The 72,089-nt window shown below is 37.9% G+C and overlaps 2 protein-coding genes across 4 annotated transcripts; both read right to left on the bottom strand.

The window, feature by feature from the left end:
- Positions 1 to 903: 903 nt before the first annotated feature.
- On the bottom strand, positions 904 to 11,942 carry zgc:114041 (uncharacterized protein LOC574425 homolog). Its single transcript, XM_038299870.1, has 5 exons — positions 11,826 to 11,942; positions 9,544 to 9,789; positions 9,300 to 9,443; positions 5,459 to 6,223; positions 904 to 1,193 (listed from the first exon to the last, which is right to left on the bottom strand). The coding sequence occupies exons 2-5, from the start codon at positions 9,743 to 9,745 to the stop codon at positions 1,042 to 1,044; spliced, it is 1,263 nt and encodes a 420-aa protein (XP_038155798.1). The 5' UTR covers positions 9,746 to 9,789; positions 11,826 to 11,942; the 3' UTR covers positions 904 to 1,041.
- A 6,599-nt stretch (positions 11,943 to 18,541) lies between these two features.
- jak2b (Janus kinase 2b) lies at positions 18,542 to 57,968 on the bottom strand. Of its 3 annotated transcripts, none has more exons than XM_038299671.1 (24): positions 57,420 to 57,967; positions 52,979 to 53,214; positions 52,317 to 52,440; positions 52,112 to 52,229; positions 46,155 to 46,300; positions 45,732 to 46,023; positions 44,197 to 44,316; positions 43,720 to 43,877; positions 43,332 to 43,443; positions 42,312 to 42,498; positions 39,850 to 39,974; positions 39,529 to 39,663; positions 38,622 to 38,709; positions 33,170 to 33,297; positions 32,880 to 33,018; positions 32,355 to 32,506; positions 27,898 to 28,048; positions 27,302 to 27,435; positions 26,930 to 27,119; positions 25,114 to 25,238; positions 24,849 to 25,021; positions 24,565 to 24,682; positions 20,716 to 20,829; positions 18,542 to 19,337 (listed from the first exon to the last, which is right to left on the bottom strand). In XM_038299671.1, the coding sequence occupies exons 2-24, from the start codon at positions 53,208 to 53,210 to the stop codon at positions 19,233 to 19,235; spliced, it is 3,366 nt and encodes a 1,121-aa protein (XP_038155599.1). In that variant the 5' UTR covers positions 53,211 to 53,214; positions 57,420 to 57,967; the 3' UTR covers positions 18,542 to 19,232. The 3 variants fall into 3 exon arrangements, with proteins under 3 accessions (XP_038155599.1, XP_038155583.1, XP_038155591.1); XM_038299655.1 differs by lacking the exon at positions 18,542 to 19,337 and adding an exon at positions 19,592 to 19,695 and having other exon boundaries at positions 20,688 to 20,829; positions 57,420 to 57,968; XM_038299663.1 differs by lacking the exon at positions 18,542 to 19,337 and adding an exon at positions 19,592 to 19,695 and having other exon boundaries at positions 20,688 to 20,829; positions 57,539 to 57,968.
- Between the last annotated feature and the right edge of the window lie 14,121 nt (positions 57,969 to 72,089).

Here is a 72,089-nt window from a genome sequence, read left to right as displayed (position 1 = left end):
CTGATTGTTTATAGGTAACACTGGTCCTGGCGGTGGCCTGGATAACATATTCTGTCCTTTCTGTTGGAGACAAAGTCATAAAAACTGCACACGTTATAATATTAGGATGAGAGGGAAAATACAGGATTCTCTTGGAAATTGGTAAGAGTATGATCTTTTTTTTAAATACAACAGAGGATGTATTAAAACAAGTTTTGAAAAACATGACAAAAAAATACATGAACCTTTGAATATACTGTAGTAACTGTAGTCGGGGGGGGGGGTTGGGTTTTAGCCTCTAAATGGATAAAGCTGGAAATAAAAGACAAAAACTTCAAGAATTCAAACTAAAACAAAAGGCTTTTCTCAGATGTTCATGTTCATACATTCAACCTTGTAAGAATAACAAACATTATTATTATGGGTATAATCAGTTTTTGTTTCTTTTAAGACTACAAAAAAACGCAAATGGCTTTAAATAAAAGAGAAGGAGAGGAGTCCGCATCCCTGTATATAAAACATGGTGCTAGCATAATGCTTTTGACTTGTTAAGCAGCACGGAGTAATATCCCTGATATTTTGCCAGTTCCATCACTACATTTCTTCCACCTTGTCTCAGCGTTGTGTAATCAGTCAGATTTCAACAATTCAGAACAAGCAGCGATACTGCTTCCTCTGGTAATCTTGATCCCATAACATCTTTCAGCAAAACATAACAACTCCCTCAAGCTGATAAAATGTTACTGGAATGATTTTGATACAGTAAAAAAAAAAACAAAAAAACAAATTGCAGTTTTTTTCCACTTATAGACACTATAAATGTTACTTTTCTTTAGAAATGTCCATGTTTTCCATTTAGTCTGCATCAGCATACAAATAATATGAGTTTATATAAATATACATAGTTTTTTTTAGGGTGAATAAAACGTTTACAGATCCTCCAAACAGATGCCTTCTGGGACATTTTTATAACGAGTCAATCCTCCAGCAGCAAGAATCCACTCCATCTTTAAAATGAGCTCAAGATAGGATTCTTGTGTAACCAAGTGACCGATTTCTCTGTCACCCTGTTGGTTGATCATCTGATGCCTCTGCAGATTTATTTCTCTGAACCAGGCGGTCGACAAGGACAACAAACACTGCTGATGTAATGAGGCAGAAGCCTGAGAAGTAGAAGGCTGACCTGAAGTCATTCGTCAGGTCCACCAACCAGCCTGAGAGGGAAACAAAGTGAAGACAGGACATTTCATATGCAGAGAAAATGCCTTTAAAGCTATTTCAGTTCAGTTGATTTTTACTCCAGGAAAATATACAGGGTGTCTTTTCACAAATATAAATAAAGCCTTATCACCACAGTTCACAGCTCCTGGATTTAGCCCTACTTTCTGCTGCAAACAACAACAAGCATGTACACCTTTAGCCCCCCCCACCCCCTTTTGCATACCTGTTGGTGTAATTATTTAGGATCCGTCTATACATGCTTTGCACATCTGGAGACATTTTTGGCCATGACCGCTTTCTAGAAAGTCAAACTGGATGAGGAGATGTTTGAATTTGGCTTGCTTTAAGCTTTTATAAATCTTCATCTGGTTATTGTATCCATCCTTTTTCTCCTAATCTACAAATCAGTTTGTTTGTTAGGTTAGAAAAAATCTCAAACAAAGAAAAAGTTTCAAAAAGAAGTATTTTTTGGTAAAACAAGTAATAGTTGTTTTGCTAAAAAGCAAGGGCGTAGGTTTGATTTCAACTTTGGTAGGGACACTATTCTTCAGTTTCATTGGTCCTTTGCAAAAAATATGCGTGCTCTTTTTTATGCTTAATGTGAGCTTCAGGGCTCATTTTGTTAAAAGAGAACAGCAGCATTTCTTGCTACATTAATACAAATCTTATAAGCACTACATACTAGATGCTGTTTATCAATATTTAAAGCATCACTGGCTCTGATGAATGTGGAATTAGGACTTTTTCCACTTTGAAAGGGATTGCATTTAAATTTACCTGCGACTAAGACAGTGTCTGTTTAACCAAATATAGTCTAAATATGTGGATTTATCCTGTGTTTTCTTCTGAAGATAGAGAATTGTGCAGAGGTAAAACGCACTCTTATTTTTTTTTATCTAATATGCTCTCTCTGGATCATGCAAAATAATACATTCAAGGGACGGCAAATAAATGTATTGTATTTACATGTGCACTGGAACTAGAAGAGGAACTGACACTGAGCATTTAAAATATTAATATTAGAAGTTGTACATCTGGGCTGTTGTTACTCTGTGTAGCTAATTTCATGTATTTTATCTATGGCTGAAACAATTAATCATATTAACAAATTATTTAAATAATCGTGAACTAATTTAGTAATTGATTAATCGTAAACTGGAGTATAGGGCCACTAAAATGTGCCTTTAGCCGACAGAGCGACCCACTTAGAGCAGGAATTATACCAAGATTGTAAAAAATATGTAAACATTTTGCATTTAAGAAGTAAAAAAAAAGAAGTTTTTGTCTGTCAATATTCTTCATCCAGAACTCCATCCATCCATCCATCCTTTTTCTTTACACGCTTGTCCCAATTGGGGTCGCGAGGGGTGCTGGTGCCTATCTCCAGCAGTCAATGGGCGAGAGGCGGGGTCCATCCAGAACTCCTCCAAAGGAAACGTTTAAACGTTTCTGTTTCACCTGGTTTCATTTCATAAAAGATCTTCTTTAAGGAGCCTTTGGCTATCTGATTAAAAGATAAAATAAAAGAAATCCTAATGTTGTTAACTTACATTTCTCAAGTTCCACAAATAAAAAAACTCTCTCCTGCTTCTTTACAGAACTCCAATCAGAAGCTTTCGCCTGTTTTAGCGTAGATAATAAGTTTTTAATTTGGACTAGTTTCGTAGCCCAATATTAATTTATTTTAGCGTCTTTTTTTTTTTGCGCTCCAAGCACCCACGCCGCGCGCGCACATACAGACTAGAAAACACGCAATCAGAAAGAGAGAAGGCGGAACTTAAGGCAGAATAATCAGAGAGTTAAACCGAGAGGAAAAGAAGCGGCTGCTGTATAGTAAATTATAAACATGTTGTTCACATCCAATTATTGGTAGGGACAAATGGGTCCTTCCAAAATTTTGGGAGGGACATGTCCCTATGGTCCCTATGCAAACCTACGCCCATGCTAAAAAGATTGTTGCATCACAAATGCTGACAGGGGCTTTAACCACTGCTGGAAATGCTTCTACTGTCAAAAAAGCAAGTGAACACAGCTAAGAAAAACCTGCTTAGATAGCATCACCAGCATCGCCTGATCTAAGTTCTTCTACTGCTCATAGACCCCCTAACAAATAACTAATAAATTCTAATAAACTTTAATCTTTATGTTGTTGGAGAAAAATAATATTTGAATAAGGGCATAAAAAGGGCTGCTCAGTGGGTAGCACTGCTGCCTTGCAGCAAGAAGGTTGCGGGTTTGATTTCAGGCCAGGGGTCTGTCTGCATGGAGTTTGCATGTTCTCCCCGAGCATGCGTGGGTTCTCCCTGGGTACTCCGGCTTCCTCCAATAGTCCAAAAACATGACGTTTAGGCAGAGGCGATTCTAGAGTCTGTGGGGGCCCCAAGCAAAAAATCCTAGGGGGCCCTACTGACCAGTGTTCATCACCATTATGTTAGGCTATAAATAATCTGACACCAATGAAAATTTTATTAAATAAAACCTTTTTTTTTATTCCAAATATTCTAAACATGAACAACCTTGTTATTTTGGAGAATATAAAAGAATAAAAGTAAAGAATAAACTAATAAATTAAAATAAATGTATAATAAAATAAAATAAAAAGTAAATTACTTTAAAAACCCAATATAAACTTTGTACAAAATATAAAGTAGTTATAGTAAGTGTAGTGAAATGATTGGGGTCCTATACTGCTTCCAGAATTGCTGCTTACGGGCCTTGGCTTGTGCAAATGCAGACATAAGTCCTCCAGATCCAAAGACCTTTGCACACTATACTCTATGGAAATAAGCGCCAGTCCTGAAAGTCTCTCTTGAGACATGGAAAATGAATCATTTTCCTTCAGCTGAGTTACATAATTGCTTTCCAATTTACTGAACGATAGGCCTACAACGTCACCCATTCGCTAGGCTACGTTCATTTTCATTAAGGGAAGTTATCCACCTGGGCTGGGCTGGATTTTGACTGGGCAAAGCCAATGTCAATCAACATTCCATCCAATCTGAATTTTTATATGCAGTTGTGCATCTCCTCAGTTACTATAGCGTTGCCACTTCATGCTCGCCTGTTGCTGTTTTTCTACCGGGTGTACAGTAGCTGGCTCTCGGGGGCCCCCCAGCGGCTCGGGGCTCCAAGCAGTTGCTTGGTTTGCCTGTTGACAAGGTGCGCCTCTGCGTTTAGGTTAATTTGCTTCTCTAAATTCTCCTTATGTTGGCTTGAATGGTTGTTTGTCTCTGCGTTGCCCTGTGATGGACTGGCGACCTGCCCAGGGTGTACCCCGCCTCTCACCCGTAGAGAGTTGGAGGCACCAGCACCCCTTGCGACCCCGCTTGGGATAAACGTGACAGAAAATGGATGGATGGATGGATGGGCACTTAAAAATCCAAATGCTTCTACAAATCTAAACTAAAAACAAAAACATTCTTTGCTCATTAAACATACCTCTTTAGATTAGCTCAAGGTTTTATAATACCTTTAGCCTTTAGACCTAATCAAAACTAGGAAGGAATAGTTATTCATATTGATCAAATTTTCTCCAAAAAATGCTTTGCAACATATCTAGTATCCTTTGGGATAAATCAGTCTGAAGAAATAAGAGAGCAAGAAGAGAAAACATGATGATAGATGATTTAAAGCTAAAATCATGAGGGTTTCTTTGAAGCAAGGCCAGCTTCAGCTCCTAATCCTCTCAGACTCCGATGGGTTTCATCTCTGACTTCTACAGAAACCGTCAGACCGGAAAAATACACATCAATAGACATGTTTCTCAGTAATCTTGGCATCAATGTTGAGTCAGTAAAGGGATTTCAACTTTTTTTTTCCTTCTTCGAATTGGAGCACTGAACTGAATGTGGAAACTTGCCTTTCAAAGCCTTCACTACTAGATTTAATGGAAATGACTGATAAAATTTCAGTCATTTAAATGTAATTAATGAGAAGTCGGAAGTACTGCAGACAGAAGTGGGTATAAAATATAGATAAAGATTGGTGGTCAAAGTCAGTATCATTCTTGACACCTGAATGGGACTCAAAAGAGACTTTTTTATATGACAAATGTGTCTAATAAAATACAAACTCCTTAATTCTCACTAATAACTCTGTTGCACTGATTTTATTTAGGTGTTCGAATAAAAAGGTGTTGAAACACCTTTGACATTTTTGTTTAAAAAAAAAATAAAAAATAATTTAACAATTAAACCCAGCCTTGCAATGGTGCAAACAAATCTCATTAAAAAACAAACTTCCATCATAATCTCCTTACCTCCAGCAGGTGGACCAGTGAAGCCTCCGATGCTCCTGAACAGCATGAAGAGACCCAGTCCGCTGTCAAAGCCCTCCAAGCTCACAATGTCCACAATGGTGGTAACATGAATGGAGACCACGCAGCCAAACAGGAAGCCATAGAGCGACGCAAAGACCAGGATGGACCAGTAGTTGGAACTGACCGGCAGCAGAAGCAGAACGATGCCGAGCAGAATGGCTACCGTGGGGAGAAGCTGCAGGTTCCTCAGAAACCTCATTTTAGCGAGCCAGCCGCAAAACAACCTGCCTAAGAGGTCTGCAACAGCAATAACAGAGAGAATAAAGGCTGGCCAGTACTGGTCTATCCCCAAACTGTTGGCAAAGGGGACCAGAAAGAGAGTCGGGATGAAAAACCCTGCCGCTGCAAAGATTGCAAACAATATATAGAGAAGAAGTTCAGGTTTCTTCAGCAGGGAACACTGGAAGGTTGGCTTCCTCTTTGAGGGCAGTGCTTCTGCACTTCCTTTGCTGTTTTTCTGCGCAGCACTCTCCAGAGGTCTCATGAGTGCGGCGCACACACACAGGTTTAACTGAAGGCCCCCAATGATGAGCAAAGCGCCCTGCCAGCTGTACGTCTCTATGAGCCACTTAAATAGAGGACTGAAACAAATGGCAAAGACGCACTCCCCTGAGCTGGCGACAGCATAGGCGACAGGGCGCCACCGCAAGAAGTAGTGATTTACCATGCTGATGGCAGGAATCCATGACAATGATATGCCTGTACCTGGAAGAAGAAGAACGGGGAGAAAAAAGTTGTATCTCTGGATAAAGAAAACACCAGACTTAGCCGATAAAAATCACCTGACCCTGAGCACATTAGTAGAAAAACAGGGTTTTCAGAGAGAAATATCTGATGATCCAAAAAAGTGCAATGACCTGGTGACTTAAACGGCCGCAACTGCAAGAAAATAATTCTGTCCCAGAATTCAGTCTCTAACATTTTCTAAATAAAATGACATAAAACGTAGCCCAAGTTTGATGCTCCTGACAGTCTCTCAATTACTTTAAGTTGTAGTTTTCACAAAAGTTAAAGAATATTGTGTTATAAACGTTATAAGAAAAAGCATTACATAATAATGGGTAAAAAAAAAAGGGTTCATAACAAGAAACGTTAAAGCTTGCTGTAGCTAATAAGACATCAGAGACTTTATGCAGTGAAACTGGAAAAATAGACACTTATTAAATAAGAGCGCTGGTTATATTTACTGATGCCTAGATTAATCTAGTGGGCAAAGCCCATGTTAGAATATATTAGTTTTAAACAAACCTTTGGCTAATTTAATGAAATCCATTACAATCACTTCAAAAATTTTTACTAAAGCTTCTTTTAAATGTGTACTTTAATTTTAACAATCAGAATCTTTATTTATCGTCTGTAGTTTCACGCAGGTAGAAATTATTCTGCACAGTTCAGTCAAACCTAACCCTCATTTAATGAGGCCTATACGACCTGAACATATACATCAATATGGCTTCATATAAAAAGGACTGTTTACATTTAACCAAATAGCTGTGGAAGCAGATGTATGCTTTTGGTTGGCTTTAGGCGACTTTACATGCATAAAAATGAATATTGAATTTCAGAAGTGTTGCAGTAGGAGGATATTGTGACAGAAATATAAATATTCCAACTTAAAAACACAGTTATTGCTCCATGTTGTTCATGGAATTTACACTATATGTGAAGGTGGGAGAGAAGCTGGTAGAAAATCAGCTCCTATGTGTGACAATGCTGTTTGTTCTATTTAATCAGATTAATAGTGATTAATTGATTACTGAAATTATTCTCAACTAATTTAGTAATCAACTAATGGTTAGCTGAATTGCAAAGACTCCATAATATGTGTTTAGCTGACAGAGAAACCCACCTTAAACAGCAATTATACCAAAATTGTACAAATTTTGACCAAAATTGTCAAACAATATGTAAACATTTTGCATTTAAGATAACAAACTTCTTCCTCTGAAAATATGCTCAATTCTGACTTCCTCAAGAGGAAAATCTTTAGTTAACCTTGTTTGATTTGGTAACAAATCATCTTTAAGGACCCTTTTGCAATCCGATTATTAATTATTTAATAAAAAAAATCAACAGATTATTCATTTAGCTAAATATCAGTTAGTTGCAGCCCTAGTTCTTTAATTCATCTGAAACTGTTGTTTTGTTTTTCTTTAAGGGGAAAGTAGGCAGGAGGATGCTTTTATATGGTTGCATATGTTGAATCTGTGGAAGTGTTCACGGTGAAGACTAGGTGCAGTTCTTTGGCCACATGAGAATGGATTTTTTTTTCCACTGCTGAATCAATGTTTTAGAACTAAGGTTTGGGTTTTTTAAAAAAGACCCTTATCCTTGCTTACGGAGTCTTAACAAGGTTGCCAAAGAATCTATCCAGTGCTGTTTAGGAACTTCTATCGCCGTCAAATAAAACTGAGTTTATAGAAACGTTTCCTTGTTTAGGTCTTACAGGGTCAAAATAATTTAGGCCGACGTTCTTGTAATCTTATTCATAAATTCTTAAATTTCTTTTTAGAGAAAAACACAGTGGTTTGGCTCAGGATTTTTACCTATTCTAACCCTAGTTAAACGCATAGAAGAACTGAATGCATGGATTTGTCAGACATTTTTTCTTCAGCTGAATCAAAAAATAAAACTGAAGTAATTGAATTTGGACCAAAGGAAAAGTGTTCAAAAGTTAGCAGACCTAAAGTTAATAGAGCTGGAAACAACCAGTCAGGCTCAGAATCTGGGTGTAGTGATGGACTCAGACCTTAACCTTTAGAGACTCATAAAGACAGAAACTAAGTCATCCTTCTAGCCCATAAATAACATTTCCATGATTAAAAGATGGTTGTCTCAGCAGGACATGGAAGACACTAATTTGTGTGCTTATCTTCAGTAGAATTGAAAACTGCAGCGTTGTCTTCACTCTATAAAAGATCAATCTGACAGCTGCAGCTGATCAAAAATACTGCTGCCTGCGTCCTCACTTAAACTGAGAAAATGGAGCACATCATCCTAGTTCTAAAGTTGTTACACATATATCTCAGAAAAAAATACATTAAAATACAGTATATCTTTTATATTATACATCACTGGAGAGCTTAGCAGATCAGTTGTCAGTGTATCAACCACCTAGACCTCTCAGGTCTTTTGGCTCAAGTCTACTCTTCATATCCAGAACCAGAACCAAACATGGAGACTCAGTGTTTAGTTTTTAGGTGCCACTAAACTGGAACAGAAGACTGTAAAAGTGCTGAAAACCCAAAGTTGGAACAAATCTATTGGTTTAGTGTGGCCTTTGGCTGTGCCATCTACACATTATTATTTTAAGTTTTTAGTCCACCTTTTTATTTTATTTTATAACAATTTATTCTATTACTCATTTTTATAAACATAATCGTAATCATTTAATTGCAATTTTTAAATTAATATTTAGTAATTATGCCGCTGCCATCAAGTTTTCTCTGTTTTTTGCTCATGTTTTTTTCATGTACAGCATTTTGAATTGTCTTACTCCTGAAATGTGCTTTTAACAAACTTGACTGGCCATATAAAAATAAATATTTTCATTTTATAAGTCAGAATAACATGATAGATTAAATAAATAGGGAAACATGAGACTGTAAACGCAGTGAATTCTTGCAGCAGAACTGCACAACAACTGTCAAAAACAGGACATATCACAAGTGAGGCTTTGAATAAGCTGGGAAATTTTAAGATTTTAATTAAATAATTTAAGTAAAATACCATCAGAAAGTCCACACTGCCAAGTCTATTTTTTTTTATCATGTCCACCCACCTTGCAGGAAACCCATACTGAAGTAGAGCCAAGGCAGACTGAGGTCCAAGGATGCCAGCAACATGCCCAAAGTGCATAGAAGACCTCCTAAAATGATGACCACTCTCTGAGAAAACTGTAAAGTCAGAGCACTGGCTACTGGACCTAGTGCAAAAAAAAAAAAAAAATGCAACAACAAAGAAGAAAAACCTTAAAAACATAACTGGGTTTAAAGTAAGAGACGATAAACAGATTATACACTCACCTCCTATGTGAAACATGGCAATAGTTATGGAGGAAACCCAAGAGGTAGTGCTGGTTGAGACTCCAAAGTGATGCTGGATTTCAAGGAAGAAGTGGCCAAAGTTTTTGAGGACAGCTCCGGTAAGGCCCATAACGAGAAAGGCTGACGCCACCACCACCCAGCCGTACCCCCCGTCAGGAGGTCCCCTTCCTCTGGGCTTCATCTCCAACTGCTCAGTGGGCTTCTCCTCCAGCTGCAGCTCGGAGGCTGTCATTTAAGAATCACCCAAGCATTTAGAAGACATGAAAGTCAAACATATAGCAGTGAATGTGCACATTCTGTCTTTACCAAAAACCTTTTAAGAACAGCAAAAAAGGTAAAAACAAGGATGTTTTGAATAAAAAAAGAAAAACAAAACACAATCAAGCTTTGGCCATTTTGATTTCTCAAAATATACACAAATATACAAATACATTACGTAAAATAACCAGTTGAACTGGTTAACAGCTACATTTTTAAAAATAAATCAATAGAACATGCTCGACTGGTTTCTTTAAGTCAGATGCACTATGTACACCACAACTATTCAAGAAGGCTGAACTGAGAAAAAGGACGTTGGAAGGTACTTCCTATGTCTCTGGCCGAGTATATATGTTAGAGCATTCTTAAAGGGTTTATACAGTTTACTTTAACAATAACAGACATAGATAGCTCGATTATTAAATAGGAGAAAGCATGGGAATATCAATAAAGTAGTAGTGATGGAAACGACTGTGCAGAGAAGAGGCAAATTCTGCCCTAAAGGCTCAAATTAGGCTACTAATTGTTTCTTTTTGTTGTTTTTTGCATCAGCTGCATATGTGTACACCACATAAATATCCTCTTTTTGTTTTAGACGTGGTATGGTGGAAGGGACATTCCTCCACGCAACCGTTCTAAACTGCAGGGGTCATGCTAAAAAGTGTTTTCAATTTGATCAAACATCCATATGGGCTTAGTGTTCAATTCTAACCTAGAGTCAAATCATGCTAAGATGCTAAACGAAGTAATTTTGGCAATTGCTAAAAAGTGTTTTATGCCATCCTTACAATTAAGATATGGCTTTGTGAAACTAATACATTGCAAAAACATATCTAGAAATAGGAAAAATGTCCTTAATTTAGTGTATTTACCCTTCATTTGAGTAGGTAAATAAGATGATTTTCCAATGGAATGAGTATTTTTACTCATAATATGACCTTGAAGTAATAAAAAAAATATATATTTTTTTTATTTTAAATGTAAATTGTCTTGTTTCATTGGCAAAGTGTCTCACTACCTGCTCAATTCAAGAAAAAATGCACTTATTTGAAGAAAAAAAATACTTATCTAGATTTCAAATGTAACTGTGGTGCCCTAAAGAAAATATCAAATTGGATGTAGAACAAACGTAAGACCTTTTATAAAAGCTGGCAATGATTATTAAGGTTTATACAAAACCTACCAGCACATTGAATTCACTAACCTCCCTGTATTTGAGCTAGACTCCACTGGGTGCTGATACATTTGCTAAATGTCAATTCAGTTCCATGTGTGTCCTATTTAAGTGATAATCCTCTTGATCCTGAGCTGAACAAGTCTTGTCAGTCAATAATTGTGACCTTTTTTTGTCAGTAATTCAAAATAAAAAATTTGAAAGGCAAAGGAAAAAAGGTTAGATAGCTGGATCTGGAAAGTAAAGACTGAGTCCATGTTGTGAATTTCAGGTTGGGCTCAGTAGGGGGTTCTAGAGTGCAGACAGATGAACTTCTCCATCCCATCATGTTTGACATTAGGACACCAACTCTAAACCAGATGAGATTTTCATTGTTGGGGTTGAATTTCTCATCAGACAGCTGAGACATAATATGATCTGTGTCGTTTATATTTTTGTCCATTTTCTATTAAATAGAAAAACAAATGACCTGGTTTACCCATAATCTTTTTTTCTGTTTTAATCTGCTCAATTTCAATCAGGATATAAAGCTGAATAGAGCTGTAGGTAAATAAACAAACAAGAAGCGGATGGCTGGAAAGACAGATGTTTATCAAATGTCTCTCTTTGGATTTTTTTTCTTTGCAAAAACTTAAGAGCCCTGACAGATAAATAAAATGAGATCGTGTAAAATGTCAAATCTGAAGCAAAAACAGTAACCCTCATGTCACTTTTTTCTTTCCTTTTCATCTCACGGCTGCATAAACTAAACCTGAAGAACAACTAGGCTATAATGGCCCAACAAACATGCCGAGGACCAGAAAGCAAAGAATAAAACGCATCAACTCACAATCCTTCTACGATGTTTTCTGTCCTCGATCCTCGACATTTGTTATCCCTCAAAGGAGCGCACGCCTACAGCGGAGCTCCTTTTATTCTGCGCAGTCAGATTCACTCCCCGTTCAATATCTATGCGTTCAATTACCGTGCGCATTTACTCCAGAATCTACGGTACGCTCATTTTTAACCCCCCTGTAAAATAAAACAACAAAAAGAAAACCTATGAAATTAGACGCATGCTCTAATTCCATACCTTCTTAACATATACAATACAGAAAATTAATTTGCAATGAACTACGTAAATTATATTTGATTTTCTTACGGAAATAAGAGCAGCGAAGGCTCCGACCTTTCTCAACATAAACGTTTACGGTATTTATGTTGCTTGAAAACAATTGAATTAATAAATAAACAGAAACTGTTCGCTAAATATATCGAGAATAGCAGAATTACTCTTTTTTTGAAAGAAAACCCAACGTCTGACAGCAGGGATAAAAATAATCCGGACTAAACGTCACTTCCGGTTTATGTTTGTTGAAGAAAATCTGATTCTTTCACTTATTCATAATTGCGTCAAGAATTTCAAGAAACTGGTCCTAAAGTTGTTTATTTCGAGTTAGTCGATAAAATAAAGTGGCTGGAAACAAATCAGATTAAATTGCAACCTTGTGTACATGAAAACAATGACGTGTCTATATCTTATATCGTTTTTGTTTTTTCCAGTTAAGAAAGGGTTATAAGTATTTCTACATTAAAAAACTGCTCTAAAATAAAAAATAAAAATTATGAAATAGTAAGCCAAACCTTTGAGACCTGAAAAGGTATTAAAAATAAAAAGCGGGGAAATTAAAAGTTATCTCTTTTTTTAAATAACTATTTACAGTCAATCTGCACTGTAAGTAGTTTATTTATTTTTTTGTCTCTTTTTTGGCATCCAGATATGTGACTTTATTATTAATTCCATGCATCAATCCATCCTCTCCCACCTATTCTGTCAGGGTCGCGATGGGGCCGATGCCCATCTCCGGGAGTCTATGGGTGAAAGGCAGGGTACACCCTGGACAGGTCGCCAGTGTATTATTCAAAGTTTGTTAAATAATTTCTCCCCAGAAAAGTGTTTTACTTCTTTCAAACATATTCATGGTTAATGCCCTGTTCTTATACAGCACTGTATGAAGTCCAGGGACTCTGAAGCTCTTTACACTACTGTCAGTTCAATTCAGTTTGATTTATTAATATAGCGGCAATTCACAACACATGTCCACCCAAGGCACTTTACAGAGACAGTTCAAAGTTTTCTATCTAAGGAAAACCAGCTGATTGCATCGACTCATTGACTTGACAGGAATCAATCACACCAAGCATGCTTGTAGCAACAGTGGAGAGAAAAACTTCCTTTTAACAAGAAAAAACTTCCAGCAGAACCAGGTTCGGTGTGAGCGACCATCTGTCGAGGTCTAATGGAATTCAAGGAGACAGAAGTAGAGATACAGAAAGAAGCAGAGATGCAAATGCTAAATGTCAACCAGCTTCACAGGCGGCCCCGTCCAGGAAAGACACAGGCAGGCGGATGAGCTTTGAGCCAGCTCCCATGTCACTGGGATGAGGATGAAAGAGAGCAAATACAGTTAGTCACAGTCAGAGAAACAGAACTACACTGAAAAACAGGCCAAGCTTCAAAATATATAAACAAAGGTGTCGATGGTAGCAGTCCAGCTGATATGTCTCTCCCGGATGGTATCACAGCCAAACAGGAACAGACCAGATGAAGCTACTATGATGAGAAAAAGGACAGTATAAAGTTAGAGGTTGAACTAACAAATACTGCAGAATGGGAGAATAGAGATAGAATGAAGCAGAATGATAAAAAGCAGTCTAAGCCTATAACATTGGCTTAGACTGCTATAGGCAGTTTTGACTGGCAGTTTCATAACTGGATTTCAGAGTTTATGTAGTCTATATTTCCATAACCTTTATGGTTAAAACAAACAAAAAAATAAATAAGTACGTACTGAAAGATCTAACATTTTGGTTTAAAGTTGACATTGGAAAGCTTCGCAGTAAAAGTAGAAGGTATACAATTTTTAACATGATTTTCCTGCAGTTTTCAAACAACTAAAGTATCTGCAGCTTTTCCTCAATAATAGGGTTGTTCCTACCAATGAGCATTGGTAAACGTGTAAAAGTCTGCCGTCATACATAATGTATGTTAACTAACAGCAGTGATGTATATTGCAAGACACATGAGAGATCCTTTAAACCTTAAACTTATGAGAAGGACAGTAGATATATAGGAACAATCTGAAGTCCTTCAAGTATTAGAGATAGGCTGGTTTAATGGTTATCCAGAGTTGGGTTCATTGTAAATTAATGTTATCTAAACAACAAATACCGTAGTAAAAACTGCTACCAGTCATGAATTGAGCTGAATGACAGAGAAGCAGAAAAATTTAGGATTTTCAGTTGTGGTCTTTCTGCAGATATTTTAGATATTAGACTCACTAAAGATTTCCCTGTTAAAATCCTTGTTAATTTCAGGGGCAGCAGTGGAAATCACCAAGGATGAGACCTGGTGGCTTCAAAATTCTTTCAGTTATGAGTCTTGGAGGCCCCTTTTTTCATCCAAGACCTTCAAAGCAGATATTTGTTTTCGTTTCAGAGATTGATATATGCTTGATGTTCGCTTCTTATTTTTTCATGTTCGTTTTTTCCCTTCTTCATTTTGTTACATTTTGTTCGCTTTTTTTGTTTCAAATCTTTGACACTAATCCAAAAAGGGGGAGTGGTATCATATGTAAGCAGAGATGGCAAAAGTACTCACTTTCCGTACTTGAGTAAAAGTACAGATACTTGTGTTGAAAAATACTCTGGTAAAAGTGGAAGTACTGATTAAACTTCTTTACTCAAGTAAAAGTAACAAAGTACAGGCTTGTAAATTTACTTAAAGTATAAAAGTAAAAGTAGAAACCACTTTTTTCATGCCGTTGCCTACATTTTAAATGGATGTCTGCCAATAGGACCAGATATCCGTTGCGTTCGTTTTCAATCATCTCGTCGTCCATACTACTATGCTAACGCCACCGCCACCAAGCTGCAATGATTTGCAGCGAATTAATACCGCCGAATCTGTCGATTCATCTTGTAGTGGTGCGTCAAATGCAATGTAGATTCCCATCCAATTAGACTGAATTTGGTATTGATGACGTGAAAAATAATAACGGTAACTCCATTGAAATGATTCAAAACTAAAGTAACAAGACAATTTTTTAAAATGTAAGTAGAAAGTACAGATATTTGTGTAAAAATGTAAGGAGTAGAAGTAAAAAGTCGCCATAAAAATAAGTAGTAAAGTAAAGTAAAAATATCAGAAAAATCTACTTGAGTACAGTAACAAAGTATTTGTACTTCGTTACTTCCCATCTCTGCATGTAAGTGTATAGGAACATGCTGTACGGCATTCACCACATATGTACCCGTTATGAAACAGGATAATGTACAGTTTCATAACTAAGTTTTACAGTTTTCCAGTAAAAACTATGTTTATACATGCTTTTTGGTCATATAACCCCAATTCTGATCTAACATTGTTGGTTTGCAGTTGACTCGCAAAGTTATTTAACATGTTTACAATTTCCAAAACAGAAAAAGTATCTACAGCTTAAGCAATCTTTAACCCACAGCTTGTTATATATAAATCCACAGCAGTAATATACAATGCAAGATTCAAAAACCTACAAGGATAACAGAATTAAGCAGTGATTCAAAACATCAAATTCATACAGGTGTGCATCGCAGAGAACATGACCAGGTCTACAAACACCACAGACTGCACAAAAAACAAACAAACACCTTAGCAATGTCTTTATATTTTCCAGAGACTGAAAAGGAAAAACAAGCCTCAGTGATCATGACACGATTCTAAATGGACAATTGAGCGCATCTTGGTATCTTGATATATTGCATTAGTGTGCCGTCTGGCAGTTGTTCTGCTGTCGGCAAGGAAAACCCTGCAAAGAAATTGTGAGGATGGCAGAACGGATAACCGTTGACCCGCTTCCTGCCTCATTTATAGAGAGCTGCACCAGAAAAGGCCACAAACATCACATTAGACCCCTCCCGCCAAATGCCTATGCTTATGTTGGGTAAGTGAATGCAGAACATCCAGACCATGGACAGGCTTTTCTTCCCCCTCAGGCAACCAGTACTATAAACTCTCTTCACAAGCTGCTCTGCATTCCACCCGTCAACAACCCAGATGGACAACATGAAGTGAATGCACATACACTTTTGAAAATCCAATTTTAATGACACCTAGCACTTGATGTCTGACAGGATCATGTTTGATGGTTTTTGAGTTTGGAGCTTAATTTAAAGAAGCATCCTAATTCATGGAGAATTTTTGTATATGTTAAAATAATTCAACAGAAGCCACATACGCAAATCACATCTGTTTTTTGTTAGAAACTAATATCACCACTAACAGAGTTAAGGTCTCATTGTTTTTTTTTCTCCACAGAGTAATCATTGTCTGCTTAAATGAAGGGCCTTTAAGCAGACAATTTAAGTCATGATCTTAAATCAATTCATCCATCGTCTTCTGCTTAGTCCTGGTTCGGGTCACGCTGGTGCCAGTGCCTATCTCCGGCAGTCTATGGGCAACTGGTGAGGTACACCCTAAACATGTGGGCAGTCTGTCGCAGGGCAACACAGAGACACAAAGACGCGCAACCATGCACACACAGTCACATGTAAGGACAATTTAGAGAAACCAATTAACCTAACATTCATGTTTTTGGACTGTGGGATGAAGCCGGAGTACCTGGAGAGAACCCACGCATGCACAGGGAGAACATGCAATCTCCATGCAGAAAGACCCCAGGAATCGAACCAGGAACCTTTGTACAGCCAGAACCTTCAAGGCAGCAGTGGAACCCACTGCCCTACCATGCAGCCCCAGTTCAATTCAACATACTTTATTAATCCCAAAGAGAAATTAAATATTTCAGAAGCTAATGGACATTTTTTTCAGTTTGATGTAATAGGTGTTGAGCGCTTTAGGCAGAAATTGATCTCTTTATTGCTGTTATATAGCCAAGTCCAGATACATCCTGTTATTACATGCACATGAAAGTTTCGCTTAGGGCAGTGTACATCTGCAAATGCATGGGATGTCAAATCTATGGTGAAAACGTGTCTTTTCCTGTTCCCGTTATGTAAAATCTTTCCTTTACAAAAGTTAAAGCTAAGTTTAATTAAAACAAAACAAAACAAAACAAAAATCGAAAATCATAACTATCCACTCCATTTCCTAGGAAGTAATGCTTTTCAACAAAATTATCAGATTTTTTCTGTAGAAGTATTAACAAAATATGGCTTGTTTTTTTGAGCCAACAACTTGATGGCATGCGGCTCATTTGCACACGCTCATATATCAGTCCTTCATACATAACCCCGTTTTTTTTTTTTTTTTTTACGTTTAACTCCGGATGAAATACTGCAGAAATGAAAAATAACACTTTTTTTTTGTATCTAATAAGGGGGAGAATTGGGATGGGTGTTTTGATATGATGCATGTCATGATACGATCATATATGATTACATATTGAAAACAAAAGCAGGACAATTGAAAGTTGTATCTGCATAAATATGGCCATTGGAAAAAAAAGTATCTACATTGTTTTAAACCTGACCTTAACGGGCAGGATGCTGAGTTTTTGATGACCTTAGAAAAAAATTAAAATCTCCAACAGAGAAAAGTAGTAAAAACAATTTTAAGTGCCCCAACTACTGCCTAGAATGCAGTTTTAGAAAGTGTGAATATATGTATAGTTGTATGTACACATACACTATAACTGTGCATTATAAGCACTAAATATCGATGATAAAGACCCACATGAGAAAGCACAGACATTATCTTTACACCATTTCTCATAATCACACCATTTGTTCGTTTTCCATTATTTTTTGAAAATGCTTAAAAGGTATAAAGGAGAATTTCCACAAATAAAAAAAAATTACATTCACAATCCTGTGCCCACTACCGGGAAGGAACAGCTGTTAAACGTGTGCGAGACTGAAAAACAGCTATTTTAAAACAGAGAGTGCACGAGGAGAAATGGGTTCATGCACGCTTTATTTAAAAGTTGCTGTTTGCATCGATCATACAAGCTTACTTTCCAAAAGAATTTGCAATTTCACCACTATGTCAGACTCTCCACCGGTAGGTGAAAATGGGGGGGCGAACATGTAGGACGGCCTTACATAATCATATCATGAGAATGATTAACAATTAGGAGGATCACTTATTTTGATGATCCTCCCAGAAAAACAACATCCTCCACTATACCATTAATTACCTATCACTTATTACAGTCTTTAGAGCGGTACATGAAAAAGTCTGTTTTGGATTAACTTCTTAAATAATATCTATACTTTTTTGTTTTAAATCTACTAAGTGAAATGTAAGACATGCTTCCCAACTGGAATTATGAGAAATTAGTTTCTAGTAAAAAAAAAAAAAAAAATTTCTGTTCCATGAAATTTGTGTCTGTTTCAAAACATCAGCAATAAAAATAATAGAAGAAATATTTCGGATATATTAGGGGTATTTCTTTGGTACAAACCAATGAAAGTGTTGCAAATCTCTTAGCAGCTGGAAGACATAAAATCCTGAAATTGGTTACAGAAACATAATGCCATAAAACTAAGAGAAGACATGCTCAGAAATTGCTTCACAGATATGTTCTTTAATTACCATGCCACAACAAAAACTTGACAGATTTTTAAGATCACCTTTTTATGCACATACTTTACAATGGCAGTTGCTGGCACCTCAAATAGTGTTAATATTATTTAAATTTATAAAATTATAAAATCTTTCTGACATATGTACACAATGCTACAGCTATAATACAGTCAGTTAAACATATAAAAAATAAGCTATTAGTTCACTTCTTAGGTGACAGACGGGGACGTTGGAGCTAGCCCAGCTAGCTCCTTACATGCAGAGGCACATGCTCACACACTCACAGACACACACAATAATCACATAAAGAACTTGTTCACCACAAGCGTTTCTAGCTTTAGGTCTGGCAACAGTTTTGTCACAGTCTCTATTGTTGCTTCAAGTCTTCTTTTCAAACTTTGACCAAATACAGTTGCTCATTTTCAGCGGCATCCCCTTCAAAATTTTTTTAGCCGTCTGAGCATTTCCAACCAGCCAAAGGCCACTGTGCTGCTCCACATCAGAAAAGTGCCATGCTTGAAGGCACCTCGGCAGTAGATCCTCATTCTAAGTCTTGGCGCTTTAGAGCATGCTGGGGCAGATGATCCTTTCTTTGGTCTTCATACTTCAGCCACAATCTGGGCAGCAGCGTTTCTAATGTCTTGGGTTCAAAACAAGGTGGGCACTTTATTTTCAAAATTCCTCGTCCCTGATGAGGTCGATGCGCAAAGCCAGCTCGTTAAAAGACGGACGTAGAGTTGGGTCTTTATCCCAACACTCCTCCATAATACTATATATCTAAGAGGAGTTAAAAGAAACAATGTTTTCAGCAGGGAACTGAAGGAAAACGGCTCATTAGCATTTACAAACACATCTGGACTTAGAGTAATCTGGAAACATTTACACTGTCAGCTTGTGTAGCGTGACAAAGAGCAGCCCTTAAAGGATGTAGCTTTAGGCTGATGAATTTTTTAGATGAGAAAATAAATGCCACATTTCAAGAGGCTAAAATATCCCTAAAAAAATCAGGGAGTTAAAAGGAAGGATGACTAATACATCTAAACTGTTTATAGCAGTGGTGTAAACCAGTCTAATTGACCAACAGTTGGTACTACTTGGTGAAAGTCATTCAGTGCTGTGGGAGCTTTAGCTTTAAAGGAAAATTCCGGTTTTTAACACTTTTAGCCCCTTTTCTGTAGTGTCCAGGATGAAATCGAATGATCGACACCAAAATTTTGACGATTGGTCCTGTCTCGGCTATTTGGCTCATGTAGAATCCCCCCTGGCTGCTTCAGAATGGCTTGCATAGTGCATGTCAGATAATGTCCTTAAAACAACCTTAAACGTTCTTTTTTTTTAAATATGCTACTCACCGAGTCGTCAACGCTGTTCAATGACGTTCAAAAACAAGTTTCGTAAAGAAAAAACGTTCCTGTAGTGTTTTATTTAGCATTTTGTAAATCCCATTGAGTTCTGTTGGAATAGTCAATATCCCTCCGCCACCGGAAACGGAAAGGGGGCCTGTTTACGCTTAGTTGTATTTTTCGCAAGGCCCAAGTGTTTCTGCTTCACTCTGTGTACTCCGACGTCGAGGTGCTAACGTCTCTGTTAAACACTTTAAAAAACTCTGAAAATGGAATACGAAAGGTGGATTCTTGAGGAGGACATATTGGACTTTGAGTTTGACGGTAGAGGATACCGTTTTGAACCGGAATATACTGAGGAGGAGTATATAGAGACATTGTCGCCAACTATTGGTCTGGAGTGTGCAACGCTTCAGATTCGAACGGGAAGCGGAAGTTTATAAGCGGTTGTGATGTATTGGAAAAAATAGTTCTGGGATTTACAAAATGCTAAATAAAACAAGATGAACGGTTTTTCTTCACGAAACTTTTTTTGGAACGTCATTGAACAGCGCTGACGACCCGGTGAGTAGCATATTTTTAAAAAAGAACGTTTAAGGTTGTTTTAAGGACATTATCGGACATGCACAATGCAAGCCATTCTGAAGCAGCCAGGGGGGATTCTACATGAGCCAAATAGCCGAGACAGGACCAATCGTCAAAATTTTGGTGTCGATCATTCGATTTCATCCTGGACACTACAGAAAAGGGGCTAAAAGTGTTAAAAACCGGAATTTTCCTTTAAGAAAAATAAAAGCAAAATATATTTTTACCTCTGAAGGACAACCCAGGGGTTGAGGCAGCCTGCTGCCTGATTTGAGGAGCTCAATGAGGTGATAGACAATCAGCTGTCCCTGCTTGTCGTTACCCATCATTGACATGAAAACCTAAAAAATAAGAAGCACTTTTCAGAACAGAACAGTGACTTTGAGGGCAACAATGAAAGCATTTAACTTACAATAAATTGCAAAAGCATTTATGTAATTTCTTAAAGGTACTGTGGAGGATTTTTGTGATTTTTTTAAAACACCCACCCTCTCCACTTACAAAAAAAAGGCGCCTGCACAACCCTGTATCTGCTCCCAAGATAGAATGTGCGAGAGCCCATTTCTCCTCATGGCTCATAGAAGCTTACTGTGCCTGAACTTCCGCCCGAACCCCTAAAACCCTCAATCACTATATAGAGCGGGGACTATATAGTGAACTCATTTAACTGACTGTTTGACAGACAAGCACTGCTTTTTGCTCCCCGTTGGTCATGTAACTCCTCAATCGCGCGCTGCCTGCGCCATCTTTGTTATTAGTCGCCACTGTCGGGTAGCAACAGCCTATGGTGACAAGAGGGCTGCTGTGATAGCAAATCCAATAATGCTTTGTGAGGAGAACTCTCTCTGCACAAAGCATTTCGGCATATATGTGCCTCTTCTTTTCTTCTCATACAATTCGTAGACACTTTTTCTCTTACGACCCTCAGCCATTTTCAGAGAACCACGGTGAGAAAGGTGAGCTTCAATAACTAGCTGAAACCGTAGCTCACCACACATCAATGCCTCATATTGCGCATGCGCAGAAAAAGGGACAGCCTTATGTTAACATATCACCAGAATAATTGAAAAGTAGGAGGACCCATGATTCATCCAGAAATAAAAAATCATCCTCTATACCTTTAAGTTAGATTTCATCATACTATTACCCCAAACTTTAGTGCAGGGCTATTTAAAGTGCAGCCCAGGTGCCAGTTGTGGCCTTTTATTATAGGGTGGCCTTCTACTCAAAGTTGAAATTAGTCTAAATTTGCTAGAGATACAAGGGGTACACCAGCTAACATGCCTGCTGATTGATTGGCCCAGATTCCCTTAAATTAAGGTTGTTAGGCTGATATCTGTATGCGATACCGATCTTATCTACTTCTGTAAATCTTCTTAGCTATTCCTTTAGAATTGACAGAGATGTGCCATTCAGTTACAAGTTTGAATTGTTCTATATGTACTGTTCAATACATCGTTTGCTATGAAAAAAAGAAGAGAAATCAATAATTGCCAAAATCAGAAATAATAGTTAAAGCTTTTTAAAGACATTGACATCAAACTGAAATCAGTGCAGCCATAGGAGACACACATAAAATAGACATAATCTTTACATGGGAGGCCTTTTAAAAGAGATACACATTAAAATCTGAAATGTAAATTGCATAGTGGTCATCTTTTATCATCCGTGAAGAACACAATCACAAAAGAAAAAGAGGTGGCCATTTATTATTTACAGTATAAAAAAAGAGCAGAAGATATGAGAGTTCTTTGCATTATTTATTCAGACTTGATTAGTGTTGAAAGTTATTCTGTGGGAACTGAGCCACGTGCTCAATAAGACATGAAGATAACCTTCCTCTGCTGTCAGATTGATGGAAAGAGGTGCATGTATGGAAAGGCTTATCTTTAGTGGCGCTGTCACCCTACATTAATCAAACTAAAGCTCAGCCTTAATGCTCTCTGAATGTACAGAATGTTCCCTAAAGTGCTAAAAGCCTTTATATCAGCCATTCAAGTGAACATCATGAGTTAAGTCTTCTCAGGTGAAAGAGAGTGAAAACCTCCACCCATCTCTCAGTCAGTGACTCACAAGCATTTAGCGAGACTCACATGTAAGAGCTTGCTTTTGCTACTTTACATAACATGACAAATTGTAGTCTGATGCCAGATACTGTGAACAACCTTCATATTTCCTATTGACCTACATGTCCTTTCAAGTCTTGAAGCTTGATACAAATTGTTTCATTACTTAAGAACACAGGAAATATTCTTTTATTCGCTCTCCAGAAACCTGTCTGAGTCCTTTTACCTGCTTTTACATGCATTTCAAATAAGCTTTTAATTTAACACAGTTTCAGTTTCATGCAGATAGACAAACAAAGTCTATACCAATAAATAATTGTGAAGACTAATGCACAATATGAAATAATTGGAGAAAATAAACTCAATATAACCAAAATAAAGCAACATAGTAATTGAAGATACTGTAGATAGTTATTACATTTAATTATTATTTATTGCTATGACCTAGCTAGACCGTTAATCCAGCTCTACCTCCATCGCATCAAAGAATCTCCCAAATACAATCCGGCTTTATCTTTTTCTTCCTTCGAAGGCCTTCCTTTTTCCTCAGAAACGTGTAAGACAGTTTCGCTTCTTCTGATTTTCGTCCCTTTTCAAAGTTTATAGTGAGAAATAAGACTTCACTGGATACATACACACTAGAAGTGTGCAGCACAGCAAGAAGAACAACCAATAGATAAGATGCTCTCTCCAAAATCTGTAGCTAAAAGAAGCTACCTTTTTTTCTACCTGTTTTTTTTGGAGTAATTTAGATTTTGTTCCTTGAAATATTTGCTTCGATTTTATGAGAAGCTGCTTTTTTTAGTTAGTTTTTTTATAAATTAAAGATGGCTTTTATTTATATCATCAAATATATACACGGATTTATATTTAGGAAAAAACAAATAATCATACTGCAGATTAAATATTTGTGTTTAAGCTGGTTCCTCTTGGATCCGCCATGCGCAGTGTTGTTTCTGACAGCCATCTTAGATTTAGTATCGAAGACGAAAACTATTATTAGTTTAAATCACATTTTAGTCATTACGATATCTGATAGTTTTAGTCGATTTAAACTCAAAAAGGTTTTAGTCTAGTTTAGTCAGTCACTTTTCATCTGGGTCTTTTCCCAAAAATAAACAGTATGCAATGAAATGTTTTCTTTGGATATAATTTACTTTTCTTTTGGTAGAAATTAAAGGTTTTGCAACACCGCTTGTGAGCTGGAAGAAATAAAATCTTGATAGACTAAAGGATTTTTTACCCTACCCTAGGCAGAGGATGATCAGCCACATATAGTTTATTAAGTAGCAAGAACAGGAAGAGCCATACTGCTGAGAGCGAACCATCAGTGTGGAGCGTGAAGCGCAGACTGTGAGCTAAGCACACAAAGACGCATTTCTGCACAAGCACAGCTGTAAGAGGATAGTTTGTCAGTTGAGCAAGCAGTACCAGATAATTCTGGATTATTTTCATCCCTGCAGCTGCTGCCATGGTACAACTGTGATAATACAGATTGTGCACCGCTGCGCAAATAGGCGGCATGGGCAAACAGGGCGCAGCAGCACGGCTGCTACTTCTTAGCTGGTGTAACAGATTACGGCACAACTATACATTTTAAACATCTGACCAACCACCCGCTAACTTTTTTATTTAGTCTCACCAACGAAAACTCATGTTTCGTCATCAAAGACCCATGTTTAGCTCATCGGTTTTCGTTATCGTAATAAAAAAAGGAGGATCAAAGAAATTATTTAATCATTGTGGACAAAAACAACATCGCTGATCAGATTAAATTCCTATGTAAGCAAAGCTCCTGGGGTGAGCTTCAACCTCAGCCTATCACCGTGACCATCCTATCTAACACCTAGGCCATAGCAGTGATGTTGCCCCAATATGGCTACCGGCTCACCCCTCTGCTTTCTTTCAAGGTTAGTTTTCTTTCTACTTTAAAACTTTATGAGCAAAAACATCAACTGGATTAGGAGGCTTAATATAATCCACAATAAAAGACATGTTTGAATTACTTACTGCAGGAGGACTGCAGTTTTTGTAACTGTGGGTGAAGAGCTCATACAGCACCACTCCAAAGCTCCAGACATCTGAGGCAACAGAGAACTTGCTCTCGGTCAACGACTCAGGGGAATACCTGGAAAACAAGCAGGCTTTACGTATTAACGCTATAAAACCAAAGAAATGTCTGAATAAGAAACAGAAAATAAATTGTGATGTGAATATGAAACAAGAATAATGCATCTGTTAATCATCAAGTTAAGTGTGTCAGGTTGTACACGTGTTGTATGTAATGTTCTAACCAGAATATGGGGCTCTCTCCTGGTTCTTGGACCATATAATACTCTTTGTCTTGAGGCAGAACTTTGGTGAGGCCAAAATCTCCAATTTTTACTCTCAGCTCACTCTCAACAAGGATGTTCCTGGTGGCCAGATCTCTGTGGATGTATCGTTTACTTGACAGATACTCCATTCCCTGTTGGAATAGACGGAACCAACAAAGACAAAGTTCAGCCTGCGGCAAAGAGGTCAGAGTATGGTGTAACAAAAAAGGTCAGGCTGAAGCACCTTGCAGATCTGAGAGGCGTAATGGACCAGCTTTTTATGGTCAATTCGCTCCATGTTTTTAACGAGGTAGTCGCGAAGACTTCCGAAGGGAAGATATTCCATGATGAGGCGAAGATTCCGACGACCTGAAAGAATGAAAGACGAAAAACAACCATAAAATAATAGTAGACATAACCCAACAACTTTAGAGAAGCTCAGTGAACTTAAGCTTTAATAACTCTTGTTAGCTCATTTAAAAAAGTTTGTAGTAGGTCTGGGGAAAAAAATTTATTAATTGAATTAATTAAAATTTTCAAAAAATGTAATCGATTTTATTTATTTTTTTATAATGGCGCCTTTTTTGGCTCCCCAAGTTTCTGTCGCTGCATTATTGGTCTCAGGTTGCGGTTTGGCAAGCGACAGCATCCCACGAAACGGTAAACAACATCATGACAAAGGGTGAGTGTGAGTTTTGTTTTCAAAAAAGGAATACGTTTTCAGAAGGGAAAAAAAAAAAAACATAAGTTTCATGGCCACACCAGCGATAACTGACTGCTATGATGAAGTGTCTTTTGGCACTTATCAGAACGCATTACTGCCCAAACACAAGTCTAGTAGGAGGATGAAGAATGGGAGCGGGTTCAGTTACATGAACCAGCTGCTGCCAAGATATCAGACATGGCAGTGAAGAGCAGCTTATAAACTTTAGCAACAGTTTCCCACCGAGGGAGGGAGGTGGCGAGTTTATTTATAAGTGGCTGTATTAGAAGAAATGGGGTTGTGTATTGAAAGGCATATTTTAAAACGGTCAGAAAAGGTTTCCGATACAGATAGCCAACAAGCTAGCTGTTAACAGAAGCAAAATCGTAATATTAAAAATAAAATCTGAGATTTTATTTTTAGCCCATATCGCTCAGCCCTAGTTTCCCTAGGGAAAGGCACAAAAAATTCAAGACTAGGTGTTACAATCTGTTTCTTGGCCAGAGGTGCGTAAAAATCAAAAGCTTATGCAGGGGGACTGCTTCCATAATAACTCATAGAGAACGGTTGCTCTCAGAAACTCTATATTAAGCATTATGACAGTTGTGAGTTATTGCTTAGTAAACATTTCATGGTTATCTTTTGGTAATATTTAATTTCAGTCATGAAGTTGAACACACATGTGTATAAAATATAGTATGACCTCCATAAAGTTGCAAAGCAGGCTCAGCACATGGTGCGGCTTACAGAAGTCACAAACGCTCTGCAGCAGCAACAGACTTCCAAAATCCATAGTCTTCATGTTAGCTAACCAACAGTACGCAATCAGTTCCAAGGAACATGCTTCACATGGCTGAGGAGCTGCACCCAAACCAAAAATCAACAAGCACTGGATGCAATACCGTTACTCACCACAGTCCAGGCCAGAAAAACTCATTCATATACTGCATTATGTCAGATGTAAAGTGACACAATGTAGTATTAAAACATTGATGGCAGTGGCATGCACCAGAGTTTGTGTGAAATGTTTTGGGGTTGCCCATTCCGATTCTAAAATGTGTATGAGAAGGTGCGGTCTATGAAAATATGGATGAGCTAGTTCAGTGCAGAGCAGGAGCCTTAAACCTGCCATGCAGGGTAAGTAACAAAAATAAATAGTTTTATGTGTTGTCTTTTCACATATACCAGGGGTCTATTTAAGGCCGTTTAACGGGAGTTATTCTTGCTATATTTTGTTGTAGATTTCCAGACAAAAATCTCAACTTTACAGCTTAAGATGGCAAAATGTTGTAGGAGGCAGATGTCCTTCAATCAGAACGGTTCAGGGGTAAAACGAGGGCTACAATGACAAACGCACCTGCACTGTAACAAACTCCCTTATACTTGACAATGTTCTCATGCTGGAGAGATTTCAGGATCTCAATCTCCCGCTCAAAGTCTCGTATGTGCTCTGCTGTGCTTTGCTGGAGTTTCTTCACAGCCACAACCTCTCCTGTGTTGTCCTGAAGTGGGTCGTAGCGACACATCTCCACACTGCCAAAGTTTCCCTTAAAGACATAACAAATCTAGGTGAGAAAAAACCTTGTTTTTATAGTATAATATTACAGATTGAGAAATGTTTGTTTATTATAACGGACAGAACTTAAGGACAGTTCAGCTTAACACTAACTATCTTATGGTGCAATCTAAGAGATGCTTGCATCACTTTGTCATCATCAAGAGTTATTACCTTGCCGAGCAACTGTAAAAATATGAGGTGGCGTTCTTCAAACAGAGCCGGCTCCTGGTTTTCCAAACCCCCGGTTGTCCAGCTAGCACCAGTGGTTCGATTTGGCAGTATGTCCTCCATGATTAACTCGTAATCTAAGAATGGAGAAAGATGCATTTGCATTAAAGATTTCATTCATCATTTTGGATAACAGCCTTAAGTTTTAGTTTGATCCTTTTTTTTAAGCCTTCAATGAAACTAGGCCCACTGAGGCTCTGATTCCAGATCCTACTAATCATGACTTCTGATGAGTTTTGTAACTATCACCAAGAATAATCACAAAGAAAACTTTTTTTGATTCTATAGGCAGAACATTGCCTAAACATACTTCCTTTTGTCTCTTCCTAATTTTATTTCTACAGAAAACTAGTCAGTCAATTACCACAGCACATTCTGAGCCAACGGCTCTGTAAGCTTCTCCAGGAAGCTTTTCACATATGATGACCCATTAGAGACGTGTTGAAAAAAAATTTCAGAAATCCTTACGAACATCTAATTGATAATCTGAAACCTCAAAGAAAGGATTTTGTCTGCAGGGGAAGGAGGGATATACCGACCTGGTGTGAAAAGGCTGTGAAGGTCGCGGATTACTGCCCGGAATGTGGGTCTGAATGTGGGCTCGTAATCCATGCAGCTGGTAATCAGGTTAGCCAGTTCTGTCCACTTTGGTGCTGAAAGATGCTGCTGATCGTTGTAGAACAGGACTTTCTGTGGAGAATAAATGAGGCTTCATTGAAACTGCAATGTAAGGATGCAAAAAACATCAACAGCCTTTGTGGTGTCAGAGAACAAAGCTGTTTTTGCCTCAGGCAGCTAAACTCCTACAGACTACCACAACCTGATCATGCATCAACAGGCAATTCTACAAACAACACTAATTTTCTGCAGCTACTTAAAGCAACCTGTCGTCGTTAACAAATGTGTTTTCATTCCAGACGTTACAAAGCACGACCCGCAGGGCTGCTACACCTCTTCATTTCAAACTTCACTAATCCGAACCCAAATTCATGGGTTTCCTCCTTATAGTTTTGTGAACATTTAAATCCAAAACCTCTAAACTTACAGTGATTATACAGCTGCTGGGTCTCATTACAAAAACAATAAAACTATATGGTAACTAGTTACTATATATAACTTCTGATGTTGGTGTTTGGTAAATGGGCACAACACTGTTTCTTATTGACATTTCATTGTCAGTTTTAATTCAAAGTACAAAACACTTCGACTTGTAGAACTAAAACTGTTAAACAGCTGACTGTGATATTATTGTCCCCACCCCACTCCATCAGCCATTATAATGCTTTTAATTCTATGACCCTAAATATGTTGGCAACTTTTTTTTTTTTTTTTTTTTTACATTGATCTTATTTTCATTTAGAAATTCAAATAAAAGATGCAGAATTTTAGAATTAAATCTTTTAGATAATGGTAGAAAAAAAATCTAAAACACAAAATTTTTTTCAATACAGAGTAAATATTTTTAACAGTATTAATATTTGATAAAAGCAAATTCAAGACTTTTTAATTCCGTTAAGGATTCACTTTTAAAATCAAATGCCAAATTCTGGATTAAAGATCAGCATCACTTCTCGTTCTGGCTCCGCTCCAAACTGCAGAAAGGCTGAAGACGTGGGCGATCATAGCTGAACAGATAGTCATCGGAGTAAACAAAAAGAAGCTACCTGCAAAACAAGCTAGAGGATCTGCTTGTCCTAACACACCTTCTCTTGTTAGAAAAACAGCACATTTTCTGAGAGGAGTGGTCATACCGTCAATTATAGACTTTGTTATAGAGAGATTGCAAGTGATCAACTCCCTGCATCTGAGAGTTGATACCAGATATAAGAAGCTTTAGAATTACTACCAACCAGGATCAGGGTGTAAAAAAAGAAAAAAAAAGAAAACTTTTTTCTACAAACAGTAATGATGGTTCAAAGTAGGAATGTGAAATAAAAACTTTTTATGCCCAGTGGGGTTGCTAGCTATTTGGGAGCCCTGAGTGCAATTGCTTTGTTGCTTTTGTTTGAAAGAATTCTTTAAATATTCGTTTGAGAATCTGGATGGACAAACATAACTTCAAGCAAACCTATATTTATCATGATTGCAGCAATACCAAACATGGCAATTATCCAGAATATTCCACAGAAAGTTTTTAAAACTACCTCCATGGAAAAGACATGTTTTAGCTTTAAAGGCACACTATGCAAAATTTTTCAGTTAATTAATGTGTTCCATAACGTTTTGGATGATTAAATGAGTCATTTCAGGTTGAACAAAGGTATTCTCGGCCGCCCTGGTGGTCTGTGGGGGAAATACCGCACTTGCAATTGCAGGAGCACCGACCCGCACCCACAGGCTCAGAAGTCTCACGAGAGTTGGTCTTGCTTTACGGTGAGAACTGCTACACCCCCAAGTTAAAAGCATGCTCGTTGCTAGCACAGTGGCGATCAATAAATCCAGAAAGACAGTACTTAAAATCATGTCATCTTATCTTCAACAAACTGGACTAAACCTAAGGATTTAAGGAAACATAAATAAGATCAAGTAGGTGGCGATAATGCTCCATTTGGTTGCAAGTCGCCAGTAAAACAAGAAGAAAAAGAAGAAGACAGTGGCGATCTTTGTGCAGTGCTGCTTTCACACCGGACGCAGCAAAATCGCGTCTGCTGCTTCATTTTTGCTGCTTGTACCAGTTAGTTCTGACGCACGGCTGAAGCAACTTTGCTGCTCTGGCTGCGCGGTGCAAAAGTGTGTCTGACGCGCGTTGGGCGGAGCTTCACTATCCTTTCTCTGCCTTGCAGCTATATTTGCTGTGATCAGTGGGAATAAAGTAGTTTTAATATGTGTTTAAGTGAGAAAATACACCTGAAAACGTAATCAGTGCAGTCAGTTCATTCAGATTATCATCCTCCCTTACAATATTTTTTCTGTCGGAGCCGCTCAGACCCCCGACATACCAGCAGTGCACCGACAGTAGGAATCCCTTCATCAGCAGCCTCTGGCCGGGTCGCCTCCTCGCGGTTCACCGCGGCAGCTGGTAGGTGTTTTTCATCTAAATAATCCAAACTGCAGGCAGCAGGATAATAAAAGCCAACATATTCTGCCGGCAGATTTCTGCATTTTAAGTTAATTTAGGCGTCAATAAACTGTTTAAGAGGAGTGATCATCAGCGCTGTGTCTCTCTCCCTGCCAGCTCCCAGATCAGCTTCTCTGATTGGTTGACGCGGTGCGTCGAGCAGCAAAAATTACATTTTTCCATCTCGTTTGCGGCGCGTCAGATGCTTAGTCATTCGTTGCGTTCGCCTGTCTGCTAAGCTCAAAACAACCGCACCTGGCTTGACGGAGAAACCAGGAGAACAGCTGTGCATATTTACGACAGTGCACTTTTACTTTCGCCCTCTGGGGGGAGCCTCGCTGGAAAATCAACACCGGTTGCATAGTGTACCTTTAAAGGTGAAAAAATGAACCAGGACAACACATTTTAAGAACGATTGAAATAAGGAACCAAATAAAGTACAATGAAGGAAATGCAACAATGAAGAATGTAACACAGAACAAGGAATAATCCTAATAAAAGGCTAATTTTTTTGGGTACTATTAGTTTGATGCAAAGCAATAAAATCCTGTAAAACATCTGACTTAACAAAGGCAAATGATCCATATGGTTGTAAAAAAATTCTGGTTGCTGTGAGGAAAATTTACCCTAAAGGGTTTAAATCAAACCTCCTCAGAGATTTTCCAGCTTACAAAGTAATTTTAATGATGATATTTTAACATTGCTGTTGAGAGTAATTTATTTAAACTTATTATGAATGCAATCGGATGAACATTGGGCCATTTCTCATGCTTGTTTCTTATGCATTTATCAGTTTCCGTTTTTTTAAAATAAATTTTTGGAGGGGTCCCACGGCGCTCGCGGCCGGTTCGCAGAGGATGCGCATGGGCCCCGGCCGCAGGCGGGGCCGCCTGTGTGTTTTTCCTGGGTGGTGCGGTCGCGGTGGGTGTTGCGGCCGGTCACCGGGGCTTGGTGCCGGGGGGCGGGGCGTGTTTCGGTGCTCTGTGGGGCTGGGGCGTCTCGGTCGGTGCCGTGGGGGGGCCGGTGTTCGGTGCCCGGCCCTACTTCAGGGTGGCCGGCTGCCGGCGGGGCCCGCGGACTCGTCCCCGCGGCTCCCCGGGGCGCCGGCATGGTGGTGGCTGGGGGGCTTCTTCGTGGCTGTCTCTCCTCCTCCCTTGGTGGGGGTCTGATTTCCGGGGCTGGCCCCTCCTTGGTGCCTTCGCTTCTGGGGTCCCTTTGGGCGCCTGGGGCTTTGGGTCTCCCGGCGCTGGACTCAGTGCTCTGGGGGGTGTGCCTCTCCGGCTCTCCACAACCACTATTGAGCATTTTCTCTATGGTTAAAACTTTACATGCACAAGTTCACCCTCACAAACAACTACAGGTGCTAGGCTTCAGGTACTTCGAGATTCACTTCCAAACAGAAACCCCACATTCATATCTTCAGGTAACACAGAGTACATGTCAGACTTAATAATATTACTTTAGCGATAGTTTCAAGGTGTTGCTTTATTGTATATCTTGTACCGTGTCTTTTGGTTGTGCTGTTCTTTTTTTCATCTCGTTACAGGTGATGAAGCAGACTGAAAATGTTTTGTCATTGTCTCCTTCCTATCTCCTCTTTCTTTCATCTTTTGTCCTTTTTTTTCTTTTTCTTTTTCTTCTTCTGTTCTTCTGCTCTACTTACATTGCAGTGTCCATATAAACTGTAAAACTTAATTTTGCTGATTTAAAGAATTGCTTTGTTTGTTCAGTAGTAAATAACTGCATGTAAAATAATGTTTTGTAAAATTAATTTTGTCTACAACAGTGGTTGTAGACAAAATAATGTTTTACGGTCGCTAACAAAAACCGATTCAGCATCAAGATCTCATTACCATCCAATATAATTCTTTGTCAGTCTTGCCAATGGCTCTTTTTCTTTAGAACTTGATATGTTCTTGGCCATAAACTCAGTCCCACCTTAGAGTTGTCCAGCCCTGCGAGGGGTTTCTCTCCACCGCTGCATATTTCCCACAAAGTGGTGCCAAAGCTCCACTTGTCTGCTGCTAGGCTCAGCTTGGTAGACTCCTGTATGTATTCAGGTGGCACCCAGGGGATCCTTTCAATCAGGACTGATTACAAACAAAAACAGCTCAGGATGTATTTTCAGGTAAAAAAAAGCAGTTTTATCTCATTTGATTTAATGTGCGATTTGAAAACATTAAGATTAGAAATCTCAGAGCTGTAACAATTTAAACAATTCAAAAAGATTGTTTTGGAGAGAAGAAAGTGCTAATAAGACACTACATGAATTTAAAAAAGAAAAAAATATTGTCTATGAAAACAGATTTAAGTCTTGTTTTCATCAGTTTCTCTGTTTATTAACTTCTATTTACTTTTGACAATTCATCAGCACTACCACACACTTAAATGTTCAAGTGAGGTTTGGACATGCCCGCTCCCCCTGCTGTTAAACATGGGTAACGACAGCCCAGCCAAACTCACTCTCTTTAGGCAGGATGCTGATGCTGATTCCAGGGTCACTGAGCTTGATGAAAGGAGGGTTCCCAGCTTTCCGATCCTCCTCCCTGATCAGCAGAACATTTTTGGCACAAACATTCCCATGGACAAGATTCTTCTCTTCCTACCAGTACAAAGAGAGACTTGTAAAAAAATATGTAAATTACACATATCTTTTACACATTTAATATTTTACAAATTCATTTTTAACATACAAAAATAACACAAAGCCTGCAAAATAAGCATGGAAGCTGATATAAAATACAGATTTGTACCAGGAAGTTCATGGCCCAGGCCAGCTGTTTTGACACTTCCAGCTTCCACTGAATGTTTATAGAGTTCTTGTTCTTCTTGAGGTAGGTGTCCAGCGAGCCAAACCTTACATACTCCTGCACCATGATATCTGGAAGGGAACAAACAAGGTTTTTGCTTTGTTTTGTTATATAGCTTTAAAAAACTGCATATATTAAAAAAATTAAAATAAAACTGCAATTGTTTAGAAAAGCAGTAGAGGGTATCTCACACGGTATAAGTATAAAATTCAATGCTGCAGTTATTCATGATTAAAGGATTATTCAAACTATTTTTCACTAATTAAGTCATTTAATAATTGTTAATTCGAGTACACAATAACTGAGTGTATGCTGTTTTTTTTTTTCTTTTTTTGGCTGATATTGGGACAGATTTCCGATATTTGATTGGTCCCAGGGCTGAATGATTAATTGCATTTGCAATAATATCGCAATATGGTAAAACAAGATTTTCTAACCGCAGAGGCCGCAATTTGACGGAACATGTGATCGGGGGTGACCTGCTAGCAAAGTAGTATGGAGGTAAAGTCGATACTCGCATGCAAGCAACCTGCTGAACCATGGCCTCAGACTCTACAAAAAACCGACACAACTGACGGTCTGGTCCTAAAGAGGAGCAGTACGTCACTTGTATGGAATTACTTTGGTTTTAAAAAAGAAGACGCTGCACAACATCAGGTGTTGTGCAGGACATGCCTTGCTATTGTTGCTACCTCACGGGGTAACAGGACAAACCTTTATCAACACTTCATTTGAGAGTTTAAATTACCTATAAACATTTCAACTGGTTGAAAGAAGACACTTCTTCGCTAATTATTTCCTACGCTTTAGTGTGTGTGATGCAACTGATTGCAGATCAGTTAAATATTATTTTCGTCCATCTTATATTATTTACTTATTTATCGACTGTCCTGTTAAAATCTGGCAGTGTTTAAAGAGTGGAGTCCATACGTTTAGGTTTATGTTTCATTAAACATAAAAAATATGGTAATAAGGTAAAGCCACAGATTTGTTTCCATTATTGTTGTAATATTATTGTGCTTTACACAAATCTGATTACGAAACATTGTATAAGTTTAAAAACACATGAGAAATTTAACTGGAAAATATAATTGCATGTAATCGCAATATTAAGCTTAAAAAAAAAAATCGCAATTAGATTATTTTCCAAACTTATTCAGCCCTAATTGGTCTATTTCTATAAGTCAACATTGTGCACTAAGACAGCAAAACTACACACACACACACACACACACACACACACACACACACACACACACACACACACACACACACACACACACACACACACACACACACACACACACACACACACACACACACACACACACACACACACACACACACACACACACGTTGTGTCACAATATCCTTGTGGGGACCTTCCATTGACTTCCATTCATTTCCCACTAATTTATATGGCCTAACCATGACCCTTGCCCTAACCCTAACCATTACCGACACATACCTATCCCTAATTCTAACCTAAACTCAATTCACACCTTAGTCCTAAACCTAACCCCCACCCCAAGAAGAGAAACTTTCCTTGTGGGGACCAGTTGTTGGTCCCCACAAGTACCTATGAGTCCCCAAAATGTAGCATATTACTAGGAAATTGTCCCCACCAGGTATTAAAGACATGGCCACATACACACACACACACACACACACACTGTTAATGGGATGATTTTTCATCTCAACATAATAATCAGCAAGCCTATAGTCTATAAGGTAAAGTACAGTAGCAGCCATTCAAAATGGCCCTTCCCAGTCAAATTCCAGCCGAATGGCAGCCCACTTCCAGCCACTGCAGTGACCCTCCTCCTTCTCCTGGGCGTGCATATTTTTTACACTTATTCCACCCTTTCACTTAATTACTGGGTCTGACCAGGAGATGACGCTTCTCTTTAGGTCTTAATGTACAAAAATCTTGACAGACAGAATTTTAGTAAAAAGATTGATGTTTAAAAATGAATCTTACGGGACCAGCTAAGGGACCATCAAGGAAAGTGGGTAAATTTTGAATCGCTACTACTGTAAAAGAGCTACAACATTTCTTGCCTTGAAATATAACTTCCAAACTTAACAACTTAACCTTTAATGAAGAAGAACCTGAAAGCTGTAATTGTAAAGCTAAACTTTTCACTCTTAGTGACCTCTGCAGAAACACATTTTCTGCTAGATCAATTATAACTATATAATTTTCCAGCTCTTTATTGCACCTTATTTTGGCTACAAGTCAAAGTTAGCGCCACTACTTTAACGCGTTAATTTCAATTAAATAATGAGAAACATCAACTGGAGATAGGGACCAGCACCCCTCGCCACCCCGTTTGGGATAAGCGTGACAGAAAATGGATGGATGATTAGAAACATTTTAAAGCATTTATTAAATCTCTCTCAGCTGTCCTCCTCAGCTCAGCCCTTAAGTCTCTACCCTTCTCCTCACTCTTTTGCAAAGTTTCAAGCCGACCGAAGTCCCAGTCACAACATGGCCGCTATAGAAAAAAAATCCCTGTGGAGGAAGAGATGCTGAGCGTCTCTAAGCAGATGCAGCAAAATGTCAGAAATAAACCACAGGCATGTTCAGAGCAAGAAGTGCAGCAAAACCGTTAGCATCAAAAGCTGAGATGTGATTACAGGCTGTGAGTTGATAAACAGCAGCTGAGGCAGATAGAGAGGATGTCTGCGTAATTACTAACAGACTGGTATGAATAAACTGAAGATGTTAGAATTTGCAGAATTAATTCAGAAATACAATTGTTTTTGTCTGTTAGGGATACTTTCACCGTAAGAGCAGCATTGATAAGGGGAATGGATTAATTTCTGGCATAATAGAGAAGACGTGAGAAGATATGTCAGAAATGGATCTAATAAAATGTAACAGATGTTTTATGTAGGAAGGGTGAATGACTTTGTGAACATTCTACGCAAGTCTCTCTACTTAAAGTTTTACTCAGGTATGAGTAGACATTGTCATTCACAAAAATACTTCAGAATAATAATAAACAGCACATTTCTTCTTCTACGCTTGCATTATTGGCAGAGCAGACGCTGAATGCGCACTTTCATCTGGTTTGGTCTGCCGGCTTCCGTAGCGTCGTGATCGCGCATGTGCGCACTTTCAGGAAATCCTATACACTACTGTTTATGCTCTAAAACATTCTAAATGACTTCGTTTCGAGTAAATTCTGGATGCTACCCACTCAGGACACTTGGAATACATTGGACGAGCAGTATGGAGGAATATTGACACGTTTTTTTGTGGACTTTTATGGACCTTTCTGTCTCGGGCACCATAGACCTCCATTATTTGAATGTCAGCAGACAGCAAGAAGCCTCCCAGATCTCCAGATGCATTTGAGATATCAAAAAAGTACTCCAGAGTGTTGTTCAGCATGGGGGTGAGTAGAAAATGAAGGCTAATCATGTTTTGGGTGTACTATTCCTTTAAGTACATTACTTAGGTGGAAGAAATAAAATCACACATTTAGAAAATAAAAAACATTAAATAATGTGTTCCACAATTACTGGCACCCTTGATGTTAATACTTTGTACAGCCCCATTTTGCCAACAAGACAGCACTTAATCTTCTCCTACAACATTTCACAAGATTGGAGAACACAGAGAGAGGGATCTTTGACTATTCTTCTTTGCACAATCTTTCTGGATCATCCAGTGTCCTGGGTCCTCTCTTGTGCACTCTCCTCTTTAGCTCGCCCCACAGGTTTTCGATTGGGTTGAGTTCTGGGGACTGAGATGGCCATGGGAGGGCCTTGATTTTGTGACTGCTGAACCATTTTTGTGTAGATTTTGCCACATGTTTCGGGTCATTATTCTGCTGAAAGGCCCAATGACGACCCATCTTCAGCTTTTTGGCAGAGGCCATCAGGTTTTCATTGAAAATGTCCTGGTATTTCAAAGTGTTCATGATGCCATGCACCCTAATAAGGTTCCCAGGGCCTTTGGAAGAGAAACAGGCCCACAGCATTACAGATCCTCCACCATTCCCCGTGGGCATGAGGTGCTTTTCGGCATACTCATCTTTTGTTTTACGCCAGACCCACTTAAGAGTGTTTGTTGCCAAAAAGCTCAATCTTGGTCTCATCTGACCAAAGCACACAATCCCAGTTGAAGTCCCAGTGCCACTTAGCAAACTCCAGACGTTTACGTTTGTGAGTGTTGGTGAGAAAAGGCTTTTCCTTGCATGCCTTCCAAACAGCTCGATGGCATGTAGAGAGTGTCTGATGGTTCTTTGGGAAACTTTGTGACCCCAGGATTCCACTCTTTGTTCCAATTCTGTGACAGTAAGTGTAGGACTTTTTTTTTTTACTTCTCTTACCATCCTCCTCAATGTGCGTTGTGGCAAGATAAACTTGGGACCTCTTCCAGCCTTGTTTGTCCCTGTTCCAGTTGTTTTAAACTTCTTAATGATTCCTCTGACTGTAGATACAGGCAAGTTAAGGCGAGTGGCTATTTTCTTGTAACCATTGCCTGACTTATGAAGTTTGACGCACATCTGCCCTACTTGAATTGTGTGTTCTCTTGTCTTTGCCATGCTGACTGATTGAGAAGAGATTTAGGCCTCTGCGTCACGTCATATTTATACCCCAGGAAAACAGGAAGTCATGAATTACTAATTAAAAGTTCCTAGATACCCTGACCAATTATAGCAACTGCAGAAAAATACATTTAAAGGAAATCAATTATTTTTAGCAGAATTGTTGGGGGTGCCAATAATTGTGGGACACATGATTTCATGTTTTTTATTTTCTAAACGTGTAATTTTATTTTTACCACCAAAGTAATGTACTTAGATCAAAGGTTGTTTTTTCCCCTCTTTTTTGTATTTGGGTTCTTTTTTGTTTAAAAGAAAAGGAGAATTTTTTTAAGTCCTCGACCACATCTTAAACAGGGGTGCCATTAAATGCGGAGGGCATTGTAACTACATCTAGAGTAAATTCTGCTTCCTCAGGGCTCTAGATTTAAGCAGCCGATAGAGGATTTTTTCCACACTAGACTGTTGTGTTTTAAAACCATCTTTGAGAATCCTTTTGATGCCACCGTATCTTTCTAAAAATGAACACCAGTTTTCCATCATTCTTTCTTACCTATTCTATAAAATGGGTAAGATATATATTGCATTAATAAATGCAATTTATTTGTTGTGACATGAATAAAGACACTAATGTTCAGGTTAAAATTGCACATTACAACCGTATGTAAAAGGGGCAATTTCTTTAAACAAGAGAAGTTTAGCTATTCGTAGTAATTTTCAAAACTTTGAACACCAAGTTTTTTTTATTATTTCTTGACCATTTCTTTTAGCGTAATTTAAAATGAGCATAAAAACAGATTCATTAAAAATGCTTTCTTGAACAACCCAAGACTTACTCTCTTCTCCACAGACGCACACACCATAGTTCAGAATCAGGTGTTTATGGGACAACTGGCTCATCATGCTGGCTGCTTCATAGAAAGACTGGAAAACCAGATGGAGACAAAAAACGTCCGTCAGATAGTTAAGTCAGTTCTGCACTGCAAAATATTTAAATCTAAATAGGTCATTTTGTCTTGAATTGAGAAAGCCAGTGAGACACCTTGTCAATGAAACAAGAACATTTTCATGTAAGTTGGGAGAATAAATTGCATTATCTTATTTCAAGTGCATATTATCTAAATATCTTATTTTAAGTTTAAGAAAATACTCGTTCCATTGTGAAATCATATTATTTACCTATTCAAATTAAGGGTAAATACTCTTAATTTTAGAAATATTTTCTTATTTCTAGGTCGTTTTTGCAGTGTGTTGTAACAATAGGACTCTATTTGATACTTTAAAAATGACTTTACAGGTAACTACTTGAATTCTTTAAATGTTTAATATAAATGCATACATGTGTCTGATATCACTGTAGTAGAAAGAACTGCAGATGTTTTTCCACATCTGCTTGAGCATCTTGTTTTCTACTGTACTTCTAACATAATCAGAAGCACTGATCTTTAAAATAGCCGTGACTTCTGGATAATATTGCTTCCTGTTAAACATACCAACCTCACATTAAGCAAAAGAATAAAAATTAAATTAAATTTACGAGTTTTTAAGACTGTAAAGGAACCCGGTTTAGGCTCAACAAAGGCTGCATATAAATGCATGGTCACACCCTTTTTTACAAGGCTCTGACTCGAATACAATTAAAAGTAAGCAGGTGCAAATTGGAATAAGAATGCTTGGGAAAAAAGGGCATTTCTTTTATATTGGTTGCATAAATGCACAGCGGACAGCTTTGAAACCACAGACCTCGGCATAATTTCTGTGGGCCACGTCCAGAACTTTCATTACAACGTCCGTTTCGTGCATCTGTCCGTAGTCTCCCAGCTCCTTTCGGACCCCTTTGAAGATCTTTGTAAATGTCCCTTGTCCAAGGCTTTCCACCTGACAAAAAAAAAACAAAACAAAAAAACATGATTGCACAAAGATTAAAGTGACTTTCTAAACATGTTAGGGAGGCGACATACTTGAAATGAGGGACAAATTCCAAGTTTAATGAGAGCTTATGCAATTAATAGACAAACAGGGAAGTATTGACATCACAGCTCGTTGCCTGCACAGAAAGCTTACATAGTCCAAGTCTTCCTTCCTGATCTTGTGAAACACCATCTGACTAATGTTGTGTCTTTGCAGTGAGGGAGAGAGAGACACTTCAGAACCCTTGTTGCTCCTGCAGATGAGGAGGCAGGATTTTTCTGTTCGGAGAAAAGAATGGAAACAGAAAGGAGAAAAGATCAGATTTAAAAAGATTTTTGAAACTTTTGGTTGCTAAAACAAAAAGAAAAGGTTCTAGTCTTGGATTTAGAGCTGGTGTTATGAGTCAGCCCTCCAGGAGAAACAGTGAACACTATTTCTTCATCCCTTTCAGTGAAACCACTTCTGGTAAAACTTGTGAAAGAAAACTGGGATGAAGGCATTTTCAAAGGTTCATGGTTATTGTGATTTTCTTTCTTCCAAGAACGGCTTTTCTCTGTGGCTCACATTAACATGGTATCTGACAACAAAGTGCATCAAAATGGTCAGCAAGTAAATTTCTTCTTCACCTTTGCTTTTTTTTTACATATTACAGCTGATTTGAAAATTCCAGGCACCACAGTGCCTTGTTCACTAGTTAGCTCAGCTCAATAAAAAAATACCCTTTAAATCATAAAACAGTTTTTTAAACTGGATCATATTTATCAATGCCATTCTAGGTTCCCACAATGCTGAGTGCTGAGTAGAAGAAACCCACTGCTCCCTCAGAGGTGTGGAAAATGCTGAAAACAGTTTCATTAGAATGATAAATGATTATTATTATTATCTTGCTGTTGATCAGTTAACATTGGTTTTAGTGCTGACTGGTGAGCTGAAATGTAAGTATTAAGAAGGCGTTTGACCATAAAGTAGAATATATATATATATATATATATATATATATATATATATATATATATATATATATATATATATATATATATATATATATATATATATATAAATAAAGGGAGGAAAAAACTAAGAAGGCTAGTTTTTGACTGAACAAGAAAAATACTCAGAGACCTCCAAGTAGCTAATTTCCCCCCGAATATAAGGGGGAGTGTTTGTCTAGTGGTTAGAACAGTGCGCCGCTTGTGTTGAGAAAGTTACAAGTACCAGGTTTGATCCCCAAAGCCTCCATTCTGGGTTGAATGCAGAGAGTGAATTTCCCCGTTGTGGGACAATGAAGGGATTTACAATACATATTGTGACTTCCAACTTAAAGGGGAACACCGTTTTTTTTATATTGGCCCCTTGATTTTACGTTATTACATCATGTTCTTCTCACCCATATTAGTTTTGTGTCATTTGGAGCTGTTCCGAAGATATTCGGTTTTGTAATATCCAATTAACGTCTTCCTATTGTTCCCATGGGCAACGAGTTGAAAGCACATACTAAACTGTTCATAATGTATTCTTTATGGTACGCCAGCATTCATAACATGTAGGCGAATCACTGTCCCCCAGACATCCGCGGTTATATTTTTTATATTTATTTATTTTTTTTAAACAAAGTGTATGACGTCATCCTTTCCTGCTCTGTAAATGGAAGCGGGTCTCTTGAGGCGGGCAGTAGGCTCTGCTCAGGAAGTCTATTCCACAATTATCAGCCTGCTAGTATTAAGGCCAGCACTGTAACCAACTTCTAGTCACCTCATGTCTACGGTTTGAAAACATTTCACACTAGAAACACAGCAAATAAAGACTACAAAGGGCAACGCTTACAAAGAAGTTTCACAGAGAGGTAGAATCTCCTTGTGGCTTATGATCCAACAAACTTAAACATCTGAAAAAAAATACAGCATTTAAGAGCAAAGGGATTTTTTTTTTTTTAGCCAGGGGACACAAAGACAAAAGCAGCAGCCGGCAGGAAACCAATTTTGGAGGCATTTCAAAACAAGGTAAATCTTCATCAGATAAAGTGAAAGATAGAGGGATTACTCATTATTTACTGTACTTTTTTACTATTTGAAGGCCTTGAATTTTTGCTGATCACACATTGCAGCCCTCTGTCTTTTATTTGGAGGCGTAGATTTACTAAACAATATGTTTTATAAATCAAACATATTGTTCTCTAACCCATATTTTAAATGGCTATATTTAGATGCAAACATAAAAAATACTTAGAAATTAAAGAAGTTAAATAAGAAGCTATTAAAATGAAATTAAGATAAAAATCTTAGCAGAGAAGTTTATCGTTTATGGGAAACTGTACTGGACTTAAACACGTCAATTAGGAATTACCTTTTTTTTCCCTCCTTTCTTTGTTTTCTTGACCTAATACTTATCTCAGGTTGCCATTTGAGATAAACATGCATACATTTGTACATATAATTGCCTGTAGCGAGAGGTTTATTCAAAAATAATGACCAAAATATTCTAAAGCAAACAGAGCTCTGGTATCACAGCTCTGGCATTAGCCCTATTTATTTTGCTAAAATATACTTTGCTGCAAGCTCTTTTTTATTAAGATCTACATTTCCAAAGATTGCATTAAAACAAAATACCGGGTTTACCTTTGTACTGAGGAGGACAGCACTTGCTGAACTGGAAAACGATATTGTCCGAGCGAACCGTTTCTTTTTGGTAGCAGCTGAGCAACTCCTGCAAGGTACTGAAGTTTCTTTTTGTTCCACTGAGGTTATAATCACCAGAGGCAGACCTGGTGATCTGGCAGTGCTTGTAATTCACCGAATCCAACACCTGGCAGACACAAAGCAGAGCCCAAACAGTATACAGTAAGTGATCCAGACAAGGAGTATTCAGGAACACAACCTCTTAAGGTTAAACACAATTAGAATCATTTAGTTCAGCAAAGAAAAATAAAACTGCAACCAAAATATGCATTTCTTATATTTTCCACAGTGTCACAGTAGTACAAAAAAAAAACAAAGAAAAACATCAACAAATATTTTAAAGCGCATCCAGTTCAAAAATGCAAAAATGAGACCCGCAAACACAAAATTAAGCTTTATCAAAAAATGAAATCACACGCAAAGAAAAACCCCAACGAAATAGATATGCTGCAACCACAGAAAATTACACTTAACACGAATCCTGCTGCAAACACCATAAATGATGCAAACATACCAGTCGCAAAAACACCTGCAAGTTCAGAGAAGCTGCAAAACGGCATTGCACAACAAAGTGCTACAGACCATTAGGAGGAGATGATTATGAACTCATTAGTGCTGTTTATGTCTAACATAAACAGGACGATCAGAAGGATTCAGTGTTTGAAAAAGATTCGACTGAAACACATTCATTCATAGTAATTATTGTTTACATTTCGCTTGTTCTCTATTTTCTGTGATTTTAGCCTTTCTGCTTTGCAATATTTTTTTCTTTGCATGGATCAGTCCAATTTTTGTCTTTACTAGTCTTGCATTTCTGCTTGCAAGCCTCACTTGTAGAGTGTAGATGCTAAAAGATTGCATTCAAATATTTCAAAAATATATATTTAAAAAATATATATTTTTGAAGGTTTGTATCTGTCTCTTAATTTTGGTCAAACTGCTGAAAGTGGAAAAACTCACCTCCACTGGGAAAGTTATGAAATACTTATTAAAGTCTTTGGGGCTACATCTCAAGATGTACAAACCCCGCTTGTTTCCACACTTCTGAAATCGACTGACGGCAAACTCCATCCTTATGAAAAAGAAGTGGAAAAAAAACACACACAAAAATCACTGAGTTTTACCAACAAACACACAAGAAACCAACTTTTTTTCTTAGTTTACATCTTAAATAATTTGAAATCATGTAGTGAGTGAGAATATTTGCTCTGACAATGCATATTTCTACCAACTTTTGTTTCAGGCATTCATGCCTTTTGATATATGTTACATAAAACTACTAAATATTTGCTTAACAAAAACACTATTTGGATCTACATTATGTAAATCCCTGAATCATATCACTTACGAAATGGGGCCATGGCAATGACAAGATATGGCCTCAACAAGCCTGGGAGGTGCAACCTCTTTACAAAGGTAGTGATGCGCATCTGTGGTTAGACGATAGTAGCCATCGATGAGGGAGGTGAAGGAGAGAGCCTCAAACAGATTATGAAACTCCAGCTCCTGTAAAAGTAAAACAGAATCAGAATATATATATATATATATATCCTATATACACAGTAGAGATGCTGGAGATGCTACGCTGGTGTAGCTCTAGGTCCTGAACAGGGGAGAGAATGAGGCAGTGTCATTGTCACTGGGGACTCGGATGGGAAGAAACTGTTCTTGTGGTGTGAGAACAGTTTCTTCCCATCCGCTACCAGCCTTATCGAAAAGTACAATCCAAACAGGACAATCGACTCCCACTGGATAATGTCAGATATAATAAAGTTAAATCATGTTTTACTTTAAAGACAGAAACAGGTTTAAATCAAGAAATTACCAGATTTTTCCCATCTTGTTTATTGATTGTGACCAACCGGCTTTCTGTGGCGCCATCTTTGCTTGCCTGCTTGATGCTGATGTCGGTGACGTCAGGGAAGTCACACAATGTCTGCAGCTCCTGAACCAACAGCAGAAATTTACTCTGATATAGAAAACTGACATCAAAAACCACTTAAAGGAATAGTACACCCAAAACATGATTAGCCTTCATTTTCTACTCACCTCCATGCTGAACAACACTCTGGAGTACTTTTTTGATATCTCAAATGCATCTGGAGATCTGGGAGGCTTCTTGCTGTCTGCTGACATTCAAATAATGGAGGTCCATGGCGCCCGAGACAGAAAGGTCCATAAAAGTCCACAAAAACGTGTCAATATTCCTCCATACTGCTCGTCCAATGTAATCCAAGTGTCCTGAGTGGGTAGCATCCAGAATTTACTCGAAACGAAGTCATTTAGAATGTTTTTAGAGCATAAACAGTAGTGTATAGGATTTCCTAATAGCGCCCCCATGCGCGCTCACGATTCTACGGAAGCCGGCAGACCAAACCAGCGCATTCAGCTCGGCAAAGAACTCATGCTCTTCCTCAACACTGAAGTCCTCAGACATTTTTCTTTCGTTGTTTCTTTCTTTGCACAGGTAAACAGCACATTTCTTCTTCTACGCTTGCATTATCGGCAGACCAGACGCTGAATGCGCACTTTCTTCCGGTTTGGTCTGCCGGCTTCCGTAGAATCGTGAGCGCGCATGGGGGCGCTATTAGGAAATCCTATACACTACTGTTTATGCTCTAAAAACATTCTAAATGACTTCGTTTCGAGTAAATTCTGGATGCTACCCACTCAGGACACTTGGATTACATTGGACGAGCAGTATGGAGGAATATTGACACGTTTTTGTGGACTTTTATGGACCTTTCTGTCTCGGGCGCCATGGACCTCCATTATTTGAATGTCAGCAGACAGCAAGAAGCCTCCCAGATCTCCAGATGCATTTGAGATATCAAAAAAGTACTCCAGAGTGTTGTTCAGCATGGGGGTGAGTAGAAAATGAAGGCTAATCATGTTTTGGGTGTACTATTCCTTTAAAGGGCGATATAGTCTTTATCACATTTCTTGTTTAACAGTAGCGTGTTGCAAGAATCCACTCCCCATTGAGGTTTTACATGTCTTGTCACATATCTTCAAAGCACTTTTTTGCAACCTAGTTGTGAACTGAGGGGGAAAAGGATTTTGCAGAAATAAAAGTAAGAAAATTTGGAAAAAGTGGTCAATGGCACTGAAAAATAATCTTAAATCCACCTTCTATGACAATCAAAGCGTTTTTTCAGTTCTATCAGCCTTTCACATCTAAAGACTGAAAACATATGTGATGAATGACATGAAGATACACTGAGAAATAATGCAATGACTTTTTAAAAGGCTATGAATTCTCAAAGTATTTTGTTTGTATATTTATTACATGAGGCTCTTTGTGTTGCAGTCTATGCTGCCAAGAGGATTAGACAAAGAAACCTAATGTTGGCTACAAACCTCGTCAGAATCGTTTACTTTCTCTCGACACCACTGGATTCCAGTGTCGGCAGCAACCAGAATGATGAGCGGTCCGCTAGCTGGATCTTTGACCTGAAAGGTCTCTGTGTAGAAGGCCTTTTCTAGTGACTCGATGCTGATGAGGTACTTGAGCTTCAGATCGCGGACCGTGGTGCGACAATGACTGAATTGCTGGATGAAGCGCTTGAAGCGGAAACGGATCCTCTTACGAGTTAAAAAACTACAATCTTGGATCTGATTTCTCATACCCTTTGGTAAGAAGGACTTGTAGCTAGAAGGGATTCAACAGAATTAAATCAACATTAGTTTGAAATGTAAACACTGTGTTCCTTCCGCACAGTTAGTCAATAAAATGTTTCCAGGATGGGGAGAAATCAACATCGTCTAATGTTTTTAAAGTACCTTGTATTGTGATAGATGTCCAAAGGGGACATCTGCCTTTCCTTAGCTATTCTCGTCATGTCCAGCACCGCCATACCAAGGCACTCTTCCTGTGACTCATGGGAGTTGGAAATCTTCACCACTCCATTCACAAAGTCATTCCTCCACTGCAGACAGTCAAAAAGAGAAACAAAGATAAACAACTCTCCCTGTATATAATTCCTGTTTGAATCATTTCATTTAAAACAGAGATAATGAGTAGATATCCAGCTACTTAAAAAAAAAACAAAAAAAAACCAAAAGAAAGATATTTAATATTTCCATATCAAGAACAAAGTTCTATTGAAAATAAAGTCTCAGGTCAACATCTGATGTTTGAGCTCTAAAACAACCTGGCTTTGGACTTCACGATTTTTATCTTCCAAAGCATTTTATGATGCATTAATCAAAGGGCAAGAAACAGATAAATAACATTAATCTATGGTAGAAAAATTATTTACATTAATTTACATTAAAGACTCTACATTATCACATACAGAGACATTTTCCATACAGTATACAGTTCTAGAACTCTCAGCCCTGCCATTAAAGTTGCGACTGCATGGGAAGCTGCTGCAGAGACGGGGAGTTAGTCAAACTGTGGATTTGCAGGTAATAGGAGAAGATGAGAAATGAACCTGCAGCTTAAAGCATTATACAAACATTTCTCTTCAACAGTCTGCAAGCACGTATAGCTTAACCTCTTTTAAACGAAAAGTCCGGTCATATTCAAAATTCAAACTTCTGAAAGTACTTTAAATATGAAATTATTACATACTGTTGAATAACTGAAAAGCTTTAATTAAGAGTAATTTCACTTGAATGTGCTTTACTGGAGACATCCCTGTGAATCAAAGAACACTACTGCCTCCTACCGGTCTGTGACGTCACTGTGATGTATCAGCTGTTGATCAACATCCAACTGCCATGCACGTGGGCATTGTCAGTTTAACTATAGGTCTTGCAAATTTCAGTAGTGAAGTCCCCTCGAAATCTTAAATAATTGTTGTTGATTGCAGGGGTGAATGGCGCTAGGCTTACCGCGCCGTGACGTCACTGCCGAGGGGTTACTATATTTGGGCAAAAATGGATGGTCCTGGTCTCAGTGATCGTGACAAAAAATTATTATTTTAATTTTTTGACTGATTAATGCTAAAATCATTGAATCACCGCAAACGTATTAGTTTTAGGTATAAATAATGACCAATTGGTTATTCCTTGCTGACTGGACTTTTCCTTTAATCTAGATTGCACTAAACCAGAATCCCAACTCTGTAGTGTTCTAAGTGGCTGCAATAAAAAAACAACTATATTATATTTTAGTGAAGACTTCACTCTGTGTGGTTTGTAAAAATGAGAATAACTTTACCAATAATTCGGCTGAATAAAAAAAGGTAACAAAAAATGAAGTGAAGGAAGCAAATTGGCAAAAAAGCATCATAAGAAAATAAAGATATCGTGAAGTAGTTATAAGTCATGATGCAGCTAAGAGAGTTCAAGTCGTATTGCTCAAACCAAAGGCCATGAGGTCAGGTCCAGCTAGCATACACAGTTTAAGCTGCCTTTGCGGGCCCAAAAAAAAAGCAAATTATATCATCAAATAGAGGCAAATGCTCTTTTAAAGTGAATAAAGTAGTATCAACTGCAAAAAATAAGTTAGTAAAGTTATAATACCAGAGCACTGTGCTATTTGTAAACAAAATTACAAAATCAAAAGTTTTATTTAACAGCTGCAATTTGCCTTTATAATAAATCAATAATCCTCAATTGTCCAAATTCTACATGAGCTGGCAGACCTGCACTGAATGGTAATAATACATATTACACAATCATAGGGAAGACTGCTGACTTGATAACTGTCCAGAAGACAGTCACTGACTCAGAATGTCATGGTTTACAGAAAGCTGAATGAAAGAAAAAGGTGTGGTTAGAAAATGTGCAATACCCATAAGTGAATCCTGCAGATGGGCCCAAGCTTCTAACCTGGGCTAAGGAGAAAAAAGAACTGGACTGTTGCTCAGTGTTGAAAATCAGAGCACAGTGTAAGGAATACATGCAGAAATTTCTGTCTTTAAAAGACAGGAATTTCTCTGCACCTTTAAAGCCTTTTTGATCCAAGTGGTAAATAAATAAGACTTGGAAAGAGGTACGACATGACGTGCTTGCAGTCACTAGAACCAACTTTGTTTTGATTTTCCCCCTGCAGGCCCACATGACGCTGTAAGATGGCTGCTAACCACAACTAACCAATGAATGAGCTTCCTATCAGTCTACCTGACGTCACATTTGCAACTTTTGTTTTGACTTTAATAAGTCGATGTGAACACTAAACAGACTAGAACTACAAAGGGGATGATTTCTCCCTCTCCGTCTCTATTTTCACACCTACACTGGTCTTAATTCCAGACTGTCAGGATCTAAACTAATTGATTTAATTATTGTTACAAAAAATTTGCAAAGGTCTTTCTATAACAAATGCTATAACAAAAAGCTCCTGATTTTACTCCTGCTTTTCCCCCCAATTTAAGATATAACGCAACAAACTTCTTGCAACAACTTACTTTAATCATAAACATGAAAGCCTGGCCCCTAATTTGGTTGAAAGAAATACATTAATTTAGGTTTACCTAAAAAGCAACTCTTACGTCAATCCAGTTAGATTGTAATTTGCTCCTATGACATTCCAATTTAAAGTAATTCAATCAGGATGCCGGTATGTTACAGACAGAAAACCAAAAGACTGTCTTTAATGTTGACTTTTCTTCAATCTGCTGTTTCCACAAAGCAATAAAAGTGGTTAACATCTGGCCACAACTAACGGAAGCAGATATGCTGGTTTTACAGGTGCAAACGAGCAATGTGTGAATTAGCCTGTGAGAAGGGTCAAAGAGCTAACACAGACATCGATTTATTTTACCCAAAGATAGTATAATATATTTCTACTCAACATACTCCTAAAGTTCAGGCTGCTTTCAACTTTACACCAGGCTCACACCGACAAAGGTGTGGCTGTGATCCTGGTACAGTGTGGGCTTAATGCAAAAATACACTCACGCTATTTGCTACACAAAGCTATGGCTCATGCTAGGGAAGTTGTTCTTGTGAGAACAGAAGTTCACATGGATTCACTCTCTTTCCCTGAGCATCTGAGGTGCAAATAGGGCTGCAACTAACGATTATTTTAAAAATCGATGAATCGGCCGATTATTTTTTCGATTAATCGATGAATCGGACAAAAAATATTTTTTATAGTAACCTCTTTATTCCAAAATAAACATTTTAGACAGAACAAACAAGCACACAAGTACAGGTTGCTCATTAGCTGTACTGGTGCAATATGAAAAATAAATGTTTGTGTTAAAACTACGCAAACTTACATGAGAAATATAGCTGTACAACCACAAAATATAGGGTACTTTGTTTCATAAAGTGCAAAAAAAGACATTTTTGTTTTTAAAAGCCCCTAAGGGGTTCAAACAATAGGCCCCCCCATTCCAACAAATGAGTTTTTTTAGACTAGAAGAGTTCTGCCTTTTAAGACAGGAAAGTATAGCAGTTAAAGTTGCTGCTTGAGAAAATACTTAACCATAGAGATAAAAATAGCCCTGTGATTCAAATTAATTGTATGAAAAATTAGAGAACTAGGGGTGCTAAAAAACACATCCTCCAAAGACAGATATTTACATGGGAATGTGGCATATAATTAATTGACATATTACTGATCTTGCTGGATTTTATTCTGCTTTACTTCCATAAATTGCAGGATCTTCTTTACTTTATCTTTGCCAGAAGATTTAAACTTTAAAAGCCTTGCCCTCATAATTTGCAAGTTAATTTATTTATAAAGAAAATATAAACGCTGCTTAAGCTAATTCAAATGAAATTAAAAGTAAAATAAGTAGGCAACCTTATCACTGTCTGTAACCTACTAACACGGTAAGGAAAGCATCAGATGAGCTACCTGAGAAACTAACGTTACGTTTCCCCACTTTAAAACGAAACAAACATGGTCGCTCATCCTGCTGATCAGCTCTCTTCACTGCCATTGAAGGCTCCAACGTGTTTTCTTTTCAGGTGCTGCATCATAACAGTGGTGCTTCCGTGCCATGTTCATTTGTTTTGACAAAAGTTGCATGTTACGACTTTTTTCGCTTTACAAAGCGCAGGCTATTTTAAATATTGTGATCAATTTGCGCCGTCAATCCCGGTGCATGCGCGCTTCATTTGCAGTCTGGACGCTGAGGGTAAACATCCTCTGACTGCAGCGCTGAGAGGGACTCCTGCGGGAGCGGGAGAACGGGGTTGGGATGGGGGAGGCGCCCCACGGCAGAGTAGGAACGATACATGCTTTCACGTAAGAGTCTCCAAAAGCCGCCAGTGACACCATAAAAAGTCGCCAGATTTGTCGCTAGTCGCTTTTTTGAAAAATAGTCGCTGGAGGGGTCTGAAAAGTTGCTGAGTTGGCAACACCCCATGCACTGCTTTAGTGCATGGGGTCCATTGCCCCTATGCACTAAAGACACGAAATAGATTTTTATGGGGGGTGTTTGCATTCACACAGCGGATTGTTTCTATGAGAACATCTCTACCTATCATGGCCTTCAGAGACACATTTCAGTGTGAATGCTGCAATAATAATAAACTTTTTGTTCAGGGGAGCTAACATCTTAAGTTAGATCCATAAGCACATTATTTCTGTAAAAGTCAAATTTTGGGGCATTTTCCCATTTAAACGTACAATTATCTAACAAGGATTCTAAAATATATCACATTTGCACTGTGCTCATGGTGTACAAATTGTGTTCACCAAGAACCCAACTGCTACTTTTCAACAAATAATAAATAGTTGATGACTATTTAAAGAAACACCCCTATCTTTAAATCCCATTTGAATCCTAGCTGTACAAATTTAATTTGTTAAAATCCTGACTTGGGGAAATACAATTAAACGAAGAGCATAAAATTCTTCACCAAGGTAGAATGACATTTCTAGATGCTCTTTTGGGGAATATGAAGGAAGCAGGATTGTGAATCATCGGTTTAAATATCCAGCTTGACTTTAAAAATATGAGGGGAAAAAAACAACAACAACACACCCTTAACTGATTTTTTTTTTAGAATAATATCAAAAAGTGAGATGGATTTGAATAGTCTTTGCCTACATTTACAAATAACATTGAGATTCTGTAGAGATTTTTTTTTTTTTTTTTACAGAAAAAACAAAGACAAGACAGAATTTTATCTTCACCAGGAAGATAAAATTCATCAGGAAAAAGCTTCACTAATTAAAAAGGTAAAAAATAAGACATTGTTGAACGATTTAAACATCTAACTGATGCTTAAATAGAACAGAATGACCCTTTATTATCCAGCTAAGATTTGACTGTAATAATGCGGACAGCCTTTTTGCTAACTAAGGTACATTTTCCATGCAAGTATCAACAATTACTGTCAGAAGTGAGGTTTCCTAATCCAATAAATAGAACATGTGTTAAATATATTTTTCTTTCACATAGCGTGGGTTGTTCTTTGTTCACTTCCCCATGGAATCGTTAACATCTTTTATTTTCAATTTAGAAGTTTTGATGCCAGGTCTGCTGAAAGACAGTGGAGAAGAATCCACGATTGAATCCATGATTAAACATCGCCGGACTCAGGATTACAGATGTAATCCAGACAGAACTCTGGTTAAACACCTCATTTACAAATGGTAATCAGAATCGAGAATCAATTCGAACTGAATAAAATTCCACCATACAATACTCTGCAGTAACTCATTGAAACAACTATAGCAACCACTGATATTTTAAACAACTAATACTGCTTATTTCAAATCTACAATACTTGACATTATGGAGACATTCCATGCTCTTGTGTATTTTGCATTCATATAAAAACACCTTTTGAAGTAATATAAAGGGCTACAAAAATGCACTCACCTGAGAGAAGAGGTAGGACATTACATTATCATCAAGGACAGGACTCTCTGACCCCTTTTTGACACCATATCGATAAGCCCGCGATGCCCCATTACTGTACCAGCCAGGAAAGTAGTACCTGCAGTGAGCCATACAAGTCACAATGATATTTGGAGAATACAGAAAAACTATCATGGGGAAAAAAGGAAGTAATTAAGCGTGCTACCGTATTCTGAAAAACAGATCTTCAGAAGCCAGTTCATCAAGTCGGAAGATGTGGTTGGGAGAAAACCACGTGCTCTCACCCTCTCGGAAAAGGCTAAAAAGGCTGTAGTACAGGGGTGATATACCTGAAGGATAAAAAAAAATAAAATAAGACTAAACTAAACTAAACCCTATACAATTAATTGTATGTTTGTGCTACAGTTCATACTGAGACCTGAACGATCAGATCGATTACAAGATCTGCAGTGGCGCAATCTATTAAGCTATTCAATGAGGGGCATTGAGAAAATTAACTATCAAAGTCTCAAGACATGCGCCAGAAAAACTACTGTTTAAAGTACCAATACAGGTGAAAATAAGGTCAATAAAGTTTGTCTAAAATGTCAGTTGTGTTTTGGTTTACTATTAAACACATGACATGCAGGTATATCTAGTCTCTGCCCCCCTCCGCCAACAAACACCACACAGCCCTACTGTTCATACGCAACACCACATTTGCACTGACTCACAGCTTGCACTGCTAAACCTACATTATGTTTTATTTATGCATAAACAGATTCAAAATAATATCTGAGCATGAAAAAGAATATGATGAAGTGCAGGTTGCAAAAATCTTCACAACTGGAGTGCTTCATGGGGGTTCGGACAGTTTGGAGTACTCACAGCACGCCTTGGCTGCATCTATACACAGCTCCTCAGCCACATAGTCCCCAGGTGGGTAGCTGAGGAAGCTGCTTTCGGCTGCTCCCTGGCTGCTGTGGTAGAAATGAAGCCTCAGAACAGGAGCAGCTTGTCTTGTGTCTGAAGATTCTCGATGGGCGGTCCCATTTTGGTGTACCGTGGGGCACGAGTCAGTCACAGTGTCCATAGCTGGCGGGGAAGCCATCAGCAACATGCACCTAAATGGGGGACAGAAAAGAAAATGAGAAGGGACTGAGAGTGGCTACTTGCCCTAGATCTAAATCTAATAGAACGATGGGGCTGTATGGTATGAAATGCTGCATTGCTGGAAAATGTTGCATAAAGCTTCAGCACAGAAGAACTATTGTCTAGAAAAAGGGTTAATAAATCTGTAAATCTAATTCCATGAGCAACCATAATGAAATGCAGTCATGAGTTTCTTTTCTTAGTGTAGCATGGAGATTTGCATTCCACAATTTCATAATTTTGTAAAATTCTGAATGTTTGTTATTTAACTATACTGAACTGTGTCCAACATCTGTAAGAAGAATAACCGTCCCACAACAGAGAACAGCAGCAATTCTGGAGACTTTTTCAGTATCTCCTGACCTCACTTCAAATTTGGTGAGTTGTTAATAGCAGCTAATAATAATATGAGTAGGATTAAAAAATTAATCACTGTTTTCCATCTGCATCCTAAATCTTTAATCTCGTTGGGCTCATTTCTTTATTTTACATCACCTGTGGGATGTTTTGCAAATGACCCTAAACAGTTTGGAAGAGAGAACGAGTTGACGGTTTAGAAAAGGAACTCCTCCCCCATAAAAAGGGAATGCTTTGCAGGACGAGCATTCTTCCTATTTTCAGTGTGACTGAAATGGCTTGTGGCTAGCATCTAGCGAACCGACAAAGAGCATGGATCCTAAAGTAAAAGCAGAATCTGGAAATCTCTTTCTTTGGCAGACAAACTTTGGGGGAATTTAACAATTGTAAACAGGAAATCAAAATACAACTAAACACTAGAAAAGATATAAACCCCAATCTGCTGCATCTGATGAAACTCTGTGGATATAAAGTTAAAAATTATGTTTCCAATCTCCATAGTTCGATAAACTATCAGTATATGATTACAATGAAAAAAAAAAAAATGAAGTTGTGTTTGAAAGGTTAATTGAGAGTAATGTGAAGGACTTCTTAGAGAACAGGTCTTTTTTAGTGTCATTAGGAAACTTTACATCAGAGACCCCATAAATCCTACGTGGCGTTGCCCAAGGGTACATCTAAGGGCCCTTCCTCTTGAATACCTACATGCTTCCCGTAACTCAGAAATTAATAAACACCAACATAGGTTACAGTAATTATGCAGACAACACACAGCTATATATTGCAATATCATAAGTTGACTATGAACCTGGATACATGCATAAAATAAATCTATGCATGGATGGAGCAAACTTTGCTGCAGCTGAAACAAAACAAGGCTGAAGAAATAATTTTTGGACCAAAAAAAAGTGTGCTTAAAAGTTAGCACAAAGCTTTAGCTAATAAAGACTCAAAATCCGGGTGTAGAGATGGACAGACCTGAACCTTCAGAAGCACACAGAGCTAAACCAAGTCAGCCTTCTAGCACATAAAGAACATCAGGATTAAAGGACTAATGTCTCAAAAGGATCTGGAAAAAATTATATATCAACCCACTTCTAAAGTCGTTCCACTGGCTCCCCGTATTTCAGAGAGAAGACTTTGAAATAACTCAGTCAGACATGGTATGGTTTAGCTACAAAATACATTACAGACTTATCAGTGTATCAACCCCCCAGACTTCTCAGGTCTTTGGCTGAAGCTTTCTCTCCATACCCAGAACCAAACACGGAGCTTCAGCCTTTAGTTCTTATGCTTCACTAAACTGGAACAAACCCATAGAGAGTAACACACTTTATATGGTTCTGTTTGTGGATGTAAACACTCAAAAAGCTCCCTTAGTTATCACCTATATAGCGCCAATTCTGTAATGCTGCACGGCAGGGCAGCGTCAACCCCTAAACAGAAAATGACAAATGTGCAAAGAAGTTGAAGATGTGAAGAGGACGGCATTTTCCAAAACATTTCTAAGATGATAGAAAAAGACATGGTACCACTTGGCATGGTTTGGACTCTTGTGGTTTAATGCACTTCATAGGCCAAAGTTTCCACCATAACCACCTGTTTAGAAGCATGGATAAGAGCACAGAGTGAAGCTCCCACCACAGAATGTTGTTTTGACAGTAAGTAACAAGTGACAGTATGTCAGAGATACACTGTCTAAATTATAGTTTTACATCTTTGTTTATGGGGGATTATGAGTATTTTACATTTTTTAGAATTTTCTTTTGGTAGCCTATCTCTGTTTTGTTGCATTCTATTGATATGTCTAACAATGTATAAGAAAACTAGTTTTTTTGTTATTTAGTCAGTATTTAACACAACAAGCATAAATTGTGTCTCTTGATACAAGAGAATATTCAGGTTTTTAAGAAAATGGAAACTTGTCAATTAAGTGTTAGTCGGGCAATAATATAAGTCAACTTTAGATTAACTTAACAGATAAATTGCATTCCCCGCTCAGCATCATAGAAAAATTGTGGTTTTTGAAAATAGTATGAGTGCTACAAGCAAAACTGCGGACGCTGAAGGGGTGGGGAGGCCCCGGAATGCATCAAACTAAAGGGCAGATAAGACTTCTGCAACCGCAAACATCAAATGTTGCTTGCATCTAGTCACGAATCAGTTTTGCTGGTATGCTTCTTCAACGTCGGTCTGGAATTTCTAGGGACGCACAGCAGTTTCCCGCCAAAGCGCAAGGGGGAGCCTATTCGAGAACCTGCGAGAACTTCGGCGGATGGTCACGAGAACTTTAATTTGGCAGAGACCTTGACATTTTTATATAATTTGTATGAGGCATCGTACAAGTGGTTGTACTTCCGGACCTCCTCCATTAACCTTTCGTCGTAGTTGTCCATTGTAGTTGTTGCTCGGTTTTTAGAAATGGCGCGTCTCGGCACCGAATCGAGAAGGACTGCCACACAGACAGCCGGAAAGGCATACCAAGGACCAATCATAGCTGCTTTTCATCTGCACACTTCAGCTTGAGGTCTGCGCGGGTTTGCGACCACCCGACGCGTAGTCAGGATTTTTTTGAGGTGTGTGACGATGGTTGCAGAACCTCTGCACGGGGGTGCGTGGTCGAGCACAGAGACAGATTTGACGATTGCAGAGGCTATGCGTCACAAGCATAAATTCCCATTAATCTGCATGGCTTTTGTCCCAAAAGGAAGCTTCTTCAGAAGATTAACCACAAGAAATTCTGAAAACAGGGTAAAACGAGTTTTCTGATGAGACCAAGAAAGACCTATGGTTTGGGGCACATTGGTAGAAAATGAGTAAAGTTTAAAAAATAAAGGGAACTACTGCCAAACATGGTGAGAGTTTGATGGTTTGGGGGCAGCATGAGTGTTTTTGCCTCAGTCCACTGAAGGAGCCATGAATCACAATATGCATTGTGACATACTGAAACAGAGCATGAATCCCCTCCCTTTTCAGAAACTGAGCTACAAGGCAGTACTCCCACATAATGACCCCAAACACACTTCCAAGAGGACCACCATCTTGCTAAAGAAACTGGGGGTAAAGGTACTAAATTTGCCAAGTGTGTCTCCAGACTTAAACCCGCATTTAAATGAAAGGTGGAGGAGCACATGTCATCATGGAGGACTCCACTAGCAACCTGTCAGGCTCTAGTGAACCCCATGCTCCAGACAGATGAGGCAGAAAATAATGGTGACCACACTATATCAACACTTTGAGCACAATTGCGAGATTTTCTGTCTTTATATACTGTATCAAGGTGTCACATCCTAAATGTTTTCCATTGAAAACATAATAAAAACTGACAATAAGTTGATGATGTGCTCAGCTTTGTGAAGTGTATCAGAGACACAACGCAGCTTTAAAATGTATCTTACTAGCGGATACATTTTCACCCAAATACTTGCTTTTCGTTCGGTTTTGTTAAAAATAGAGTATTTATATCTGGAATAATATGAATTACAAAGTACCAATATCACCATTCGGTACTTTCTAAACGCAGGATGTTGATATGGATGACTTTAATACATATTAGGAACGATAAAGCTTAACAAACCAGGCCAGGAATGAAATAAAAACTTATTTTACATCCAATCAAGGCCTTGAACTTTGCGGTTAGCTGATGTTAACTGACTCCCAACTTGTTGCTAGCAATCTTTTTCAGCTAGCGATAAACATTGCTGTAAGATTCAAATACATATGCCAATATACAGCAGCTCTAATCGACTTACTGGGACCAAAGTTGTATATATTTAACAATAAACCAACCATAGTAACATTAATTCGACTGTACACTTACCCTAGTGGAAAGGCAGACGTGAAGCTATTAGCCGTCTGCTAACTTCCAAGGCCAGCAGCGAAGCCTGGACCAGAGAGCTTCCCAGCAGCGCAGAAATACCGTTTTCTGTGGTCACTCACCGAATAATTTACAGTCTCAGTCCTTGTAGAAATATGAAGGATCCCATGTCCCACGTCACTCGCCAGCTTACTACAGCTGACCGAGGCTAGCACCGGTTAGCCTAGCCGGAGTTGTCTCACTCCTCCTGGGGAACTTCAATTGTTTATCTCGTCTATCTTCCAAATTAAGCTAATGCTACTAACACCAGGCTTGTTCAAAGGCTCCCCCGGTAGCTCGAACATCTTTTGCTTACAGGCCTCCTCTCATGCTCAAAGAGTGCTTGTACATAGAACTACATAACTGGATTATTATTAGTATTTTTATTATTATTTTGGATAGGAGGTTCGGACTGTAATAGAGAGCTAGCTACTTTGTCTACGACCGCTCCGGGCTATCCCAAGATCCGACTGAGTCAACAAACCTGCCTCTCCCACCATACTGCATGCTGCGTTTGGGGGCGGTGGGAAATCTAAAAGAATCCGGTTGGATGAGTCCAAACATCTTCTTCTTCTTCTTGTTTTATGGCGGTTGGCAAACAATTAAGAGGTGCATTACCGCCACCAACCAGTAATGAGTGTGGATCAAGACAGACATGCTCAAAAAAAAAAAAAAAAAAAAAAAAAAAAAAACTAAATTCTTTTGACTAAACCTGTAGCCAATAAATAACGAAAAAGTAGTCTTCCTTTAAATCTTCTTCCCACTGTTTTTGCCAATCTTCTCGTATCTTTCTTTTAAAAACTTTTAACTTCTATTATACTCATATCGATTTTTATATCACTCTTACTTTGGTTTATTGCCATCTGCCTCAAGTTTTTGTATAACTTGATCCAACGACATATTCCTCATCCCCAAGAATTTTTCAGCTCCTTTAACAATGATTTTGATTTTCTCATTTTTATGTTTAACCTGGTCTGTGCAGTTAATAACATAAGCCACAAACAAAACAAGTTTGTCAAAGTCAACAGGGTTAAAAACCCTGGCATGCTGCTCTGGTTCTCGCCTTAATTCTTGGATGTTACTCACAGTTTCCTTTTGCTTTTCCTGAACCTTCTTTAACGCCTCAGCATAACTTAGATTGTTTGTTGATTTCACTTTTTGAACCTCAACTGCTTTCTTCCTAACTTCACACCCTCCATATGTTGCTCTGTGCTCTCCACCACAATTACAGCATTTAATCTGAGTATTTTCACCACATTCTTGTATTTTGTGCTCCCCTCCACATTTAAAACATCTCTGTTTGCCTCTGCACACTGCAGCAATGTGACCATATCTCTGACACTTGTAACACCGAAGTGGAGGAGGAACATAAGGCCTGACTGGATAGCACATGAAACCCACTTTAACTCTCTCATGGACTTCTGGAGTAGAACATTTCAGAAGCACAGATAAGCTGTCAACTCTCTCATTGTTCACTGTTTTCTGCAATCTCTTTATATCAATGACTTCAACATTATGGATGTTATGCTTTAATCTCTCCAGATCTTCATTAACCGGAATTCCGTAAATAACTCCTCGGGAATCTTTCTTTTCACCCAACACTCTTTTACTCTCCACTCTTTTCTTTCCAATGCTTTCAACACTCATTGCTTTCCTTTTATGCTCTTCTGATTTACAGACGATAAGCAAATTTCCATCTCTCAGAGTTTTAGCCATTTCAACTTCCCCCACTTTCTTTTTTAGCTCCTTAGAGACTGTTACTGGGCTCAGAATAATATTTTCATCTTCCTTTCTGAATTTTAATATTATCTTCACCTCTTCTTTCATGATTTTTTTACGTACACCCTTGCTTCCATCATCTGTGCTTTCGTCTTCAAGGTTTCTTTTGATTCCTGAATTCTCAAAAGTTCTGCCCGCTTCACTACTTTTGGATTTTCCACTTCTCCGGTAACTACCAACTGGCATCCAACTATCCATATCCGAATCACTTTCTAGCTCTTCCTCATCCTCTACAACTTGAGCCGCCGTCTTGATCCCACAAACTGGCTTTTGACTCGGATCAGTGTCATTGTCATCGTCGTCTTCTTCCGACGAGGACCCCCAAACCATTTCGCGTCGCCGCTAGTCCAAACATCAAAGCATCACCGCCTTCAGCAGGGGTCTTCAACGTTTTCAAGACCAGTGACCCCAAACTAGTGGCGAGTTATATATATATATATATATATATATATATATATATATATATATATATATATATATATATATATATATATATATATATATATATATATATAATTAGGGGGGGATATATATATATATAATTAGGGGGGTATATTATATATATATATAAATATATATATATATATATATATATATATATATATATATATATATATATATATATATATATATATATAAATATATATATATATATATAAATATATATATATATATATATATATATATATAAATATATATATATATATATATATAAATATATATATATATATATAAATATATATATATATATATATATATATATATATATATATATATATATATATATATATATATATATATATATATATATATATATATATATATATATATATATATATATATATATATATATTGTATGAAATTGTGTTATATCAACCTGGTCCTATAATGACTCTAAGTAATTTCGCCCTGGGGTCATTAAAGTATTTCTGATTCTGATTCCTCGTAGATGGGACAGGTGTTGTGAATGAAACGGAGCCCAGCTTGAAAGAGCTCCTGCGTGTCGCTGAATGTGTGTGTTGATGACTGAAGGATATCTTTTGCCTCCATTTATCTGTTTACTATAGTGTGTTGAATTCATGTTAATGTGCGTTTAAAGACATTTCAATTAGTGGGAAAAATCGCAGAGGGGAATATATAAGAAAAGCCTAATCAACCAAAGCTTTCGCGACCCCCATTCAGTACCCCCTGTTGAAGACCTCCGGCCTAAAACACAAGAAAAACACACTTTTTTGAGGGTATTTCATTAAGATATACTAACAACGATTTTACAATTACACCCAACCTTTCTAAAATTGCCAATATCTCTAATAAATAATGTTTATTTACATCAAAAGGGGGGGGGGGGGGGGGGGTACTGATACTAAATATCAAACTGATATAGTAAGGAGCTAGTGAAAGTAGGATTGTGGGATGTATCCTAAACCTGCATCCATCAGAAAATGTTATTTGGTGCCCTTCCAGTGAAAACAATGAAGCACACAAAATTACAAAGTTACCATTTTTATTTACAATCAAGGTTTTTAAATCAGGGTGTTCAAAATTCAATCATGCAAAAAGCAATTACTAAATTAAATGTAAAATATTAGAGAAACTGGAATAAAAAAAAAATGCTCGTCTGAGAGAAGGCCTGTTTTCAGCTCCCGCAGAGAGCCTGGCTGATTGTCAAATCTTAGGAGGAGCAGGTGGATTTAATCCTGGCTGTGGAACAATAGGGCAGCTCCATGCTGTCTGTAAGGTGCTGGAGGGTTCGTGGGAGTTTGTCCTACTGGTCCACATGCGTGTACCTGGAAAAGGCATTAAACCGTGTTTCCTTGTGGTGCACTGTGAGGGGAGTATGGAGTGACCGGCCCTTTACTAGGGGCCATTCAGCCTCTCTAAAAGTGGAGCAGGAGTTGGGTCCTCTATGCCAGCATTAAATCTGACATTTTATCAATAAATGGTGCACTCTAGCAGGGTTGCCCTATGTCACCAGTTCTGTTCAAAAACATCATGGACAGGATCTCTAGGTCCAGCCGAGGACTGGAGGGGTTTGGTTTGGGGACCAGCAGATTGAGTCCAAGCTTTTTCCAGATCATGTTGTTCTACTAGCTCACTCCTAGACCTACAGAATGCACCAGGGCATTTCACAGACGAGTGCGAAGCGGCTGGGATGAGAAGCAGCCCCTACAAGTCCGACTGTTAATCGTGGCATGTCCCCTTCAGGTTGGTGAAGAGTTACAGCCTCAAGTGGAGATGTTTAAGTATCTTGGGGTCCTGTACACGATTGAGAGCAGAATTGAGTGGACCATCGATAGATTAATCAATATGTCTGCCTCTATAATGCAGGTGCTACAACGGCCTGTTGTGGAGAAGAGAGAGCTGAGCAAGAAGGCAAAGCTCTCAATATACCATTCGGTCTACATTCCTACCCTCATCCATGATCATGAAACCTTGATCATGACCAAATAAACAAAATCCCAAATACAAGCAGCTGAAATGAGCTTTCTCAGGGTGCCCAGACACCGACTTGGAGAAGGGTTGAGGGGCTAGGTCATCCTGGTGAAGCCCAGGGTAGAGCTGCTCCTGCTCCACATCAAGATGAGCCAGTTCAGATGCCCCCATGAACATCAGTTTTAGGTACGTCCCAATAGGAGGCGAACCATTAGGTTACCCAGAACTCTGAAGGGACTGCTATCAGGCTTACCCCAGGCTGGAGGAGGTGTCTGGGGAGAGGGAAATCTGGATGTCTCTGCTTGGACTCCTGTTCCCACCACCTGGTCCCAGATAGAGGATGAGTACAATTCGAGTGCAATACTCTATATGACAGATACATTATATTACTGGATTTATGAGAATGTAAAAACTTATTTTAAATCATCTAAGAAATGTATTTTTTTTTGTGTGTGACAAAGTGTTTAATGTGATGTCTTTGGGCTTTGATTCCATATTTTATGAAATTATATATGATGGTATATCAAAGAGTTGCCTATTTAATCACAGAATTTTCATCTGATCTTTACTAACAATATATTTGTCTGATTTTGTTCAAAGACATTAATGTTGCTTCATTTCCAGTCAGCCCTTAGGGTCTCACAGTTAATCATTAGTCAACTAAATTGTGTACAGTAAAAATGAAAATATTTTAAACACTGATCATTATCCTTATCAAGATGTTCAGTTGTTTTTTTTTTTTATCAGGGACGTCAAATGTAAAAAAAAATCACTATTGGAAGAAAATATAGCTGCCTTCTATAAATTGCGTAGTTTTAAATTGTCCTGCTGCAAACTTGAGCAAAATAGGATCACCCTTTTGTCTATTATATAATTTCAAACTAAGCACAATTTTAAAATGTTAATGTTAAAAATTCAAAAGCTTGTAGAGTTTCTCTTTCTTGACTCCCCATATTATATGCAACTCTCACATTTATGCAGCACTGAAAAAGACTCCTTCATAGGTGTCGAAACGTTTTCAGAACAACAGAGGGAAAGGTTGCCCCCAAGTTAAGCCTGATCTTTGGTTGATATGAACTGGATGACTAAGTTACAGAAACTGAACCAAACCACACTATACTCCAGAAACAGAAACAACAAAATGTGTTTTGCAAATGGGGAAGTTGAAGTATTTGAAACCCAAACAAAGCACCCAAACAATATGCAATAAACTTGAAAATGTTTGGTTTTAGCAGCTAAAACACGATTTAAAAATCTGCTTTTCAGAAAAAGCAAGCACAGTTTTAAAATGTTTCAAAAGCAGATAGAGGTTCTCTTTCTTGACTCCCAATATATGCAACGCTCACAGTTATGCAGCACTGAAAAAGACTCCTGGATAGTTGTTGAAACGTTTTCAGAAAAACAGAGGGAAAGTCTGGTTGCCCCCAGGTTAAGCCTGATCTTTGGTTGACATGAACTGGATAACTGGCAATTTGCACAAGCAGATATATCAGATGTGAAACTGACCTGTTTCTCTTCAAATGGCATTGTTAAATGGCAATCATTGAGTTTTCACAAATAATGATCCCAAATAAAAAGAATCTATCTTGAAACCATCTTAGCCCACATGCTCTATTCCTACAGAAAATATGCCAAATGAGCTGCAGATAATCAAGCAAAAGAGAAGACACATGACTTTGGGTGATTTAGAAGGATTACAACAGGGAATGTTCAAAATCTCCCTCTCTGTTTGCAGAAACTCAATGGAATGTCAATACAGAGGACTAACTAAACATTACAAAACAAAAGCAATTATTTATTAACATGGGGTGTCTTTTTCTGCTGAATGAACACTCTCAAACTGGATTATAAAATCAGAGATTTTGCAATCTCTGATTAATCTATTTCAAATATTTTCTACATATTTTCTTTAACCAGGGCGAATTAATTTGCAGAAGGTGGTGCAAATACATTTGCCAACCCAGCTTAGAATTACAAGCACAAAAAAAAATGACTACATGTTTTGTGCGTAAAATGACAAAGATACACATGAAATTCACCAAAAAGGTTCACATTAAAAGAGGAAACCACAAAGCTGACCAACACCCACCATAACTGGAAAGGGTGCATGTTGCACAAATTACCAAAAAGTAGGAACAAAGTAGAGAAAAAAAAAACACATCCTGAAAGTAGATTTTCCATTTAGATCTGAAAATCATTTAGTAGCAGGCTAATAAGAGAAACACGTTTTTTAGATTAATAATAAATAATATAGCTTTTGCCTTGGCCTTGTGATAAACTTTGGTTGAAGCTAATGAGCTCCTCTAACCTCACTGTTTACTTATGAACAATTGTGCTGACACCAGGGACTAATGTATTTGGTTTTGTTTTTTTGACAGTACTATACTATACTGGTGGGCTTGACTGTGCATATGCTTTAAAATTACTTTCTGAAGTCTTCTTCATGTTTATTAAGTTAAAGAAACTGAACCAAACCACACTATACTCCAGAAACACTGCAAGATGTGTTTTGCAAATGGGGAAGTTGAGGTGTTTGAAACCCAAACAAAACACCCCAGAAATATGCAAAAAACTTGAAAATGTTTGGTTTTAGCAGCTAAAATATCATTTAAAAATCAGCTTTTTTTTTTTTTTTTAGAAAAAGCAAGAAATAAATAATGATTAATGATATTTATTTTCTCTTATTTCAACATGTATTTCAAGTATTGTGATTCTTTTTGTGCTTAGAACACTACAGCTTTCATGTAAAAAAGTTTTTTTTAAACAGAATTAAGTAAAATAGCAAAATTGGCCAAGCCCTCAGTCTCCTTATGCTAATGATAAAAAAATAAAAATAAATATATATTTATATATATATATATATATATATATATATATATATATATATATATATATATATATATATATATATATATATATTTTTTTTTTTTTTTTTTTTTCCCCAAAACATGTCTTTTACTTTTGTCTTTGCTAACACCTAAATCTTTCAGATCCTTAAAAAAAATTAAGCAGAAAAACACAATCTAATTAAACTCTGTATGCCTCCATTCTTGGATTAACACCTGACATCATGTGTTTACAGTAAATGGAAATAAGTTTTTCCCATCTCCTCGGGGAAGTTTACTCAATTCATCATTTCATTATTTTACAATCCAGTCCAATTCTATTATCAAACAGCATTGTTCAGGGTTTTCTGGTAGAGATCAGAATATCAACATTCTAACTGAGGAAGACACAGACCTGATTGTTCTACTTTTAACAGCTCTTGCTTATAAATTTTCTTTCCAAACACTATGGAGATATTAGATGGGGGTTTAGTTGCTTTTTGATCAGTAGTGGTTTCAACCAGCAGGCCAAAGTTTCTTTAGGTAAGGGGTAAGAAAGTAAGGAAAGTTAATTTCCTGCTTATTTGCTTTTTTGATATGTGACCCACAGATTGCCTTATTGCGCTAGTAAAGTCAAGATGAAACTGTAAAAACAAAACTCTATTGCTTTGACAGGCACATTTTCGACAAAACTATTTGCTGAAACAAAGCTAAAGTAAAAATAGCAGTTAGATGTCAAAGTTAACATCTGATGCAAAATTACTTTATTTTACAAAAATACCCAGTGGCAAAAACCTGAAACAGACACTTGAACCCTCCCACATAGTGGGATGAACTGGATGGTCCTGGAGCATTCAGGCGACAAGCGCACTTAGGGCCGGATCTATCAAAGGTTTGCGTGTATTAAAACGTGAGCTATTTCACTGCGCACGCTAAAAAATGTACAAACTGATCTATCAACAGCGTGCTAAAAGGATTTGGTCTTTAAAACGTGCTAAATAGCGCCTCTGATCCATTTAGTACTTTTTCTGCAATGAATATGCAATATGGGGCGTTTACACGCTAAAGTGCGTCTTGTGGGAGGAGAACATGTAAATATATTAATTTAGCACTCGCAAAGTGATTTATCAAACCTGAAAGCAATTTTGCTAACGGTATCTGACTCTATATTTAACACATTTCAAAAGAAGGTGCAAATGGTCTGTATGCGTAATTGCGCACACATGGCAGCGGTTATTGTCGCAAGAAGGAGACATGGAAATAAAGCAAGGAGACGCAGAGAACGCATTTTTTCACTCCGTGTGAATATTTTTGCAATGAACGAGGAAACGATCATCAAAACATATAGTTTATCCAGCATTGCCATTTTGGAGCTGTTGGGGGAACTCCGAATGGATTTGGAGCCAGCCACAAGGAGGACCCACGCAATACCAGATATCACAAAACTCCTTGCAACATTGCACTTTTTTGCATCTGGGTCATTCCAGCGTACGGTTGCAGCGTGAGCTGGGATCTCCCAATCTCGTTTTTTCAAAAGTGCTGTCCGACGGGGTCGGGGTTCTCCCCCTGCGCCTGTGGAGCAACGTGCCAAATGCTGCGGGGATCTCATCCACAGTCACAGGCCAATACAAAACACCTGTTTTTTTTTTTGTTTTTTGTTTTTTTTTACTGCAGCACATACCAACTTAGGGAATAAAGGTTGCCAATTTATAAATATATATATATATATATATATATATATATATATATATATATATATATATATATATATACTTATTTATTTTTTTTGTTGGGGGTCACTGTAAGATTTAAATTTCTTAATGCACTAGTCTGTACAGACTACAAACTACTTTGCCGCAAACCACAAAACGCGCAAAACCATCATTTAAATAGGGCGTCTCCAACAGTTTTGCACCTTCCACCAGTTACGCAACACTCTTGTTAAATCACCCGCAAACCATGGTTCAGCCCCTCGCACAAAATTCCAGTTTGCGAGCGCAAATTACTGCACGCAAAATTGGATCTTGATAAATCCGGCCCATAGTTTATCCAGCATTGCCATTTTGGAGCTGTTGGGGGAACTCCGAATGGATTTGGAGCCAGCCACAAGGAGGACCCACGCAATACCAGATATCACAAAACTCCTTGCAACATTGCACTTTTTTGCATCTGGGTCATTCCAGCGTACGGTTGCAGCGAGAGCTGGGATCTCCCAATCTCGTTTTTTCAGAAGTGCTGTCCGACGGGGTCGGGGTTCTCCCCCTGCGCCTGTGGAGCAACGTGCCAAATGCTGCGGGGACCACAGTCACAGGCCAATACAAAACACCTGTTTTTTTTTTTTTTTTTTTTTTTTTTTTTTTTTTACTGCAGCACATACCAACTTAGGGAATAAAGGTTGCCAATTTATAAATATATATATATATATATATATATATATATATATATATATATATATATATATATATATATATATATATATATATAAATATATATATATATATATATATATATATATATATATATATATATACTTATTTTTTTTTTTTTGTTGGGGGTCACTGTAAGATTTAAATTTCTTAATGCACTAGTTTGTACTGACTACAAACTACTTTGCCGCAAACCACAAAACGCGCAAAACCATCATTTAAATAGGGCGTCTCCAACAGTTTTGCACCTGCCACCAGTTACGCAATCGCTCTTGTTAAATCACCCGCAAACCATGGTTCAGCCCCTCGCGCAAAATTCCAGTTTGCGAGCGCAAATTACTGCACGCAAAATTGGATCTTGATAAATCCGGCCCTTACACTCCTGATGGGACAGTAGAGTCTGTTCTGCTCCAGCACTTATCCCCGCGGTGGATCTAAAACAGCACCACAGCCGACCTGCCCATGGCAGACAAGGGAGGCTGAGGGAGAAAAATGAGACAGAGAGAGATAGTAAGGTGGCATGTGAAGTGGAAGCACATGAGAAATAGAGGAAGAGGAACTGAGAGAAAGGCAAGCAGAGAAAACAAGGGTGAGGTCGTAGTAGAAAAAGAAAGAAAGAAAAAAAGAAAAAAGGGAAAAGATGACAGATACTTAAAAGGACGATACATAATCAATTTAAATCAGTGCCTTGCTTCATGATGAATATCCTTAGAAATGTGTGTTTTTACATCTTTTAACCTTAAAATGTTTTATGAAACGTTGCTGTCTTTGCTGCAGCCTTTTACATAAACAAATTAATAGTCCTCTTAATTTTTCTCATTAGCAGTTTAACACATCTTACACATAGAAGGTAAATTGTTATATATGTGGAAGAAACACAATTCTTATGACTTGAAATGATAAAGTTTCCTGCCTGAGGAAAGCTTTTATTGCTGTTTTTTGGCTTTAAGCCTCTGGTGATTGTCAACAAACAGTAAAAGCCTCGCCCTTTTTCGCTGACATGTCATTCCTCTGTTTATCACATGTGAAGGAACCAGCTTTGCATGCCTCAGTTGCTTTAACACAAATACCACACACACCAAAATCCTCACGTCAGGTCTGTTGTAAAGTTTAACCAGACATGACTCATGAATGTAATAGGTCAGGTTGAACATATAAGAGATTGCTGAGGATAACCTGAGCCACTCTAACTATAACACGTTGGAGTAACTTGGGTCAATAATTTGTCTCGGGATAACAGCTATTCGGCTTTCTGAATCCAAAACTCAAGGGTATGTAGGGATTTACTTCAGAACTTATTCCAGTTCTGACTTATCCCACTTTCTGAAACGGGGCCCATGTTGCAAACCAACATAAATAAATAGGCTAACAAAAAAAAAGTTTTAGGACTTAGATATACATAGCCAAATTGTTTTTCTTTGTAAACAAATGTGGATATTACATGTTTTTCATCAAGACTGGTTTGAATGTTTGAGATTCTTAGTTTATGTTTTATGCTGAAGTCTCTCTGTGATGTATTTATTCACATTGGTGAAATTTACCTCTGCATTTAACCTGGGAGCAATCAGGGGTTAAGGGTCTTGCTCAGGAACCCAGGCAGGGGGATTGGGCCAAGACCCAGAAACTTCTGAAGATTTCAAAACATGCAGCTGAAGTCCAAACAAAACATAAATAATGCATATTTCAGTTTCTAAATGAGCAACCACCAGTTTAATTGCAAAATAACGTTTAAATTCAGGTTTACTAGTTGGAAGCAAATGCAGGGAGATTTCTATGAGAGTACCAAACAATATACAAAACTCCACTCAAAGGTTGAGAAAAACCAAGATAGGTGGGTGAAATTGGTAGAATCCAGGGAGGAAACCTAAACGCATAAATAATTGGAAGAGAATTACTGGAATTCAAGACTGGTGAGTTCTAACTCAATGCTTGTCAGCTTTTAGGGGATGAGGTGATGAGAGGCTGAATCTGAACCAAAAGCCAAAAGAGTGCAGAACATAACGCAACCCAAAGTGGGAATTAATTCAAATACTGACAAAAAGGTGGAGATGGTGCTCAGAAACAGAAATAAAAAATAAAATCTCACAAAGGGGGAAGTGTTGGCCTTGTGGCTTACAGCAGTGCGCTGTAGGTTGACAGTACCTGGTTCGACTCCCACTGCCTTCACTCTGGGTTTCTCCCTGGGCGCTGTACAATGGCAGCCCACTGCTCCCCAGGGGGATGGGTTAAATGCAGAGGTAAATTTCATTTCAAATTTAAACTTGTAGAGAAAATGGCTTTTATATGAGAACATTTTGAATCTTCCAAAATTTACATTATTACGTTATTTCTCTTAATTTTCTTGTACAAAACATGTTTTTTTCTTTCAGTTATAATACAACAAAATTCCCTCCATATCTGCACCATTGACAGAGAAACCTCTTTGCAAACAGCTGTTCAGATTAGCTAGGAAGATGTCCAGAGGCTGTTAGCAGTTCTGGCCTGGATCATTGTATATCAAACTGAGACTGAATCACTTTTATGATGGGGGAAACTCCGCTGTATATTAAAGATAAGGCTGCCAGCTTTTCACCAAACCTTGGCGTGAGATTTTCAAATAGTTTGGATGGGCCACCCTTGTCAGGGTTAGATTGAAAGCCTATGAGGACAGGTTGTCGGTTTTCAGAGGAATTAACTGAAACAAAGTGGCAAAAGGTGGAATTTTTGATGGAACAGTAAATGTTACTGAATAACAATAAGTTATCTGTAATTATGTGTAACATTTAAAAAAATACAAATTTTTTATATCCTGGGGATTTTTAGAGAATTGAAGTAAAGCAGAACGGGCCCTACTGAAATAATTGCATCTTTAATATACTGTAAACTAAGAATTTCACAACTGTGTTTATTAATTATTCTATGCAGCTCAAGTAAAATAAACAATGGGGAACTAATAGGCAATTACTGGATTACTGACACTAATATAGGAACCAGTGCAATCAATTCCTGTGCAAACTACTCTGTGTATGAATATTTGTTAAAAGGCTGAGGACTAAAAAATCTTAACTCATGATCTTATTATTTTTTCTTACAATGGAAAAAACAGCAAAACAATTCAGACCTTCTAGGAGGCTGTAGATGGAAAGATTATTTTGCAAATAGATTAACCTGTCAATCATTTTTTCAATTGATTAATAATTGGATAGCCAAAGGTTCCTTAAAAAATTTTTTTGAAATTAAACCAGATGAAGCTAAGTATTTTCCACTTGGGGAGTATAGAGCATAATGAAAGATGACTTTATATATATATATATATATATATATATATATATATATATATATATATATATATATATATATATATATATATATATATATATATATATATATACAGTGGGGCAAAAAAGTATTTAGTCAGCCACCAATAGTGCAAGTTCTCCCACTCAAAAAGATGAGAGAGGCCGGTGATTTTCATCATAGATATACCTCAACTATGAGAGACAAAATGAGAAAAAAAAATCCAGAAAATCACATTGTCTGATTTTTAAAGAATTTATTTTTAAAATATGGTGGAAAATAAGTATGTCATTTTTTACAGTGAAAAATTGCGGAATTAGTGTGAGTGTGTGAAGACACTGTGATGTGCGAGTCTCACACCCAGTGGGTGAGAGTTGACAGCCCTGTAAAGATAAACCAACTAAAATCTAGTTGTCGTAGCCCTCCTTGAAAGGATGATCAAGTTTCTCTCTGGCTCAGATATGCCAAAATCGTGACGATACATATTATTAAGTATATTTTCAGTCTGCCAATCAGAGCTAAAGCTGCAGCAACCAGAGAGCCAGGTGGCATTTAGCAGCCAGTAAAGCATGGATTCTGAGGAGGGTGTTTATTTAGACCCAGAAACTTCTGAAGATTTCAAAACATGCAGCTGAAGTCCAAACAAAACATAAATAATGCATATTTCAGAAATCGGTAGAATCCAGGGAGGAAACCTAAACGCATAAATAATTGGAAGAGAATTACTGGAATTCAAGACTGGTGAGTTCTAACTCAATGCTTGTCAGCTTTTAGGGGATGAGGTGATGAGAGGCTGGGGAGTAAAGCATGGATTCTGAGGAGGGTGTTTATTTACCTCTGCATTTAACCCATCCCCCTGGGGAGCAGTGGGCTGCCATTGTACAGCGCCCAGGGAGCAATCAGGGGTTAAGGGTCTTGCTCAGGAACCCAGGCAGGGGGATTGGGCCAAGTATTTGCAACCTCCTCAGAGTACAAGCCTACTGCTCTAACCCACTAGGCCAACGCTTCCCTGTGTGGAGAAGGTTTGTCAAAAAATCAATATGTAGAAATTATCACATAGCTGAGATAATTCATTGTTTTGCAAGTTTCACGTTACTCTCTTTGTGTCCTCAAATCCTGAGTCAAGTCTAAAGTAAAGGTTGTGAAGTCTTGATTTAAGTCAAGTCTGAAGTCAAGAGGCTTTACTTTCAAGCTAAGTCCAAGGTATGCAACTTCAAATTTCAAGTCTTTTTTAGAATGTTAAATTAGATGTTTAATGTAAACAATAAACTTTTTTTTTTAGATCTGTATTTTATCTCAGAACAGTACAACTGAACATTTGTCATGAAGAAAAAGCCTTCTATTCTACTGTTCTTTTTGCAACTGCAAACCTTTAATGCTGTTTTAGATTTTATCAATTGTGTCCAAAGTGTCAGTCTTTTGTGCTTCTATCATTATTTCCCAGTCTGTTGGGCATGGATTTAATTAAAGCTAGAAAGATTGCCTCTGGAACTGTCCTCCATTTACTTTACAAAGCTGTTGAATTAGAACTTCGCAAATTCTTAATAGAGGTTCGTTCTGATGGTATTTTCACCCAGTCCAGCACCTTAAATGCCAAATTCTGTACCAGTGCAGTGGCCGTCTTGGAGGTATGTTCGGGGTCGTTATAATGATTTATTTATAATTTTTAGAATTTTGCTGCTTAAAGGTATTGTGGAGGATTTTAAGATTTTTTTTTTTTAAAGATCCGTCTTCTCCACTTTAAAAAAATGTGCGTGTGAGAGCATGCACAAGTCCATTTCTCCTTGTGCATGTTCTGTTTAACAGTTGCTGTTCTCATAATAAAATCTTACTGTGTCAGAACGTTCAGCCTAACCCCAAAATCCCTGACATGAGATGATCCACCCGGAAATAAA

This window comes from Cyprinodon tularosa, unplaced genomic scaffold, assembly GCF_016077235.1.
Source record: "Cyprinodon tularosa strain WSP-4 unplaced genomic scaffold, ASM1607723v1 ctg112, whole genome shotgun sequence".
Classification (NCBI taxonomy): Eukaryota; Metazoa; Chordata; class Actinopteri; order Cyprinodontiformes; family Cyprinodontidae; genus Cyprinodon; species Cyprinodon tularosa.
This window is presented reverse-complemented; position numbering and strand designations above follow the sequence as displayed.

Bases quoted from the DNA above. Each gene is read 5' to 3' on its own strand.
- jak2b (XM_038299655.1), bottom strand. From the start codon at position 53,210: ATGTTGCTGATGGCTTCCCCGCCAGCTATGGACACTGTGACTGACTCG. The intron at 52,441-52,978 runs GTGAGTACTCCA...TTTATCCTTCAG, and splicing joins AGATGCAGCCAAGGCGTGCT to GTATATCACCCCTGTACTAC. The intron at 38,710-39,528 runs GTCTGTGGTTTC...CTGGTTTTCCAG, and splicing joins CCCACAGAAATTATGCCGAG to TCTTTCTATGAAGCAGCCAG.
- zgc:114041 (XM_038299870.1), bottom strand. From the start codon at position 9,745: ATGAAGCCCAGAGGAAGGGGACCTCCTGACGGGGGGTACGGCTGGGTG. The intron at 6,224-9,299 runs GTGGGTGGACAT...TTCTTCTTCCAG, and splicing joins CAGTATGGGTTTCCTGCAAG to GTACAGGCATATCATTGTCA. The intron at 1,194-5,458 runs GTAAGGAGATTA...TTTCCCTCTCAG, and splicing joins CACTGGTCCACCTGCTGGAG to GCTGGTTGGTGGACCTGACG.